Source organism: Artemia franciscana, chromosome 8 (genome assembly GCF_032884065.1).
Source record: "Artemia franciscana chromosome 8, ASM3288406v1, whole genome shotgun sequence".
Classification (NCBI taxonomy): Eukaryota; Metazoa; Arthropoda; class Branchiopoda; order Anostraca; family Artemiidae; genus Artemia; species Artemia franciscana.
Window position 1 is genome coordinate 32,264,091 of NC_088870.1, and position 72,089 is coordinate 32,336,179.

The 72,089-nt window shown below is 35.0% G+C and overlaps 1 protein-coding gene across 5 annotated transcripts; it reads left to right on the forward strand.

Annotated features, from left to right (window-relative positions):
* Positions 1-8,691: 8,691 nt before the first annotated feature.
* Positions 8,692-55,574, forward strand: LOC136030306 (retinol dehydrogenase 13-like). 5 transcript variants are annotated; one of them, XM_065709196.1, is made up of 4 exons: positions 8,692-11,115; positions 21,793-22,028; positions 46,920-47,111; positions 51,855-55,574. In XM_065709196.1, exons 1-4 carry the CDS (start codon positions 11,069-11,071, stop codon positions 51,881-51,883), a joined length of 504 nt encoding a protein of 167 aa, XP_065565268.1. In that variant the 5' UTR covers positions 8,692-11,068; the 3' UTR covers positions 51,884-55,574. The 5 variants fall into 5 exon arrangements, 3 of the variants coding, with proteins under 3 accessions (XP_065565268.1, XP_065565270.1, XP_065565269.1); XM_065709198.1 differs by lacking the exon at positions 8,692-11,115 and adding an exon at positions 19,735-20,156 and having other exon boundaries at positions 21,933-22,028; XM_065709197.1 differs by lacking the exon at positions 8,692-11,115 and adding an exon at positions 19,739-20,156.
* Positions 55,575-72,089: the final 16,515 nt, after the last annotated feature.

Consider the following 72,089-nt stretch of genomic DNA (forward strand, 5'->3'; position numbering starts at 1 on the left):
TACTGTCTTTAATTCATGTAAAATGATTGGCTCTGAACTTATATCAAATTGGAAAAGGGGTCGACCATCTGGGAGGTCTTCAGGATCTGCAGGAGGGGTAGTGTTCAATATTTCGTTGAAATACTCTTTCCATCTATTATCGATTTCTTTTTTGCGCGTCAGAAGTCGTCCGCGCGTCTGCACGTTAGCCGGCTTTTTGAAATCTCCTGTGGTTTCTTTTATTATGCGATAAACTGCCCTGCGTTCACCTTTACTAGCAGCAGCTTCTGCTTCGGCAGCTTTGGCCTCGAGTAAGAAACGTTTATCTGCTCTAGTTGAACTTTTTACAGCCTTGTGGGCCTCTTTGTACCTATTCCTTAGGTGGATCTTAAATTCAGAGGTGGCACTGAGGTCAAAGGAGTTTAGATGAATTTTCACCTCTTTCCTTGCCGACATGAGTTTCCAAGGAGAATCGCTTATCCACTGCTCACTTTTATTTTTAGCAAAACCAAGAGTCGCTTCAGCTACACTTTGCACATTTTCCATGATTTGGGTCCATATTTTACCAGCAGATGCTTTCGTCTCCTCGCAAACAAGGCTAGAAAACTTATTGGAGAGGGATAGACAATAATTTTTTTCGAATTTCTTTGATCACTAGCTTCTGTACATCTAATGTTCTAAGAGTTCTTTAGCACTTCACAATAGTCTTTAGCTACCGCTTGAAACGGGCGATCAGTAGTTTGTCATCAGAGAACAAATACCGCGAAAGGAACGTACGTCCTCCAAACATCGTCTGTGTTGCTTCCTGATCAAAAGGTGGTCAATTTGGCTTCATGTCACTCCATCAGAGGAAGTCCAAGTATACTTCTGGGATTCTCGGTGGGGAAACCACGAGCCACGACAACAATTTGGCCACGGCCAGCACACATATCTATCAATTGGGCACCATTATCATTTATGACACCCAAACCACGTTGTCCAATCGTTTCAGGTGCATAACTAGAGCTAATACCAACTTTGGCATTAAAATCACCACACATAACTAAAATGTCGTATTCAGGAAGTTTTGAAACAGCAATGGTGTCAATTTGCATCAGCAAGGGTGTCAATTAAGAGGGGAACCTACTCCCCTTTTAATTTGTTTGATTACTCTGAGTGGTGAGGCTTCTGGGATTTTTTTTTCTCCTGCCATTTTCTTGGTTATAGCAACCGCACACATTTTGTAGCACATCAACGAATATTTTTTTCTCCCCATCTACATTATTGACTAATGCTTTACTAGCCAAATGGGTTTTATAAGCAGTAATCCCATTGATATTCATTAAATGTACTATCTTGTTATCACCATTGTCTTGTTCATCTTCCTGAGCTCTGAAACCAGAACCCAGTATTCCCGATTTAAATTGTTTCCATTTTATTGGGTACCCATATTACCAAGCTACTGCCCCGACTTTAGATGTATAAAGACCCTCCCCGGGTACCGAACACCGATTGTAGTTCTATCGCATTAAAAGAACCTTGGAACATCAATATGTTGTCGATGATTTATTTATGCGATTTCCTCGGTTGTATTCCTTTTATTAAACTAAATGGATTTTTCATTTTGTTTCCTATAAAATAATAATGTAATGACTTTTGGAGCTTCTTGTGTTAATGCATTAGGAAAATATTCGAGTCACGAGTTTAATTATTTGAAAACACGTCTGAATTCTTAATCAGATCATTTTATATAATACAAAAGCAAAAAATTGGCAGTTATAAGATGGAAACTAGACGTGGGTCATATGACTCTTTTTCTATAGACGATATTATTTCTATAAAATCAACATCTTACTTATTTGGGAGAACAACCAACTGTTTCGAAACTCTTTTCAAAAACCTGGCTTACGGTTTTGAAGCAATAAGGAAGTTGCTCGATAACATGGTAAACTACAAAGGGTGGAAACGAAAAAGGAATGAGAAAGTAGTAAGGAAGAAATTTATCAAACGACAAGAAAGATATATAAAAGAAATGAAGAAACAGGAGGTTTTCGTGGTTGATAGTGAAGTTGAAAATGAAGATATATGGTAGAACAAGAAAGCAAAGCAGAGGTAATGAAGAAGTTATTATATTGTTAAGTGATAACGAAATTAAGAGCATGGATTCAAAGTGGATTTGACTTTGAAAAATTGGATGTATAGCCAACTTGGTGCGAAATCACTTTCTAAACACAAGCAGTCATTTTATTTTTTACGTGATTCGTAATGCAATTGGTGAATGATTTTGATTCCAAAGTTAGTTGACTCTGACAAATGTTACTACTTCCTTTTCACACATATAAAAAAGAAGTAATAATTCCTGTTTAAATAAAGCTGAGAGTATGTATCCATGTTTATATAGAAAATGATATCGGGAAGGAGGGGAAAAATTGAAATAAAAGGCCAATTACATGAAAATATTGAATCAGACCTTGATGTTCAGGGAAAGGCATGGACCTGTAGCCAATGGCGTAACTCATAAAAATCCTTGGAAGGGAGGGAAAAAAGTTGGATCCAATACTCCCAAGTCAAGTGAAGATGACTGTGAAAAAAAAAATAAAAAAGCCATATAGTACCATAAAGGCAAAAGTATACTAAAGAAAACTGATCTGTTTCTGTGGGTACTTGAATTACGTGGGCCTATCTTAGTTTTGACAAGATTTTTAAGGGTGCTAAATTTCAGCTATGGGAATAAACTGGAATCAGGGGGGGGCAGCTACCCCTCTCTGTCCCATGCCAAAATAAGCCCCTTCCTGATGACCTTTATGTGTACGCACACGACTTCAATTACAGAAGAACCTATTGGATCTATAACGATAACAAACTGTAGGATGCGTCTATTTGGCCTAAAATCCTGGTGTCGTAGGTACTTTAATACTTTATTCATAAACATAAGATAATAAAAAAATAGCATATATTTAGCCTTCAAAGTTGAACATGAATTTAGAAGGTACTGTAATGAAAAAAAACCCACAAAAACTGTAAAATGAGCTTTAAAGATTATAAAGGAGTGGCGCAAGAGTAGGTAACAGCTCAAAGGATATTTTTGGAGCATGATGGATTTAAAAGGCCACTCCCGTTATTCTAAAAATGATAGACTCTGGTTTCAAGCGAGCAAATGTGGGCAAGTAATTCAAACATCGAGTAAAAAAAAATCAACCGATTATTTTTACCAAGAATTTAGGCTAATTAGTGAATGTTTATATTTCATGAAATCTAGTTATTACTGACATAGATTGAAAATTACTCTCTCGAAAAACTTTTTTTTTTAATTTAAAAAAAACCGTGCAGGCAGACAATTGAAAAATTTGCAAAAATGCTCAGGTGTTAATTTTTCTGATTCCAAACTGAAAATGAATAAATTTGAAGATTTCTTTTTTGTGGGCCTTGACAAATTGCCTATTGCTACTTATCGCCATAGAAGAAAAGTTATCTGCCGAAGAAAAATGTCTTAATCTACCTCCATATGGATGAACTGAAAGTATCTCTAGTAGAGATACTGGAAGTATCTTCCCAGACAAACTTTCTTTGACATTTAAAAGAAAATAGTAGAGCCAGGTATGTAAAATTCTTGAAAGTCAACTCAGGTGCCACTTCCTGAAAGTCTGTGAAGACCTCTAGAAAGAAGTTCAGCCAACAATTGTTTGTTTAGTGCTTTAGCTGGTAACTAACGGCTAAAATTCAGAATTAAATCATCCATACTGACACAAATCGCACATCTGAACCAATTCAGCCTATCAAATAAGTCACTTCCTTCTATATATTCAATTTGATGCCTACAAATACCTATACCTACCTACTAAGAGTGTTGCTACTACTAACAACAAGCCTCTTGAGGCTTACTTAACCAATAACACTCTTGCTCCACACCCAGTCTGCTCAAAGCTTCACTCTTTACCACCTCCCTGTAAAGTCCAGTTTCCTATAAATCTAATGCCTTTTCCCGTACTATTTGGTGGCAATCTGTATTTCATTTGGTTTTGTAAGATTTTTGAAACCCTGAATCTGGTCAGTATGATCTGACACAAGTTAGCGTGGCCCAAAGAACTAAATCTTACACCGCGTAAAACCTAGCTGATAATCTAAAGACAAGACATTGCACCAGCTAGAAAAGAAAGATTTTTCAAAAGGGTAAACTGTTGAAGTATTATTTTTGTTTATAATCAAAACAGTGAATTGTTATCAACGTACGTTTAATCTCAATGTGTTTTTTTTTTAAGTTGTACCTACCTTAGGAAATAGTTTTTATTAAAGATTAATCAAGCTCATCTTTTGGTAAAAGAATACGTATGGGATTTTGTATTTTCAGCTAAATTTGGTTGCTGCAAAGCTGCAACTCAGTAAAATAGAATAGTCATAAAAATTATAGAAGAGTTTACTTAAATTCGGAACTATGAATGTGAACTATCACTTCCATTATTCTTGCTACCACTCTCTTACCAAAGAGCCTAGCAAAAACAAGCCCTCAAAACTCAAAACCTTCACTAACATGTACCCGAACCAATACCTGGAACCGGAAATTATCCCCATGCTATTACAATAGCATGGTAATAATACGAAATTATACCAATTTCGAAATTATACCTCATTTCGTAATAATACGGAATTATTACCAATACATCCAATGCCCGAAATTATCCCCATGCTGTCACAGAATAATACACGGAGCAAGATATGCAAGATTGCTTTGAAGCAAGAAAATGTTTGTCTAAAAGTATGTCTCATGATATGTACCGTACTTAATTTGGTATTTTGTCTAGTAAGTATTTAAAGCTAAAGTTCTCATATCATCAAATGTTATTTGTCAAAAATATCTTATACTAAAAGACTATGTGCTTCCAATTACTACAGTCTTAGATGGATAGTCAAAAAGCATTTGCGCTCCATGTTCTTAATGGCTGCACCGTCAATAAACTAGCTCGATATGTCTGTAAAAGCCTCTTTTTTGTTGTGTAAAAAGACAGTGTCCGTTAGAAAATCTAAAGAACTGTCAGACAAAATAAGGAAAATTTTGTTTATTTGCCCAAATTAATCAAATTACATGAGATTCGGTCAATTAAAAAATAACTTTTAAATTATTTTTTTTACAAAAAATTGCATATTCTATAACACTGCAGTAGTTCATGTTATTAACCTCAGGAATTTGTTACATCTACGTGCTTTTGTAGTTAACAAAAAATATTTAGAACAAAAGCAATATTTTTATTTACATTATTTCTTCACAATATTTCTATAGACAACGGTCTCTGTAAAGGGTTGCCTTGACCATTTTGAGGTACCTGCAAGACTGGGGACCTTGCGGTTTACTCTATTCCTACTTGAGGGGTTACGCCCCCCGAGGAAATTAAAGCCTAGTAAACGACACAGCATTCGCAAGGGATCATGATTAATTAATAATCTTCTGGGGTTGGTCTGTTTTGGCGGGCGTTTTCGGGCTGAAAAACCTCTTTCTAGCTAATTTATCTACTATGGGTTGCCATAGTAGTCAATGAAACTTCTTTCTCAAACTCAATCTAGATTCGGGAAGAATTAATTGACGTGCTATGCCTCTTACCCGTGCCATTTAACAAAACACTTGGGAAACTATTGTTTCTATGGCTATCTTAGTTCTATGACTGTCTACTTTAGTTCTACCCTAAGAATGACGCATGGACGGATGATAGATAATAAGGGTTTATGCCAGATTTGCCTCTCACTCAATCGGACTATCAGTCTTGGCTTTTTCTACAATTAGCCATGGCTTGATGCCTACAACAACTCGATTTTGATTTAAAGGCATTTAATACAGTAGATTTTAATATTTTAACAATAAGAAAATAATGATCGTACTACAAAAAATTAATGATAATGAAAATGGAATGACTATTTAATTTGTAACGAAATCAAACAGTTCGTGGTAACGAACTGTAGTAAGGAGTGATCTGGCTCAATAGTAACCAAAACTCTAAAAAACGGAATTTTCATAACAATAGTTACATCAAAAGAATCGCATTTTCATGCTGATTTTAAATATATAAGTTTCATTAAGTTTAAACTTACCCATCAAAAGTTACGAGCCTGCGAAAATTTGCCTATTTTTAGAAAATAGGGGAAAACATCTCCTAAAAGTCATAGAATCTTAACGAAAATCACACCATCAGATTCAGCGTATTTTTAGCGTATTATTTTTTGGCAGAAGGCAGATCACGGATGCTTGTTTATTTGTTTTTTTATTTGTTTTTTTTTCCCAGGGGTGATCGTATCGACCGAGTGGTCCTAGAATCTTGTGATAGGGATCATTCTAACGGAAATGAAAAGTTCTAGTGCCTTTTTGCAGTGACCAAAAAAATTGGAGGGCACCTAGGCCCCCTCTCACGCTAATTATTTTCCCAAAGTCACCGGATCAAAATTCTGAGATAGCCATTCTATTCAGCATAGTCTAAAAACCTTATAACTATGTCTTTGGGGACGACTTACTCCCCCACAGTCCCCGTGGGAGGGGTTACAAGTTTTAGGGGATTACAAGCACTTTGACCAGTGCTTACATATAATAATGGTTATTTGTGAGTGTACAGACGTTTTCGGGGGGATTTTTTGGTTTGGGGGGGGGGGGTGAAAAGAGGGGGATATATTAAGGGAACTTTCCTTGGAGGAATTTATCATGGGGGAAGAAAATTTCCATGAAGGGAGCGCAGGATTTTCTAGCATTATTTAAAAAAAATGAAAAAATAAATGTGAAAATTTTTTCTACTGGAAGTGTGGAGCAGCATTAAAATTTAAAACGAGCTGAAATTATTGCACATATGAGGGGTTTACCTCCTCGTAATACCTCGCTCTTCACGCTAAAGTATTTTTAGTAATTTCAACTATTTATTCTACGGCCTTTGTCATTCTTAAGGAATTGGGACAGAATTTAAGCTTTAGTGTAAAGAGCGAGGCATCGACGAGGGGTGAACTCCCTCATATACGCAATAAAACATACGAATATAGAAGTTTGTTACGTAAGTTAATTCGTAAATTACGTATATTTTTTACTAATGAAAATGTTCGTAAAAAAATTAAAAGTTCTAGTTGCCTCTTTAAGTAATCAAAAAATTGGAGGGCAACTAGACGTCCTCCCTCTCTCCTTTTTTCTCAAAATCTTCCGATTAAAACTATGAGAAAGCCATTTAGCCAAAAAAATAAATTAATATGCAAATTTTGTTTTAATTATTTATGTGTGGAGAGCCAAGATCAAAACATGCATTAATTAAAAAACGTCCAGAAATTATATAAAAAAAATAAGTTTTTTTAAATGAAAGTAAGAAGCGACATTAAAACTTAAAACGAACAGAAATTAATCCGTATATGAAAGGGGCTTTTCCTCCTCAACGGCCCGCTCTATACGCTTAATTTTTTTTACCGTTTTAAGAAGTAGAGTTAAGAGAAAGAGTCGAATTACCTGTTCTGTCTAGGGAGGCTGGAGTTCTGTTTTGATGACTCGAGATGAGTCGATTTCCCCATTATGAGCTTAACATTTTTTGCTTTGTTGAATTTATCAGTTAGTTGAAAAGGGTGTTAGCTAAAAAAAGGGGTATAATTACCCTTTTTTGAAAAGGGCAGGGGGTACCTTTTATTCCTATTTGAATATAATCAGACTCGTTATATTGGTAAAGTTCAACTTGAAAAAAAGTATAATAAATAAAAGGTGATTATATTGTAGTAAGGGTATAGGTAGAACCTTATCGTCAGGTATCAATTTCATTATTAGTTCAGTGAATATCGTTCTTGAAAGAAATAGAAAATTAAACTAGAAAGAAAACATAATATAAATAAAAGTTGTTTGACCTGTTTTAGGGGTGTAGGCAGGTCTTTGACGGTGTCGCTAGGATTCACTTTCATTACTCTTCAAATAAAATGAGACTTGAAATAAAAAATTAGGCCAGAAAGAAAACATAAAACCAATAAAAGATGATTAGATTGTAGCTGGGATATTTGCGATCTTTTACACTTGTTGCTAGAATTCATTTTCTTTACTATTTCAATAGAATTCAATTCAAAATAAGATCAGAAATGGATTTGAAAGAAAATATAAAATATCATGTTAAGTGAATAAAAATAAATGTGGAGGAGGCTTGAGAGCGTAATTTGAATTGGGAAACCTCATTAATTATTTTTATGCATATTGTTGAAGCATAAAACAGTATTTTTTTATTTGTCAGGGATTCCAGTGGAATCAGTTATGTTCTTAATACCACTTAAAAAAAAGAATCATTTCAGATCAATGGGGAGAAACAGAGGGTAGAAATTTGAAATAGGGAAGGTAAAATCTATTAAGACTCTATTAATTAGAGGTCTGTCTAGCTGTTTTATGGTTTTCACAAATATAAGTTGTAATTATCACGCATTATATGGATGGGGGGGGGCTGTGTTACATTAGGGTATCATTCAGATAAGGTGCAATTGTTTAAAAACACTATCAATAACATACTGATAAAAAAATTTCGTGTTCAAACTAATGGTTAAAGAAGTGTTTGTATGTATCTCAGATGCTTGGGGGGGGGGGGGTGGAGGTAAGGTATCGTTACAATGTAAAGCGTAATATATATATATATATATATATATATATATATATATATATATATATATATATATATATATATATATATATATATATATATATATATATATATATGTATATATATAAATTTTGTGGGGGTGCATAGAGACTTTTGGGGGCAGTATAGATAGCTGATATCACTCTTCTATCATTCTCAGGCTTCTTAATGGCATGAATTACCTCAAAAGGAAAACAAGGATTTTGGATTAAATGAAAAATCAATGAGGGGAGTTTTGGAGGGAGTATGTAAATTCGCCTTGAAATATCGGAGGACATTCAAAATCAAGTATTTTAGCCTAATAGCTAAAAAAAAATGCGATTTTTAAATTTTGTTCAGTGCGTGGGGCTAATGATCCTTTTATTTTGAGCATATTCAAACGAAAAAAAAAATGTAGAATGTTCAAAGTCTTATAGCTTTGACACTCTGAAAATTAGAAATCTTAAAAAAGACCCAAAAGCAAAAAAAAAAGTCTTTTTGAGGGGGCTTTACATCCTAACTGTGTCAGGCTTCTTATTAGAATTATTTGAATTCAAATAAAAATCGTTTTGAACGAAAAAAACACATAAGGTCCTTTAGTTCACTTTTGCGAACAAATGTTTGTTAAGAAACGGGCAAATATAAAATTTCCTAGGAATCAATAGAGTAAAATAGCCAATATAGTGGGATTTAAGTATGTAAAAATGTAGCAGCTAGTATAAAGTAAATCCCACTCTTCTAGTAGTGAGGGAGCATAGGAGTACAAGGGTTTGAGAGACAAAGACGATTTTATTAATATAAATAAACAAAACTAGCAAACGGCCCGAAGCAAAGCTTGTTTGGGCTTACAATCCCAGTACACATAAAAATAAAAATTATACGAAAAAGGAGAGGAAATGAAAAAAGAAAAGAAAAGAAAAGAAAAAAAAAATATTCAACTACCCTGCATTTTGGTCGATACAAGATTACACATTAAAAAAGACAAAAAAAGTAAAGAAAAAAGAAACTAAAACCATTTGACCAGTATAGCCTAAAACAAAACCAACATCTTGGTTCCACTTGAGGTCCACTCAACTACCAAAACCATGAATATTAAGGCAAAATAGCTTTAATTCCCACCAGAATTCACGAAAATAATCGATATTTCTTAAAGTCGTAGGTAAACAATTCCATGCATAGAGTAATAGCAAGCAGACGACGAATTATATTGGACTGTCTCGTAAAATGTGGATGAATATCAATTCCTAATTCAAACAAACTTTTAAAACATATTTTTAAACAATTTTGAAAATATTTATACAAAATAAGGCTTCGGTAAAAAGTAATAAGCCCTGGTAAAGGCAAGATTTTGCAATCTATTTACCTCTTTTGTACCGAGTCTTTAAAACCAACACTGCATAACAATCGAAGCACTTTATTCTGCAAAACTCGAATATGATGTAGATGAGAAGGACATTTACTACCCCAAACAGTACAACAATGTAGCAGATAAGGATGAATTAAGGAATAGTAGAGTTTTCTTAGAATATCTCTTGGGAAAATGTACGTCAACTTTCTTAAATGCCAACATTCCTAGCGAGTTTAAGACTTAATATAATCTGTATGTTTTCTAAAACTAATATCAATTAATACTCCTAGATATTTTGTACAATCTGTTCTTAAAATACTCATATCGGCAAAATTAAGTCTTTCTATCCAAGGATGACAATTTTAGCTCCTACCATACAATAGCTTAAACCAGGCTCAAAATAAGCCTTGGTGCCCATAGCCTCCTTGTCAAAAGCTTTTAGTAAATATATATTTAACTGAATACCTGTATGACGACTGCTAACCTCCTTTAAAAAAATGACGCGTGTGAGTATCCATGATCCAGCAATTTCACCCACATGACCTTCTTAAAATTGGCCATTCAGATGCTATGTAGATTGAGTCAATACTGGCTTATATACCTGGCGTGTAACATGTTCTTAAGTACATTTTATGGAGCTAAAAGACTTGGCTTTTAAAAGACTTTTATCTTTCAATTCGTCCAACACGCTTCTAGAAAGATAGGACCTCCCCCTCCCCCTATTATACATTTTCTTAATTTTTTTTGTCTTTCTTGTTCAAATTATCAAATAATTATATATTTTATTGCTGTCCATCGTCTTGAATTTTTAATATTTCCTGCTCCCTTTCCTCCTGAAAAATTCCTGCGTTCGTACTTCTTTATTGCAAGTATTTTTCCAAATCCACTATCAAAATATTTAGTGTAGCTAGTGACACTCTCAAAACATAAACAAGTCTTAGTTGAATATGATCAAAATAGATGTTAGTCTAGCAAATTATTATATCGTAAGGTGGTCGAGAAGCTTGTAAAAAAGTAACGCTAATGAATGAGTTTGGCTGTTTTTCACTTTAAAAAGTTCTACTAGGGTTGTGAGTGTGACAACCTTGGATAGATCCCAGCAATGAGTTGTGAATGAACGTCTAAAATACGTTTAAGGCAACATCATACCGAACACCAAGAAGCTAGGATGAGAATTGCATTCGTACTTAGTTCTATTTTGCTGTTTAAAATGATGTAAGTACAAAAGAATTTACTCTTAAGAATATCAAATTATTTCTGATTTGTGTATTATTTTTAGATAGCCAATCATAAATCTTTGACATACATCAGTTAAACGCAACTTATGTTATGGAATAGTGATAGGAATGCACCATTAGGTGTAGATTAAAATACAAATGCTGTTCTCTGCAAAAATATTCAGTAAACACAGAATTAACTCTCAGATTGATGCTAAATATTGCGCTTCAACAGGATTAAATAAGAAGCGAAAGTTTATCCAATGAAATTAAGAGTGGTATTAAAACTAAAAATGAACAGAAATCATTACGTGTTTTTCATCTTCTCACTTTCAAACTTAAGTTCGGTAAGTGGTTTAGTTGTAAGAATTTTAAAGCCCAATTGCAGTTGAAAGTTTTTATGGCACTTGGTATTAACCAAGTGACATATAGCAATTGCCAATTCTGTCGGTCTGTCTGTCTGTCGGTCTGTCGGTCCCGGTTTTGCTACTTTAGGCACTTCCAGGTAAGCTAGGACGATGAAATTTGGCAAGCGTATCAGGGACCGGACCAGATTAAATTAGAAATAGTCTTTTTCCCGATTTGACCATCTGGGGGGTAGTGGGGGGTCGGTTAATTCGCAAAAAATAGAAAAAATGGAGTATTTTTAACTTATGAGCGGGTGATTGGATCTTAATGAAATTTGATGTTTGGAATGATATTGCGTCTCAGAGCTTTTATATTAAATCCTGACCGGATCTGATGACATTGGGGGGAGTTGGAGGGGGAAACCTAAAGTCTCGGTTTTGCTACTTTAGGCACTTCCAGGTAAGCTAGGACGATGAAATTTGGCAAGCGTATCAGCGACCGGATCAGGTTAAATTAGAAATAGTTAATTTCCCGATTTGACCATCTGGGGGGAGGATTGGGGGGCTGGTTAATTCGGAAAAATAGAAAAAATGAAGTATTTTTAACATATGAGCGGGTGATTGGATCTTAATGAAATTTGATGTTTGAAATGATATTGTGTCTCAGAGCTCTTATTTTAAATCCCGACCGGATCTGATGACATTGTGGGGAGGTGGAGGGGGAGAAAGCCAAAATCTTGGAAAACACTAAGAGTGGAGGGATCGGGATGAAACTTATGGAGGGATCGGGTTAATTCTTAAAAATTAGAAAAAATGAGGTATTTTTAACTTACGAACGGGTGATTGGATCTCCATGAAATTTGATATTTAGAAGGATATCGTGTCTCAAAGATCTTATTTTAAATCCTGACCAGATCTGGTGACATTGGGGGCAGTTTGGGGTGGGGAAACCTAAAATGATGGAAAACGCTTAGATTGGAGGGATTGGGATGAAACTTGGTTGGAAAAATAAGCAGAAGTCTTGCATACGTGATTTACATAATTAGAACGGATCCGCTCAATGGGGGGGGGGGTAATTCTGAAAAATAAGAAAAAATGACGTATTTTTAACTTACGAAGGAGTGATCGGATCTTCATGAAACTTCATTTTTAGAAGGACCTCGTAACTCAGATATCTTATTTTAAATCTCAACCGGATCAAAAGTTATGGGGGGGCAGTTGGGGGGACCAGAAATCTTAGAAAATACTTAAAGCGGTGAGATCAGGATGAAACTGGATGGGAAGAATATAGACCTGTCTATGATACGTGACTGACATAACTAGACCGGGTCTGCTGTCTTTGGTGGAATTGGGGGGGGGGTAATTTTGAAAATTGAGGTATTTGTAACTTACTAAACGGTGACCAGATCTTAATGGAATTTGACATTTAGAAGGATCTTGTGCTTTAAAGTTCTAATTTCAAATTCTGACCAGATCCTGTGACATTCGGGGGAGTTGGAGGGGAAACCGGAATTCTTGGAAAACATGAAAATTGGGGTATTTTTATCTTACGGATAGATGATTGGATCGTAATGAAATTTGATTTTTAGAAGGAATTCATGTCTCAGAGCTCTTATTTCAAATCCCGACCAGATCTTTTGACATTGGGGGAGTTGGAGGGGGAAATCTTTTTGGAAAAACACTTGGAGTAGAGGAATCGGGATGAAGCTTGGTGGATAGAATAAACAAATGTCCTTGATACGTGATTGACAGAATCGTACTGGATTCGCTCTCTTTGGGGGAGTTGGGGGGAGTGGTTCAGTGATTTGGCGAGTCCGGTGCTTCTGGACGTGCTAGGGCGATGAAAATTGGTAGGCGTGTCAGGGAGCTGCACAATTTGACTTTATAAAGTCGTTTTCCCAGATTCGACCATCTGGGGGGTAAAAGGGAGAGGAAAAATTAGAAAAAATTAGGTATTTATAACTTACGAGTGGGTGATCGAATCTTAATGTATTTTGATATTTAGAAGGACTTTGTGACTCAGAGCTCTTATTTTAAATTTTGACCGGCATTAAGCCTCTTATTTTCCTTTTTAAATCAATCTATTGATTCATAGAATTTTGTTAGAGCTCATACCATATGATCTCTTGGTTCTTAGCTCTTCTCGCCTCGTCACAAGTGCCATATGAGCTCTTAGCTCTTGTTTGTTTAGCAGAGGCCCAATTAAAAAAGTAATTTCATTTTCAAGGCGCTGTGATAAAAAAAAAAGTGTTACGCCGCTATTGTGTTTGAACATTCGCAGTAAATGTTTACTTTCGTCCCAAGTATTCTAAAGTGCGTATTACTGCATATAGCAAGATTCTTCTGAGGATCACATATTGTTTCTTTGCTATTACTAGAGAAGCCATCCATTTTTTAGGTTTCTAAGATCCCCTCCAACAAGAGTAAAAATGTGAAAAGTCGACTTGCTTACAGATAACATCACCTATATAGCGAGGCGTATTAGTCCATGAGCCCCGCGGGCAGCAGGGCGAGGTGTGCATTCTATATTAATTCAACAGTCATAAAACTAAATAAAAACAAAAAAATCAACCGAGCTTTATTAAATAAATATATAATACAGACCTCGCCCCATTGCTCGCAGGGCTCATGGACTAATACGCTTTGCTCTATAGGTAATGTTACCTGTAAGCAAGCCCACTTTACGCATTTTTCCCATGGATTATTTCCCATGGAGGAGGAGAGTCAACGAAAAATGGATGCGCTTCTACAATAATGACAAAGAAACACTATGTGATCATCAGAATCTTGTTATATCCAGTAATATGTACTTTAGAGCAGGGCTTCTTAAACTTTTTTATATAGCGACCCCCTTCAAGCTTAGGAAATTTTAAACAACCCCCTCCTCCATATAATGAAGTATATATTAACCGTATATGTAGACGTAATATCGCACTATTTTACAATGTAAACAAAATAAGGATTAAAGAATATGTACCCATTCGTTTCACATATATATAATTGGAAACGTTGACGGGATATCGGTCATAATAAAACACAATAAATAGAATGACATAAAACTACATATATATTTATTCAATAGAAAAAATAAACTTTTGTAATATTTAATAAAAACATATTATTAACATCAAACAATACTAATGTGACGGATGTGATTGTTTATTTTTACACAAATAATTAAATCTAGGCTCAATTTGAGTTAGTGCAGATCGTAATACATTTTCAACGTTTATTAAAGTTGAATGGTATTTTGATTTTATGTAAGTTAATGTGGAAAAGGCTGATTCACATAAATATGTTGTACAAAATGGCAGTAATTTGTTCATTGCCATTTCCGATAGTAGGGGATATTCTGATTTGATTTCCATCCAAAATTCATGCACAGGCACTTGAGAAAATCTAAGTCACAAGGTAATATCACTTGTTAATTCAGCAAATTCTTCTTGTGCTTTTAAGTTTAAAAAATAAATTTCTTCCATTTCAATTGAAAATGGATTGCAAATCCATTGTTGTGTATCGATATCATTGGGAAAATACCTATGCATGTAAACTTCCATATCCTTCAAATGATTAACTATAATTTTTGTTATAGGAGTATCTTTTTTTGAAATATTGTTACTAATTCTCATCTAACTCGTCGGTAAATGGAAAAATTTTGAGCGATCCACTTTCCACTCTGCTCTTCCATATAAGAATTTTTTTTTTTAACAAAGGCCTCAAGCTTATTTTTTATATAAACATATTAACGCAGACTCCCTGCATCAATAAATTCATATAATTGATTTTATCAAAAATATCTGCCAAATAGCATAGCTTGAGAAGCCATAAATTATCGTGAAAATAATCGGCCAAATTAGAATTTTGCTCTGTTAGAAATATAAGAACTTCATATTTTAAAGTTAATAATCGTTTAAACTTCGACTTCTTGATAGCCACCTAACTTCAGCATGTAGCAATAAACTTGTATAATCCAAATCCATATCAATGCACAAATTTTTAAACAATCGACTATTAAGTGCTCAACTTTTAATAAAGTTTTTGACAGCATCAAAAAACTTAACATTAATTCTAGTGCAATTTTTTTAACAACAAGTTCCTCTTGGTGAATCATTCAATGTCTAAATGTAATATGATCATTTTCAGTTTTAGCAAATGCTGTAAAACCAAGATCTTGTCCAGTCATTGCTGCAGCACCGTCAGTGAACACACCAACACATTTTTTCCAATTTAATCCTTCTTTTTCAAAAAACTCATTTTCTTTTTTATATTTATCTTTTCCACGAGTATATCTTCATGAATACTTCCTTCATAAATATATCTTACAAAAAGTAACAACTGTGCCATTTTTGGGATGTCTGTCGACTCGTCCAGTTGTATTGCAAACTTTGAGCTGTCTTTAAGCCTCATAAGAAGCTGTTGAAATTGATCATTGCTAATGTCTGAAAATTATTTTGGACAGAGTGTCATTTGATAATGGAATTTTACTAATTCCAGCAGTATACTGTTTTCCATGAACAATTTCAGACATTCTTATAGCTGCAGGTAGTAAAAGTTGCTCTCCAATAGTTAAAGGCTTTTCGTTTTTGCTATGGAATACGAAACTTCATACGATGCCAATAGATATTTATCATTCAAAGTAACATACTTCTCCAAAGTGTTCTTTTCTTTATTTGATGTTTGCAAAAGACGCTCAAAATATTCTATTGGCTTTTTTGATAACGTTGCATGTTTAGTATTCAAATGTTGTTGCAGTTTTGACGGTTTCATGCTTTCTGCAGCCAAAACTTCTTTGCAAATTAAGCACACTGGCTGTTCTTCATTGTTGTGAGAAGAGCATGTAAAGCCATACTGCAAATATGATTTGTCATATTTTCTTTTTTTTTTGTTTTGCTAGAAGTCGGATTTGAAGCACTCCAACTTGGTTCTGCCGGCGTGGCAGACTTATTAATTGGAATTTTAATTAGCCATTTATCCATGATGGTTAAATAATAATAAATAATTAAACGAAATGTAGTTGAACTTTAACATAATAATTAAAATTATTATGAAACAAAATTGTAGTGACACGTGTCACTACAAAGACAAAGCTGAGACCAAACTGAAGAACAAACAGTATGTGTAAGCTGTAAGGCAATGTGGTGTCTGGGTACTTATAACCACTAAGTTATCTTGCAAACACTGACGCCGGCGGCCAGACATCAATGTCGAAGGTTCAGTTGGAAATCGAGGAGCACATTGTATTTATTATTTTAAATGCTACTTCCATATTTTCATTTATAGGCCCTACATAACAGTTTTGGATTGCCACTTTTTTAAAAAAAAAAGTTATAATAATACTACAATAGTATTTTGTATGATTTTTTTATTTGTATTTATATTTGTATGTAGTGTGTATACTGATTTTAAAACTTTATTTATAATGATTGAAAAGTATCAGATATTTGCGACCCCCTTTCAGTAGTCTCTCGACCCCCCTGGGGGTCGCGACCCACAGTTTAAGAAGCCCTGCTTTAGAGCACTTGGAACGAAAGTAAATATTTAACGAAGATTTTAACCTAGAACTCAAAATCAGAACAAGCATATTTTCTTAGAAGATTTATTCGAAGATCCTATATGAAAATTTATAATGCAATAGGTATTTTTTGCTGTCTTGGAAAGGGGTTGATTAGGAAAATGAAACTTTCAATAGTGAATCCAGGGCCAAAAATATACTCCATGATAGCATTGCCAAGTTAATATATTAACCCTCTTCTGATTTTTAAGTTTAGAAATTTACCTACTTGACAGGTACAATTTTGACAAAACAACACTATACCTTAATTTTCAGTTTTCAGTTTCTTTTTCTCTAGTTTTAGTTTTGAAAATACAATTCTTGTTATTTGAGTAGAATTTTAAGTCGTATAAATGTTTTTTCTTCTAAATTTAGGACATTATAACAAAGATTTTAAAGGCCATGAAAGGTCAGTTCCCTCTAGAAGGAGAAGTAGTGAAAGTGGGTACTTCAGAACACCTTCCCTGGATATACTTTAGGCTATAGATCAGTCCCTGAGAGTTTCATTTTCCTAATCCAGCCCCTCTCCGTGAAAGCGAAAAGTAGCTTGTCTAAAATTTTGACAAAATTAGCAATTCTTCACAACTTAGACTCTTGCCCTTACAGGGATCATGCTAATTTTACAGACCTACATTTTATTTTCTATTTTTTGTATTTCAAATTTTTACTTGGTGTCATTTTCGGTCAAGATGGGATTGTGGCTGAAAACGGGATGGGAAGGGCCCTCTTTACCTTCCGATAATTTTTGGCTCTTGTAAAAGTTATTTGGAACCAGCATAGTATATGTATTACCAGAGGCAGATCCTGGTGGGTGAGGGGCGGGAGGAGTCTTAGGCCCCCAAGATTTTTTTGGTGCTCTCATTCGCATTCCCTACTTTTTCCTTTTTTCGCTCTTTTCTTTAAGTTAACTTGTCAATTTCATCAGTTATACGTAGGTAATTTACCCAGTTAACAACAGAAAGTAAAGTTTTCTCATGAATGTAAAGAGCAAAGTTGAAACTTATAATGAGCATAAATTATTTATCTTCTGCCGGTTCAGTATGTATTACATAAAAAAACTAGTTTTTTTAACTGAAAGTAAGGAGCGACATTAAAACTTAAAACGAACAGAAATTACTCCGTATGTAAAATGGGTTGTCCCCTCCGCAATGCCTTGCTCTTTACGCTAAAGTTTTTAATTGTTTTAAAAAGCAGAATTGTGGCAAAGAGTCAAACTTTAGCGTAAAGAGTAAGGGATTGCGGAGGGGACAACCCATTTAATATACGGCGTAATTTCTGTTCGTTTTAAGTTTTAATGTCGCTCCTTACTTTCAGTTAAGAAAACTAGTTTTTTATGTAATTCCTGAACGTTTTTAAATTAATGCATGTTTGATTTTGGCTCTCCACACATAAATTATTAAAATGAAATTTGCATATTAATTCTTTTTTTGGCTAAATGGCTTTCTCTTAGTTTTGATCAGACGATTTTGAGAAATAAGGGGTGGGGAAAGCCTAGTTGCCCTGCAATTTTACGGTTACATAAAAAGGCAACTATAAATTTTAATTTTCAACGAATGTTTTTATTAGTAAAAAACATACGTAACTGAAGAATTAGCTTACGTAACAAACTTTTATCTTCTTAAATTTTTATTATGTATATGAGGAGTTTTGTACCCTCGTTAATACCTCGCTCTTTGCACTAAATCGTAAGTTTTGTCCAAATTCTTTAAGAATGACCCCTGAATCTGAAAGGCCGTAGAGTAAATAGTTGAAATTACTAAAAATACTATAGCATAAAGAGCGAGGTATTTATCTCCTCCTAAATACCTCGAGCTTTATGCTAAAGTATTTTTAGAACCCCTCATATTCGTAGTAATCTCTGTTCGTTTTAAGTTTCAATGCTACTCCTTGTTTTCAATTGAAAAAAAAACTTTTCCATGATTATTTTTTCATTGTTTTTTTTTATAGTAATTTTAGAAAATCCTGCGCCCTTTTCATTGAATTTCTGGTCCCCAATGACATTTCTCCAAAGAAAGATCCTCCCACATAGCTCCCTTCCCTCAACCCCACCCCCAAAACCAAAAAAATCCCCTGAAAACGCTGTACACTTCCCAGTAACCATTATTCTATGTAAACACTGGCCGAAGTTTGTAACTTGCAGCCCCTCCCCCAGGGACTGGGGGGGAGTAAGTCATTCTCAAAGACATAGTTATTATAGTTTTTGACTATGCGGAACGAAATGGCTATCTCAAAATTTTGATCCGTTGACTTTGGAGAAAAAATGAGTGTGGGAGGGGGCCAAGGTGCCCTCCAATTTTTTGGTCACATAAAAAGGGCACTAGAACTTTTCATTTCCGTTAGAATGAGCCCTCTTGCGACATTCTTGGACCACTTGGTCGATACGATGACCCCTGAAAAAAAAAAAAAAAAAAAAAAAACAAATATACACGCACCCGTGATTTGTCTTCTGGCAAAAAATACGAAATTTCACATTTTTGTAGATACGAGCTCGAAACTTCTACAATAGGGTACTCTGATACGCTGAATCTGATGGTGTGGTTATCGTTAAGATTCTGTGACTTTTAGGGGTTGTTTTCCCCTATTTTTTAAAATAACTCAAATTTTCTCAGGCTCGTAACTTTTGATGGGTAAGATTAAACTTGATTAAACTTATATATTTAAAATTAGCATTAAAATACGATTCTTTTGATGTAGCTATTGATATCAAAACCCTATTTTTTAGAGTTTTGGTTGCTATTGAGCCGGGTCGCTCCTCAAACAGTTCGTTACCACGAACTGTTTGATCTGCAAAATTGGCATGAAAATCTTTGAATGTTGCAAAGATTCTTCTACGAACATAAAACTTTCCCCTATTTCACGAAAATGGAAATACCTGTTGAAGATAAAAGTAGTATCTTAAACACGTTTCATAAAGGTGGTAACACAGGTATAGCATACACCGTAACGCAATCATTTGTCTATTCACAATGAAATATTGAAAAGTAGCCTTGTTGCTAAAAGTTCAAAATAGAGAAAAGTAAAAATTTGGATACAAACATGGAATGGATATGAGACGAAGACTGATGGCTGAATGTGAAAGGAGATAGAAGAATGTTTTCTTATGTTTTAGTAAAATATCTGAAAATACCAGGAAATCGAAAGGTAAGCTTTGACTAATAATAAATCCCCTCCACCCTCAAAAAATCTTTAATTTTAGTTTTTGCGGCTAAGTAAATAGCGAATGGGCCAATAGGGCTTTCGTATGAATAAATTAATCGGTCTATTTATTCTAACTATAAAGCTAGTTTGGCTGGAATTAGATGAATGAAAGCGTTCAAAAAATTTAGGCCAGGAACAGATCCATGTGGTGGGAGGGGGCCACCCTCACCCCAAGACACTTCTGGGTCACTTATTCCGTTCTTTTTTCTTTTTTGAAATCTTTTTTAAAATAAACTTGTCAATTTGGTGCCTATCTTGAGTTACATTGGCACCCTTCGTCTAGTGGCCCCCGCGCCCAAGATTTCGCTCTTGATTTGTTAGAGATTCAGACATGAAACTGCTCGCACAATCAGCTTACGAATCATTCCGTCATAAAATTATAAGATAAACTTCGCTTTTAGGAAAAATTAATCATATAATTAAACTTGCTTGTTAGATCTTCATTCTCAGATTAAGTTTTCTTTTTTCTTTTTTGGGCAGTTATTTCTATTTTCTTTCTTAAGGGCCCGTAAATTTAGGGTACGGTTTCTGGGCGTCAATGATTGGGATATGATAAGGCAACTTACAACATTAATTTATGTTAAGGAATATTTTTTTTGAACTGCTCCTACCCACTCCCCATTCAGAAAATCCTTAATTTCAGTTTTGTGACTAATTAAATAGCGAAACCCAATAGGGCTTTCGTGTGATAATTCTGTCTATCAATTTATTTTAACCGTATAGCTAATTTGGTTGAAATCGGATGAATGAAAGAGTTAAAAGCAATTTAGGCCAGAAACAGATCTATGGGTTCGGAGGGGACGACCCTCCTCCAAGACACTTCTAGCACCCTTATTTCGTTCTTTTTTTCAGTTTGGTGCCCACCTGAAATCCCATTGGCGCCCATGGTCTAGTGCCCCCCCCCCAAGATTTTTTCTAGGTCAGCACCTGTGTACTATGGCGACACAGGTAGAGAAGCAGGTTTAATCCCGGATCTAGTTTATTTGGTTTATTAAAACAAATACGTACAAGATTTTAAGTTCATGACTCCTTTTTGTACAGAAAAATCTGCCCTCCTTTTTACGATGCTTAGCGTACTCTTAAAAGGGTCAAAGTGCCTTTTTTCAGAGATAAGTCGAAAAAGAAATTTTAACCAACTGTTGAAACAAAGGTAATTTTAGATTTTTTTTTTTTTTTTTAATTTGTTATGATAATACAACTGTCACAATGGGAATCCTTCTTCTGCATCAGTCTTCAGCCAAAAGATGCTCGAACTAGCAACACAAAATATAAATAAAGAAAAATTTTACCAAAATTAATTGGTAATTAATTGGTAATTAAGCACTGCAGTACAGTAGTGCAAGGTTGACTTCAAAGCCAAAGCAAAATCAATTTAGATGCCAAATTATTCAAGTGCAGTATTATATTATAATAAATGAGCTGAAAGCAGTTCCGTCAAACTTTCACTTTTTGTGTTTTTTTTAAGCTGAATCTTCTAGACAGTGGTTTTCAAGTAAAAAAAAAATCATTCCATCTACAATGACGAAACTATCCAATGATCCACCTTTATTACAAAAATGTGCAATGTTAATCATTTTAGACTTTTCGAATTCTTCCAAGAGGTTTGGCACAACAACATTCGCCATTTACCCCTTATTGGTCAGCTTACCTGCGGTTTCCTCGCATTCACATGCTTACCTTTGTTAGTATCGGTAGTTTCGATCAGTGTTTGCATTTTAGTCCCAATGCGAATCATTAGCAAATTCACAACGAAATGGTGCACCTGTAAAAATCGAATGGATGGAAAGACAGTTCTCTTCACTGGTGCCACATCTGGTAAGCTTTCTTCCTACCTTTTCTTTTTATATTCACTATATTTTTCATAGCAGCCAAATATTCTTTAAATGTGATATGTAAAATTTTTTAATTTGCTTAAATAATTATTTATGTATCAAATTAACTCTTACTAGATGGCCATTTTTGTGTTACTCGTTTATCATTCTGTTGGTACTTCTTACTCAAAATGACTTTGATAGACTTGACTTAGCAAATGAAGTTCGATTCATTTGAAATTTAATATGGTCAAGTCGAATAAAGAGCTTTATTGTCCATCCTCGGCAGCATATAAAGAAATAGATTAAAAGCAAAGATGAGCAACTGGCAGGAAAACATAATAGGAGACTAGTTCATTATTAGCACAAAGTTTAGAGGCTTAAAAGACCCAAAAGTGTGAAAAAAAATTGAACAGTAAACAGAGAACTTCAACATGAAATTTTCTTAACTTGGAAACATTTCGCCAGTAAATAATTTACTTGATTCCATTACTGGCAAAGGGACAAAGTGAACACACCAGTTGACGCCTTTTGTGTGCTCAATCCAAATTAAATATATAATTCTCCTCATAAATATACCCCCTCCCTAATCGTCATGTATGTTGCCATAAAACACAGGTTTTTACTATGGGGATAGGTACTACAAGAGGTCAGTACTCCATATGATATTGTGGAGTACAAGAGGTCAGTACTCCCTATCCTAGTATGCACTAAAAGAAGGTATTTGTGATCGTCCATTGATAAAAATTGATCTGAGTCTAATGATAGCTGTTTATTGTTTCGAGTAAAATTTTGGGTAGGCACACGTAATTGACATATTTGAAAAAAAAAATCAATTTGATGTTTTAGATCAGGGTTTGAAGCTGGTGTGCAGAATCCAGTTGAGTCAAAAGATATTACGCAAGATCAAATTAAATATTTCGAAGAACCTCATGTTTGGTAAACAGGTTTATCTGAATTTAAATGTGCTAGTAGAATTTATGATATTGTATTAAACTTTAATTTACCACTTATATCAACATAAGCATGGCATGACTGCTAATCTTTGTGAAAAAGGCGCTGAGAATAGAAACTTAATGGGAATGACCGTGTGTATCAATATAAACGTGGTGTGACCGCTTGTATCAAAGTGGGGATGGTGATGACAGAAAAACAAAATTAAAAAAAATTGAAAAAAAATTAAACAAACTAAAAAACAATGAAAAATAAAGAAATGTTTTGTTTGAAAGAAAAATAAATTAGCGCTTTACATCAAAATTGTTTCCAGTACAATTTTGACTAGACTCACGTAATTGCTATGTTTGAAAGAAAAGCAATTCGGTGCTTTATATTACAGCTTGAACCTGATGTTCAGATTTTAGCTGGCTCAAAAAAATATTACGTAAGATCAAACTTAAACATTGCTAGGAATTTCTTGATGTGAATAAGTTCTTTTTGTGACCTTCTACGTATGAATCTGAAATTGCAGCATATGATAGCAATTTATTGCTTCCAGTACAATTTCGGGTAGGCATACAGAGTTGGCACGTTTGAAAGAAAAGCTGCTTGATGTTTTAGATCATGGCTTGAATCTGGTATGCAGAGTATAGTTAACTCAAAAGATATTAAGTAAGATCAAATTGAAAATTTCTCATAACAATATGTTTGTTGAACTTTTTTTAAAATTCAAATGGGCGAGTAGAATTTATTATATAGTATTGAACTTTACTTCTTCACCGCTTATACCATCACAGAAATGGTGCGACCAGTTGAATGAATAAAATTATAGGAATGACCGCTTGTATAAACATAGCCAGGGCATGACCCCATTGTATCAACATCGGCATATTGATGACAAAAAATAAAAATTAACATTAGAAAAAATTAAAAAAGAGAAAATATAAGAAATTAAAGTAAAAAATATAATTAATGAGAATTAACAAAAAAAAAAAAAAATTTAAGTCATGTTCGAATGAAAAGTTATTGGGTACTTGAGATTGCTTTATTGTTTCCCATACAATTTCGGGTAGACACATGTAATTGATATACTTGAAAGGAAAGAAATTTGGTCCTTTAGATCAGGGGTTTGAAGTTGGTATGCAGAATTTAGTTGACTCAAAAGATATTAATTAAGATAAAAAATAAAAGTTATTGAGAACCTTCTGACGAAGATCAGTTTTTGTCACCTTCTAAGTGGAAAAGTGAAACTGTAGCAAATTGAAAGCAATTTACTTTTTCCTGTACTATTTCGGGTAGGCACTAGTAATTGACATTTTTGAAAGGGAAGAAATACGATGCTTTAGATAAGGGCTTGATGCTGGTTGGCAGAATCTAGTTGACTCAAAATGTATTTTGTAAGATCAATTAAAATTTATAAATGCCTCATGTTTAGGAAACCGATTTATTTAAATTCAAATGGGCTAGTAGAATTTATCATATAATATTAAACTTAACTTGACCGCTTGTATCATCACAGGCAAGGTTTGACTACATGTATCAACATAATCATGGAAATGACCACTTGTATCAATGTATCCATGGCGTGACTAATTGTATCAACATAGGAAATTTTGATGACAGAAAATGAAAATTTAATGGAAATATAAAAAAATAAATCAAAATAATGGAAAATTTAAAAAACGCCAAGTTCGAAAGAAAAGCAATTTGGTGCTTTAGATCAGTATATTGCTTCCAATACCATTTTTGTAAGGCATATTTAATTGTTGTGTTGGGAAGAAAATCAATTTGGTGCTTTACATCAGGGGATACAATCTAGTATGCAGAATTTAGTTGAATCCGAAGATGCTACATAAGGTCAAAACTAAATATTAATGTAATGACAGTAAAATCGTGTCTGATATTATCAAAATTTTATCAAGCATCTTAAGAGTACATTGTTCCTCAGGAATGTCTTACGAAATTACCAGCTAATGAAATTGTTTGCACAAAACGTGCACACTTGAAAGGAGTAGTATAGTTTTTGGACCACCAAACTCATCCACTCAATTCAAATCATTTTCAGTCCATTTTACATCATTTAAAAACAATTATTGCATATATGAACATTTTCCATCCGTTCATTCAACGTGAAAACAGGTCCTCGGAAATAAAATTTTGTCTCATTTTTATACCTTTCACAACATGAACACGGGTTCTAGACCCCACCTAGATTACCCCATCGATGTACCACCTTTATTGAATTCACGTCATTTTAAATGAAGATTTCCGACATTTTTATAATTTCTTATCCTGAGCTTTAAGATCAAAACAGGTCTTGTGAAATAAGAATTCGATTAATTTGTGAAATAAGGTTTTAATTATATTCTATTTTTCCTATGCTACCAGTAAAATGTAATAATTTAATATTTATTGGATATTTCAATATCAATATCTAAATTATTTATTTTATCTTTATTTTTTCTTTCAATAACCTTTAAAATCATACCTTCTTCTATTTTTGTAATTCCTTTTCAAGATCAGCTGCTTTAGAATCAAAACACTTATGAGCAAATAGATCAACAATTTCACCTTTAAAATCAACAGTAGTAACGAGTTTATATTCACATATATTTGTAACATTATTCATTCCTATAATCGTGTATTCCATTCCAATGTCTAAATCTTCTGTCCTAATAGTTCGATCATGTTTATTTTCCATTTTCATTTCTCTTAAAATGTTCTCCATTTATTAATTGCTAGTTCTATTCAACAGAATTTCAAATCGAAATTAATCTTTCTTTGAATTAACTCTGGCTTTGTTCCCAAGAAGTTCTGTTATTCGGAGTTCTGGGAAGGAATCCGGACACGCGTCACCTGAAACGTCACCAGAAGCCAGTCAAATGAAACACAAAAAAGTGTTCAAAAGAAACACGACTGGTTATCGGTTGTAATCCAACAATTCGACTCTCACTGGTACCTTGTGTAGCGGATGACGATGTCGAAACGGTTGGAATAAGGGACCCAGATCAAGGAGTAAGTAGCAGCCAGTTTCCGTCCAAACAAAAACCCTGCGAGTTAGCCTCAGAACTCAGGCTGATGATGATATCGCCAAAACAAGAAAATGAATAACAGCCTGGGGAGTGGCTATGCAAAAATTTTTAAAGTTTGATTTTTAGTTTGTGTTTATTCTATCAATTTATCTATTGAAAAAACATAAGGAATTAACTGAAAAAATGGAGAAAAGTCTGGGGGAGGATTTGGCAATTTTTTGTAGAGAAGCATGCTACATACGCCATCTTTGTTCAAACTGTGGAAAGAGAAACTAGCCTTTATTTATTTTCCCATCATGTTTTTTTGTTCGGTCGGGAAGATGTAATTTTTTCCAATGTACGTATCAAAGGAATTTTCTTTTAATATGGATTCTGAATATGTATAATTTATTAAGTTTAACTAAACCCATCAAAAGCTAAAAGACAATTCTCAATTATTCAAAAAGAACCTCTGACGTCACTGTATTTATTCCCGTGACAAGTTTGTACTTGGTTCTGGAGATAATATTACTTTTAGCTTAATTTTAATACATAGGGGCCATTAGCTTTATTTTATATGGTTTGAGTGATCGCAATTTCTTTCGGTTTGTCTGTCTGTCGGTCAGTCCCGGTTTGCTAGTTTGGGCACTTCCAGATAAGCTAGAACGATGAAATTTGGCAGGTGTATCAGGAACTAGACCAGATTAAATTCAAAATAGTCATTTTCCTAATTCGACCACCTGGAGGAGTGTGGAAGGACGGTTAATTCAGAAAAATAGGAAAAATGGGGTATTTTTAACTTACGAACTGATGATTGGATCTTAATGAAATATGACGTTTAAATGGATCTAGTCTCTCAGAGCTCTCATTTAAAATTCCTACGGGATCTAATGACATTGGAAGGAGTTGGAGGGGGAAACTGGAAAATCTTGGAAAACTCTTAGAGTCGAGACATGGGGATGAAACTTGGTGGACAATATCTGGCACCCCTCATCATTCCTATGACATCTTACAGATAATTTACTATTAAAAATATGCTTTAAATTCATTGGTTCATGTTTTTGTAATCCATCCTAAACGTGGTACACCATGGCAATTCATCCCATTGTGCCACACTATGACTAGCCTTTGACACCCCTGATCATTCCCAAGACATTTTTCCTGTATTTTCTTGTTAAAAATGGTTATTAAAATTCATTGGGTGGTGCTTTTGCAGGCCAGCCCTCCGTGATACACCACGTCAGTTCGCGCCACCGTGCCACACTATTAATGGCCGTCTGGCACCAGGCATTATTTCTAAGACATTTTTCATATATTTTCTTGTTGAAAATCATGCTTTAAATCCAATGGTTTGTATTTTTGCATGCCACCCTCCTTGACAAACCATGTGATTTCACACTACCTTGCCACACTATGACTGACCCTCTGGTTCTCCTCATCATTCCAAAGACATTTTTCAGATATTTTTTTCTTTAACAAAGTGATATCCAATTCTGCTTCCAACCACTTCTGTCCCTGATTCCACCAGTTCCACAGTCCTGATTCCACCAATTCCGCTCCAGTATTCATCAGTTCCAGTCCCAGTCCCCAGCTCCACCGATTCTGGTTTCGTCAGTTCTGATTCACTCACTTCTGTTACCGGTTCAACAGTCCCAGTTTCACCAATTCTACTCCCGAGTTCCGCCAATTCCGGGATTTTTTATGCGGTTGTCCCCGTGGTAATCTATGGCTATTCATCAAGAATAGCTAGTCTATTATACGTTTCCTTATAATTTTTACATTGGTAGCATAAACACTCACATCTCATTATAAAAAATGAGGATGGAATTTTCCCGGAAAGTTTGTGCTCATGTTTAAGTTATCGTTGAGTTGAATGCTGACAATGAGCAGTATTTGAACTATAAAACAAGCATGAATTGGGATCCTATAGGAAATGTATATGCGCTTTTTCATGAAAGTGAAACGTTAAATTCCTTTGGAATACAAAAAATTATCACCTGTGATGGTGGATATGCGAGAGTATGGAAGTCTTAAACGTTTATTTTGTGACGGAGGTCAACTTTTTGTTACGGTTGCTGGTAGCACATTACCTGTTAATAGATCCTATCTGGCATTAGCATTTAAAAGAAGACAAGCCTACTGCAGCACCAGCATTATAATGCATATCTTATCCAGGTGACAAAACTGCAACTTATGCTAAAGTAATGTCGTAATAGACATTATAAAGCTTGGAAAATAGAAAGGGCATTGACAGACAATATCATCAAGTAATATAAAGATGAAATGATGAAAAACAAAGGACCCATAAACGTTACTAGAAGGATCATGGAAAAGGTGAAGAAAAAGTATTTCAAGAAACTGTACGTTCATGATAAAGTTATCATGTTATTGAATGCTTGCAAAAAAATCTGAACTATGAAATAAGAATTAATAGGAATATTATTAGAAATACAGGCTAGCGTTGGCATGACAGTGAGGCGTTAAATTCCTTGGGAATATAAAAAATATCATATTTTGAAAAGATCACAAAAAAAAGATCACGAATAAGATTATGAATAAGAAAAGTCACCAGAAGGAGGATCACGGGTAAGTGATTATTTATTTTGTTTTTATTGTTTTGTATTTTTTTCCCCAGATATGATCGTATCGACCCAGTGGTCTTAGAATATCGTGAGAGGGTCCATTCGAACAGAAATTAAAACTTGTTTTGCCTTTTTAAGTGACCAACAAATTTAAGGGCAACTAGGACCCCTCCAACGCTCATTTTTTCTAAAAGTCACCCTAGATATCCATTTTGTTCAGCATTGTTGAAAAATCTAATAGCTGCGTTGTTGAGGATGACTTAATCCCCCACAGTCCCCAGGGGATAGGCTGCCAGTTATTAATTTGGCCCATTATTTGCATATACTATTGATTATTGGGAAGTATGTAGACGTTTTCTGGGGGAATTTTTTCTGTTGTGGGGGGAAATTAGTGTACTGAATATTTCCCAGCATAATTAAAAAGGATCAGAAATTAAATTAAAAAAACAACATGTTTTTTAACTGAAAGTAAGAAGTAACATTAAAACTTATAAATAAACTTATTCTAATTAAAAGACCTTTGTGAGTCAGGGGTCATACTTAAAGAATTCTGACCTGGATTCCATTAGAGGCCTTAAGAAATTTGGACATAGATGGTCGGCCCAGTTGCCCCCGTTCGCAGAGCATTTGGCAGCAGATCGTGAAACCTGGTCCAAAGAGGTCACAAGGATCCTGGATGCCGAGTGAGGCAGAAACGTCTGACTCCCGCCCCAAGAACAAGAAAAGTAAGTAGCACGTCCAGAAGTACCGAACTCGCCAAAGCACTGGGCCCACCCATAACTCCCCCAAAGAGAGCACATACAGTCCCGTCACATCAATCATGTATCTACAGCATTTTCTAACTCTATCCACTATGTTTCATTCCGATCTCTCCACTCTAAGTGTTATCCAAGATTTCTGGTTTTCTCGTCCAACTCCCCCCAATGTAACCAGATCAGGCCGGGATTTAAAATAAGATCTCTGAAACATGAGTTTCTCCTAAATATCAAATACCTCAATTTTTCTATTTCTTCCGATTAACATCCCCTCCAACTCCTTCAAAGGGGGCGGATTCAGTCTGGTTGTGTCAATCACGTATCTAGTACTTGTGCTTATTCTTCCCACCAAGTTTCATCCCGATCCCTCCACTCTAAGCGTTTTCCAAGATTTTAGGTCTCCCCCCCCCAACTCCCCCAATGTCACCGGATCTGGTCAGGATTTAAAATAAGAGATCTGAAGTACGAGGTCCTTCTAAATATGAAATTTCTTTAGCATCGGATCGCTCTTTCGTAAGCTAAAATACCTCATTTTTCACATTTTTCAGAATTAGCATTCCCCCCAATTCCCCCAAAGAAAGCGAATCTGTTCCGGTTATGTAAATCTCGTATCTAGGACTTTTTCTTGTTTTCCCATTAAGTTTCATCCCGATCCCTCCACTCTAAGCGTTTTCCCAGATTTTATGTTTCCCCCTCCAACTCCTCCCAATGTCACCAGATTTGATCAGAATTTAAAACGAGAGTTCTGTGACACATTATCGTTCTAAAGATCAAATTTCATTAAGATCCGATCGCCCATTCTTAAGTTAAAAATACCTCATTTTTCCAATTTTTCCGAATTAATCGTCCCCCCACTCCCCCCCCCCAGATGGACGAATCAGGGAAACGACTGTTTCCAATGTGATTTGGTCCCTGATGCGCCTACCAAATTTCATCGTCCTAGTTTATTTGGAAGTGCCTAAACTAGCAAAACCTGGACCGACAGATGGACAGATAGACAGACAGACCGACAGAATTGGCGATGCTATATGTCACTTGGTAAATACCAAGTGCCATAAAAGCTAGACCGAAAGGAATTCAAAAGCTACCGAGTCATATCCCTCATCCCGATTGCTGCAAAAATGTTCGCAATTATGCTTCTAAATAGGGTCCGAGACACTAGAAATTCCCGAACGCAACCAAACCAAGCAGGATTTAGACCGGATTTGGACTGCTGTGATTAGATATTTAGTTTGTGGCGAGTCCTAGAACATTGCTTCAAACACTAGCAGGAGACAATCCAAATCTTCATCGATTTCATCACAGTCTTTGACTTGGTCTGTTGGGACGTCATATGGGCCGCAATAAGAGAGGAAAAAGTCCCTGACAAGATCAACAGACTGCTGAAGGCGTACTACGATGGAACCCTGGCCCTAGTTAGATTTTTTAGTAAGCTTTCGGATCTGGTCGTGGTCGAGGAGGGTGTATGTCAAAGATGCGGTCTGTCACCAAATCTTATTCAACTTTGTCATTAATTGGTTTATCGCGGCCCTCGACAAATATAGAAGTGTGGAAGTGAGCCTGTCCTTCCCTGTCACAGATCTTGAATACACCTATGATGTGGACATACTTACTGAGTCTGTTACAGATGCCCAGGCACGATTAATGAAGTTGCAAGCGGAGCACTTTTGACTGACCCGCAAATAAGTCTACCGAAGACGAAAACGATGCGGACAGGTGGGATGGATGACACCCTTGTGACCCAAAGTGGTAGTCAAATCGAGGACGTTCAGTCGGTCAAATACCGTGGCTCAATCATAAATACAATTGAGGAATCATCAAAGGAGATCTGGAATCGCATATCCTCAGCATGGAATGTCTTTCTGCAGCTAAAAACTCGCTTTGGAAGGGTAGAGAAATCCCTCCACGCTTAAAGCTCCGAGTTTACGACCTATTCCCTCTCAAATACCTGAATATATATACTAGGCATTCGCCTGTCAGACAGAGTCTTGAACGTAGAGGTGAGGAGAAGAGGTCGGGATCACCCACTTATCTCTGATGTTGTCAAAAGAGGCGTCTGAGGTGGTTTGGCAACACCTTACGGAGATCAGAAGAACATATTACTCAAAAATGCCTCGAATGCCTTCCACAACCAGCATGGAAGAAGAAAGCATAGGACAGACGAAAATATGGTTTGCAAAAGTCAAGGCTGATTTAGATCATATTGGGGTTTCCGAAAATTTGGGTGACGCTGGGATCTTTACTGGCTTGAAATTATGGTGCCTCCCCCCTTGAGCAAAATCTCTGGAAAGAAACATATGGTCGTCAGCTGTGCGCTACATTGAGCCTGGATGCGACTTGAACGTGCAACAAATACAAGTAAGTAAGTACATCTTATGATCCTCACAATCCCTATATGCTTTTATCATACATGTTTTAACCGATCTATCCATTTCGCAGATACATCTTGCATGTGGTAGACATTATTTCAGTTTAATACAAATTACTTCGGTTCTAACATTAGTTCAATGTATTTAACCTCAAAATACCAAGCTTTAAATTAAGTTCACAATATACACTAATCTACACAAGTCCTTGGCTACTTTTTTATGATCTTGAATTATTTTATTGGCCTTCCATTCTATCTCCCTTCCCATCTGATGGGCTTCTTAAGGCTAATGGTCTTTTTTGTTCCCGCCCAATTTCTGAAACAGATTCTAAGAATCTTAATAACGCCACTGCTAGTGTCTATTCGATAGCAAACCCGTTTATGAGACTTGACAAAAACATAATTAGTCTGTATGTTTTTACATTATGTTAATCCAGTGGGAGAAAAAAAAAAAAGATGTTTATTTAGTAAAAGCACGTTAGATTCTACGAAGATTAATTTAGATGAACAGGTTATGTAAAAGAAAATATACCCACTGCTGAGCTAAAAATAGTGTTTTCTTTTGCACATCAATTTCAAGGGTAATCCTATATTTTTTCGCTTAGAGATTTTGATTCGATGTGCATTGAATGCAAATGGTAGAACTTGTACGAAAAGTGGAATAATCTTTTATTTTCGAGATGGGTGTCTGTTTTGAAATGTAAAGCGTGAACCCTCCCAAACCTCAACCGAGACCTAGTCCGTTTGGAAATGAAAATTGTTTGGCTTTAGGGAGAACCCTTGGGTATTGGGAATTGCAAGCAGTTAGCCAGGTGGGTGAAACACCCACCTGGCTATTTTCTTTTAATCTTCAGTTCTCGAAGTCCACCAGTCCCCTAACTTAAACCTCGTCACGTTACTTCTGAATTCCCTTTTACTAATTGTGATGAAAATGAAATAAATGAAATAATTATGAGTATGAAATCACAATCCTGTGGAGTAGATGAAGTATCGTTAAAAGTTGTTAAAGCAACAAAAACAATTGTTATTTCTATTTTGAATCGTCTGATTAATTTATCACTTGAAGAGGGAACTTTTCCAGAAAGACTTGAATTAGCCCGAGTGCTACCCCTTCACAAAGGGAAGTCAAAAAATGAACCGAGTAATTACCGACCCATTTCTATTTTACCTTTTTTTTTCGAAGATTTATGAGAAAGTAGTCCATGAAAGAATGTATGATTACCTCCAGGAGCAGAATCTTCTGTGCGATACCCAACTTGGCTTTCGCAAAGGACTTTTTACGGATATGCACCAGCTATCTGGAACTCAATCCCCTTGGAAATCCGGAACTCAAATAACCTTACTACCTTCAAGCGAGCAGTGAAGGGTCGTTACAGAAATACTGTTTAGATTTGAATATCATGCGGTCCTCCTCTTTTCGGTCTTTTCTTTTCTTTTTTTTCTTTTCTTTCTCTTCGTCACCCCCCCCCCTTTTTTTCTCTTTTTTCTTTTTTGATAAATCCAGTTGATTCGTTATATCTGTTAGTTGATTGTTTAATTATTCTTTAGTTAAGTTTCTGCCCTAGTCAAGCACTTTTGTGCTTTCCTGGCAGATTATGTACATGTAATTATGTGTTTTTATTTAAATATATATGATTGAATTTAATTGAAGAATTCCTGCGAACAAAACTTTAGCACAGCTTGCATCAAACAATAAGGGCGTAATTGATAATTTGATGTGTGTGTGCGTAGACTTGTTCCTGTGTTTGCGTACGTTTGTGTGTTTTTCTGCTCCTCAATCTCATCCTGCTAAATAACTAAGAAGACTAATCCGCCATTCCATCATAAAGTTACTATGAAAAAGTAGCATATAAACAGAATTAATGGAAATAAAACTAATTTATTAATAAAACTATTTACTTTATACACAAACAAAAGTTTGTGTAAAACGAAAAACTCAATGCATACCCGTACTAATGAACTTATTTTGGAAGAAATATAGCCTCTCAGGCGCATACGGGTTAAAGCACATAAACAAGAATTTTTATTGAAATAGAAGAAAAGCGATAACAGTAAAAAGTTCGGGATTTCCCAAAAGGAATTTAAAAACCCTCGTCCATCGTATCTGCCCCCATTAAAATACAACAACGAAAACAAAAAGTACGCACATGCAAAAGTAAACTACCCAAAGAAAAAGGATGAATGTTTGAGAGGTTTTTCACTCTCAGAAATCATATACCTCAGGTGGCTAGTACCAAGCATGGCAGAAGTGTGTCAAGCATAGCGGAATTGTGAGAACAGTACTAAGAGTGAATGATCTGTGCCAAGCATGACATAAGTATCCCAAGCACGGCAGATGTGTGCTAAATCTGGTACAAGATCGTGATTTCATAGCAATCTGGGAATGTACATTATACAATTAGGCTAGTGAGTTAAGTAATCGAACATTAAAGAGCCATTTGAAACAAACGGACAGAAAATAAAATCCTTCAATGATCTAAATGTGAAACGGTCAAACATTACTGTCTATGCATAGTTGACTGAAAATGAACAGAAATAAAAATAAATATTTATACCAAACATAAACATAGCTAAAGTTAAACCAAAAAGGACACAAATTACTGCCCATAGGAGTTGGGCTAGAGTTCCCCTTCTAACCGTAAACCAAAATAAAAAATTGTCGCTAAATAGAATCTGCAAACCTTAATTGTTGATGCTTCGTGTAATTAGTATATTAAACACTAAATAATTATCCATTACACATTCAGTTCATTTTCAATATCTTTCCAGTCACCTTGATTTTTATAGGGATTTTTTTGTCAGTATTTTGGAATTAATAAGATGAAAGCTATTTTCCTTGTAATAAGATTAGGGGCATTAACGTTATTTTGTGTTAGGGAGAGGTGCACAAGATTTCGGAAAGAAGCGTAATGACACTTTAATTAAATAACAAAAATGAACAAATTGTACAGAAAACGTAATAATTGTAGGAAAAATTATAAAAATCACAAATATTAAGCCCAAGTAACATACAAGAAATTTATAAAAAACTAAAATTGTTTGTATTAAATGTATTTAATATACTTCAGACCAGATAAGAAACTTCATTATTTTTGGACATTGACGAAGAATGAGACAGAAATTTATGGAGGAAAAAAGAATTTTCCTTGCCAACATTTTTTAACACATTTTTTTTATCAAACACGAAGATTTATCTATTCCAAATCAGACCAAATTATTTCTTCAAAATCACTGTTTTCATGCATAGAGTTCCTGGTAAATTCACTGTTCTCCCCCGATCCCTTCTGTGCATTTTTTTTTCTTGCTGTTCACTTCAACTTGACTCAACCTTCTTTTTTTTCCTCTTTTTATTTCTTGAGACAAGCTTGAGTGCTTCGGTTGGTGGGCTGTTGTACATTTTACAGACACAGGTTCTCTGATTTCCATATTCCTTGCAACCCTTGAGTCTAAAATTTCAGGAAGTAAGGATTCATTCCAGAAGGCTTCAAGCTTCGGAAATATTTTTTCCCAGTATTCTTTCGATCGGTGAACTGTAATTATTTCCCAATCCTCAATAGAGTTATAAACTATTAAGTGGCATACCATTTTATCCAGTATCTCGAGTTGGCCTTGTACCTGGGCGAAATACCTGTGATTTTTTTTTTTAGCTGAAGACCTTCACTGGATAATTCAAGAAAAAATGCTTTAGCTAAATTTTTTGACTGGCCCACATCATAAATGGTTTTGAACTCTGGTATATTATGCACAGTTTTATCTCTATAGGTGTGCCATTAGGGAGCAGTCCATCTACAGATGCAGCAAGATACTGATACTGTGGATGCACATTGAGTCCTATTTGATCTCCCTTTACGACTTTTAAGTTGAATTTGTTTTCATATGCTTCTAGTGCCACTACTTCTAAATCTAAGCCCTTTTTCATCAGGGCAGAGCAGAATCTAGGTCCCAAGTTCTGAATTTGCTTAACAATTGGGGCAACTCTGGTGCTGTTTTTTCTGGTTGCAATTCTGTGGAAGTAACTACTAGTTATTCTCTTAGATCTTTCTTCAACCCAAGTGTCATTTTTGGATTGGCCCCTGGTACTGTTGAACAAACAGCTTATACTGGCAAAATCCAATTTTAAATACTCGTCAGTATATTTTTGTATGGCCAAATTCATTTCATCAGAAGTCATGTCTGGCTTATTGCAATTTGGTCCATAGTCACGGTTACCAAAATTATAGTTTCTATTTTTTGAACTTAGCAACGTGTTTTCCTCCAAGAGCACTATAATAACTGGTCAAATTACGTTTAGATATTACACGGAGTTTAGCCGTTTTATTACAATATTTTTTTGTTACGCTGGAAGGACTAAGCCCAAAAATATTTTTCCAAGCTAATTGATGCCATTTTGGACCTGAATTATAAGCAAGACTTGCTCCATGAACTCTTGCATGATATGAACATCGTTTAGACCGGCTTATTTGCTTTCCTCCGATGAATTTAGCAACAACTGACATGTAGCTTTCAGCTAAGTTTGTAGTTGCGTCATTTCGAAGCTGCTCTGCTTTTCGACACACAATATCGACCTCTGTCATAACATCTTCAAACACGTGCAGGGGAAAATTATTCCACCGATCTTCTATTTTACTATTCACGGTCAATTCACCAATCTTAGGACAGCCAGAATCACATTTTGTGTGGTTTCCGAAAACATGGTACGGACCTCTTTTTAACAAGATTTTCAATTCTTCTGCTGTTCCATTATTTTCAGAATTTATTTTTATCGCACCCCTTAAATTTTTTGTCAGTTGCTGGATAATTCCTCGGGGAAGACATTTTGTGTACAAACCTTTTTTTTATTTTTGCACAAATTATATAGATGGGCTGTATAGTTTTTTGTGACGTGATTTGCACATTCATGTTTCCGTATGTTGGAACCGTAGGAAACACTTTGTTTTAGCTTATAAAAAACACTAGAATCACCGTCCCGTCCCCGATATACTCTAAAAACTGTGCTCCGTGCATCTCCTCACTGGAACGAAAGCCTTCAACTAGAATATCTGTTTCCATGCTCCTTGGATTTCCGTTATAATTCAGAAAACAGAAATGATCTTTGGGAATTACTTTGGCGTTTGCAGAAGAAAAACATATATAACAGTATTTATTTTTTATGCCAACATATAACAGTTTTTTCATAAATGCATCTATGATAACTGCAACACATCCTTTGGCCGAATAATCGTGTCATTTGCTACGCTTATTCCAGCCTCCATCACATATCTCTTTTGTCCAGTATGAGTCCTCCTTATACCTATCATCATGAATGGCTGATTTTAAGGCCTCTCGTCCATTTTCTAGCAAAATTTCTGATAAAAAATTCATCCAAGCATTACCAAGCTGCTTTTCAATACGGGAATAAACTATTCGTGATATTGGTTTCACTCCAAGCACCCCGAAGAATTCACACAGTGTAGAATACCCTCCTCCACTACCCTTGGCTCCCCAAACAGCCTTCGAATTCAAGCAGCCTTTAAGACTTGATTTTTTTTCGGAAAAAGCAACCTGTGTCTGGTCCGTAAAATTTGAAAGATATTCTTTTACGCTTGTTGCTGGACATTCTGGTTCACCTTTAATCCTCTTTTCCCAGTTACACTTATTACACTTAACTTTCAGTTCAGTTTTCAGGCCTTTCTTTTCTAATTGCTTTATAATCAATTTTCCGTGATCGCAACTGATTTTGTGTCTGAATAATGAAATTACTTCAGCAAGGAAATACCTTAGATTCACAATGCAGTTTCCATCTGGAATTCCAGATAAGTCTATGTCAGTATTCGTATCGGGGCAATCAACACCGCAAGAACCACCACCCTTTCCCAATTTATTTGAATCGTCTATGAGAGGATTCGCTGAAAATTCTTCTGAAATTTTTGATCCATTTGACAAATTATCTTTATCTTGTTCTCCAAGCAGCACCTTTCTAAAAAAAATGAAAAGAACTATAGAAAAAAAACAGCGACCCGGCTCAATAGTAAACGAAAGTCTAAAAAACGGAATTTTGATACTAATAAATACGTCAAAAGAATCGGATTTTAATTAAATTTAGTCCTACCCATCAAAAGATACGAGCCTGGGAAAATTTGTCTTATTTTGGAAAAAAGGGGGAAACACGCCCTAAAAGTCATATAATTTTTTGCCAGAAGACTGATCAAGGGTGCGTGTTTGTTTTTTGTTTTCTTTTTCCCAGGGGTGATCGTATCGACCCATTGGTCCTAGGGTGGCGCAAGAGGGCTAATTTTAATGAAAATGAAAAGTTCCAGCGCCCTTTTTAAGTGACCAAAAAATTGGAGGGCACCTAGGCCCCCTCCCACTTTCATTTTTTTCTCAAAGTCAACAGATCAAAATTTTGAGATAACCATTTTCTTAAGCATAGTCGAAAAACTTAACAAGATGTCTTTGGAGACGACTTACTCCCCCATAGTTCCCGGGGGAGGAGCTACAAGTTATAAACTTTGACCAGTGTTTACCTTGACCTGATGCCCACTTAATTGGACAATCTGTCTTGGCTTTTTCTACAATTGGCCATGACTTGACTTTTCCCACAACTATTCCCTTTTTTAATTAAAAGTCAACGGTTGAGGGGTTTTGGTTGAGGGGGGGGGGGTTGACGGGAGGGAGCTACGTTGAAGGATCTTTACTTAGAGGAATTTGTCACGGGGGAAAAGAAATTCAATGAAGGGGCATAGGATTTTCTAGCATTATTAAAAAAAAAAAAAAAAACACTGAAAAAATAATAATGAAGAAGTTTTTCAACTGAAAGTAAGGAGCAGCACTAAAACTTAAAACGAACAGAAATTATTACGCATATGAGGGGTTCATCTCCTCCTAAATACATCGCTCTTTCCGCTAAAGTAATTTCAACTATATATTCTACGGACTTGGTGATTCTAGGGTCATTCTTAAAGAACCGGGACGAAATTTAAGCTTTAGTGTAAAGAGCGAGGTATTGACGAGGGGGCAAACCCCCTCATATATGTAATACAAATATACAAAATTCTAGGTGCTTTTATAAGTTACCAAAAATTGGAGGCTAACAAGACCTCCTCCCCCGCCTCATTTTCTATCAAAATCTTCAGAACAAAAATATGAGAAAGCCATTTAGACAAAAAACAGATGCAAATTTCGTTGTGCGGTGAGCCAAAATCAAAACATGCATTAATTTAAAAACGTTCAGAAACTACATAAAAAAAAACAAGTTTTTTTTAACTTCAAGTAAGGAGCGACATTAAAATTTAAAACGAGCAGAAATTATTCCGTATATGAAAGGAGTAGTCCCCTCCTCAACGCCTCGCTCTTTACGCTAAAGTTTCTTATTGTTTTAAAAGTATAGTTGTGAGAAAGAGTCAAACTTTAGCGTACGTTGAGAGCGGGACGTTGAGGAGTGGACTACCCCTTTCATAAACGGAATAATTTTTGTTCGTTTTAATGTCGCTCCTTACATGCAGTTAAAAAAAACTTGTTTTTTTATTTAATGGACAAGAGGGAATGAAACTTGTATTTGTAATTTTTACTTACCGATATTTTAAATTCAGCCACCTTTTGTTGATAATTTTCTTCCTCATAGCTCAAATGTCTTATTGACTTCAGTTGACAAGTCATCAGTTTTAATCAGAGACACAATGCCTTTTAGGCATAATGCCTAAAATTGGATAAGAATCCAACCTTTTTTTCTATTGGCTGATGAACAACGCTATTAAGCCGGAAACAGGGGTAAAATAAGTAAAAAGTAAGCAAATTTTGAAATTATATTTTTCTGATTTTGCTTTCAAACTATTTGTGATAGACATAAGAAATTTCCTGTAATGGTTGTAGATTATAAAATCTACATATAATCTAAAATTCTACCCTCTGGAGCCAATTTCATACCTTCTAGCAAGAAAAATGTTGAAAATTAAAATAATTTTTGCACCGTTAAAAATAAAAATATAACAATTCTGCAACGAACATTTTTTTTTAATCCTGGCAGAATGAACTAAAAAAAAAAATCTACTGTCATTTCCCATCCACTAAATTTTTATTCACCAAACTAAAATAACTTGATTTCTTTTTTTTGCACAATAGGTAAAGCATATACAGAAAAAGTAAAACCAACAATTTTTTCCTTTTTAACTCGAGATTCATCAAAAGAAAAAAAAAATCAGCTAAAAATCGCAGAAGTTATTCAAGATTTTCTATTATAGGAAAAACAGCATTGGACACAAATTAAGACCATTAGCCTTAAGTAAGTCCTATGCTTATTCTACCTAGTTTTAATTAAAATTCCAAGGAGCAATAATGAGATTTATAATCGATTTGTCTTCTTTTTTCTCTCAACAAATTTTAGATCCAAGTTTTAGGAATTAGCTCAATCCAAACCCAAAAACGTTTCTTAAAAAAGTTTTCATTCCCCCCATATTTTTACAATAGCCTTAAGAGATGATTCTTATGAAAAATTTTCGGTTAAACATATTATTTGGCCTTTTTTACATTTAACCTTATGTTTGCGCCTAGCGTCAAGGTATAATGGCTGAACAGAGAAAGATAACTAGGATCAAGTCATTCTAGTTTTGAAGTCTCGTATTCGGCACCTAATAACCAAGGTATGCTTGACATAATAGAATAATGTCATAATAGAATAATAATAATAATAAATAATAGAATAATAGAACATAATAGAATGTACATAGTCATACTAGAATAAACAGTATTAATTTTCTTCACACTTTTCTCTTCCTTTTTGGCGTTACTCTCATCGCCGTTCCATAGCCAAAAAATTTTTGACCCGTAAGGATTCTCGTAGAATTGCCAAATTAGTCGTTTGTGACCTAATAAGTTACAATACGTAAATTTATAGCATAAGATTTAAGCTTGGCAATACCAGCTTAAGATTCGAGAAGAATGCTGTCGATATCCAGCTCGTCGTAAAGAGAAGAGAAAAGCTTGAGCAGCTCTGTGTCCATAAACTTGGTTGAGCTTGGATCCAAGGCTTCGAGCGTACTCAGCACTGGCAAGTTATCTGTGAACCTTCTGTCAAATTCGGGTTGTAGACGGTCAAAAGTTTTGAAGTATTCTTGCTTCATTTCATCCGCCAAAGTAGTAGTCCAAGTTATCAGAAATTGTATCCGATGCTTGGTGATCTTTTGAATTCTTCAAGGTCGTCCTTTCTGACCAACAGAGGAGGGTCTATTCGCGGGTCCATTCACAGCAGGTACTTCAGTTTTGAGTTCTGTTGCAAACTCTTTAGCCTTCTTGAAAAGCGATACAAATGAAGCATCTGAACGCAGGTCGGTGAGTTTGCTTCTTGTTGCCTGAATCAGGGTGCGCGATCGAGAAATAACCAAGTCGACGGCGACGGTATGGAGTTGCTGAGACAGCTATTTCGTCGCTCGCGTAATTGCTTCTATGTAGTGCAATTGGAAGATAACAAGGAACGATTCCATCAAGAAATGATAGGCCAGGAACTGACCTATTTTAGTCTATCAGCTTAGAGAAATTACTGCAAATATTTAGAATTTATAATATTAATATAATCCTCTAGGAAACAGGCATTTGACAGAACTTGAGAATTAGATTATGTGCCTAACCTGCTTTCAAAGTTTACAATGGTTGATAGCAAATAGTGTTATTATTATGGCCGGCAAAGGACCCTTTTTGGTGGAAGCTTGGGCCCCCTGGAAAATCTGGGGGATGGCATTTGCCCACCCCTGCCCCCCCCCAAATGGCGCCTCTGCTGAAAAACAATTTAAATAGTCTTTGTGTTTAATTATTTGACCTATGGATCATTATTTCATCTAAGTACCAGTTTTTGAGAATTCTATATTTCATGATATATTCAACTACGTGAGAGAGGGTGGAGGGGCTGAGTGTAAAAAATTAGTTCGAAATGTCCATTCAATGCTTGCAAATTATAGTGCGTTTTTATATGTAATTAAATAAAAAAAAAAGTATTTTTCAACTGAAAGTTAGGGACAACGTTTAAGCTCAAAACGAACAAAAATTATTCTGTATAGGAAGAGGTTGTCCCCTCCTAAATAACTGGCTCTTTATGCTAAAGCTCTTAGCATTTAAGAAAAGCATCTTATTCTATTGAAACGAACCTTGGGTCTTAGGAGTTTATTTTTAAGAAATTGGGACTAACAGTCAAATTTTAGTGTAAAGACCGATGTATTGAGAGAGAAGGGAACTCCTTCATATACAGAATATTTGTCCATTTGGAGTTTTAATGTTGCTCCTTACTTTCAGTTGAAAGAGTTGTTTTTTTTATTTAATTTCTGATTTCTTTTTTCAAATAATCCCAGTAAACCTGGCTCATACTCAATGAAAAATTCCATCCCCTCAAAGGATACTCCTCCTTGGGAAATTGTAAAATTTCTATTTGACAATTTCCTCCTTGCCGAAAATTCCCGCCGCTCTCTGCAAAATTTCTTGCAGAAAATTTAGCCTGAAAAATTCTCCTTAGCATACTGTCATTTGAAAAATACTTTTAAGTTCTAATCGTTTTTCCGATTAATCTAGAAATCCTCCTTTTGTTGAAATTATTTCTTGAAAATCCCAATTTACTGAAATCTCACTCGGACAATTCCCCCGGAACATCTCCGCATTCAAAATAGATACAAATTAGGCAAAGAGACTGTAAGACAAATACGAAGCATTTCGTATATGAATTCTGTTAAATCTCCCCAGTTTAAAGTTACCCCTGGAAATTTCACCCCCGGAAGTTTTCCCCCACAAGTAAAATAATCCCCATGGAAACCCACCCCAAGCACAAAATCCATCCCCTCCTTTTCCTGGAAAATATCTGTATACTTCCCGATAACAGAAACTGTTCGTAACTAAAAATAGGTTTGGGTGCGGGGTGAATTGCCCTCCAATCTTTTTTTATTGGGACTAGAGCTAGAAAAAAGGGTATTAGAACCTTTACCGATGCTCTAGGACGATTTGTTTGATTCGATAGATTTTTTGACATTTTGGAGGTCTTCCTTTCAAGAACTAGTCAAATTTTTTCAGGCTCATAACTTTTGGTGGGTAACATTAAACTTAATGAATTTGGAATCCGCATAATAAGCCAATTCTTTTGATGTATTTATACTGATATCAAAAGTTTGCTTTTTAGAGCGTTGTCTAATATCGAGCCATGTCGGTCCTTGCTTACAGTTCGTTACCACAAACGGTTTGATTACTGAATTGGGCGAAGAGCATGTTTTTTAAATAAAACTTACTGAATTTGGCAAGTAGATTGTACTGTATACTTCCCTTTAGCCTCCATTTTGCTCAGGCTCTTTCATTGGTGGTAGCCTGGTGATTTACTGCTCTATAAACTTTTTTTTTATTATTTTATTATATAAACATTTTTTTTGCAGAATGCAGCAAAATAGTAGATCTTGTAAGGGGTAAAAGGGCCCTGGAGTGCCTGGTTAGACGAAAGACACCACCTTGGAATCTCTTTAACCAGCAAAAAGATCGTTTCACGGGCTTTTCGATTGATCTCGTATTTGCTCAGGCAAAATCGTCCGCAGCTTGGGCCTTTGGCCCTCATGATTGGGGCCTCTTCGACGACAATTCTAGCAATGTCTGAGACTATTTTGAGGATATCCTTCAGCCTTGTCCAGTGTCAGCTCCCCGGGAGGGACCAGTCATGAGTCTTTGGGTTGTAATCGTAGACTGTTTGAGCTTGGATTGTCGTCTGCCTAGGTAGGAGGTATCCGAACTAATTGGTATTATGCTCCACTATTTGGATGTTGAATAACACTTGGTAGGTGAGCACTTTGAATATGTTACAGATTTGCATCTGCATGCGCCTGGAAATGTAACGCATTCTCCCAAAAATATTGAGCCTTCTGACGAAAGATGAGGCTTTTGATATTTGGCTGCATACTTCTTCATTTATAGAGCTTTCATTAGACATCACGGAGCCAAGCTCAATTAAGCACAGGCTCCGTCAATTGACGAAATATTCTCTCGTTTCGCATTTCTTCTCCTTGTGTTGACATGATTCTGAGCTACTGAATTCGTCAAGTTTAGGTTTACTTTCGGTATTTACATAGTCCCCATAGAGCCTCTTTCCTTATAAAAGACGCTTTCATTACTGTATAGGTGATCCAAAACTTCCTGGGCTCCTACTTGTTCCACTTTACAAGTTTGATGGGATAAATTTTATCGTATACTGGCTCCATGATTTCCAACATATGATTAAATGCACTGGATACCTCAAGTTATATAACAAAATTTTTTGAAGCTAACACGACTTAAACCCTCCCTAAAGTTTCTTTGACTTACATTTTTAGCTCAATGATCTTTGCGGTTTTTGCCATGCTCAGTTTACTTCATCCAAACTTAACGGCATCTATAACTGTAAAATGGTCTGAGCAGACTAAAAAGCCTTAAAGCCGCGCAAAATAATCCTGGGAGGCTTATATGCAACACAAGCAATGACCTTTTCGCCCCCAAACATAATTTCTCTGGTCAAACTTCCTTATTTACCCTCAATCCATACTTACTTGATTATCATACTTACTTGAATATCATTCCCTTTTTAATTAAATAAAAAAATACAAATTGTTTTTATTGAAAGTAAGGAGCAACATTAAAGCTTAAAACAAACAAAAATCTTTTCATATATGAGTAGGACTATCCCCTCCTCGAACTCAAATACAATGGCTCTTGGGTTTGAACAGTCTTCCTTAAAGTATTGTTACAAAAAGTAAACAAATTTGCATAAAGAACAAGGATTGAGAAAGGGGTAGTCCCCCTCACATACGGAATAGTTTTTGTTTGTTTTAAGTTTTAAAATTGATCGGTACTTTCAGTAGAAAAACTTTTTTTTAATTTAAGTTCTAAGTGTTTTAAAATTAGGCTTCGAAATCCCCTTAAGTATGAAATTTCTCCTGGAAAATTGTCCTCGAAAATTTTTGTCTCAGGGAAAATATACTCCTGCAAAAAATTATGATGAATTAGTAGGCTATCTTAAAATTTTGATCTGATGTCTTTGGAGTGAATGAGACATTGAAGGGGATCAGTTTCCCTCTAATCGTTTTGTTCCCTAAAATAGGGGACTAGAGCTTTTGATTTCCGTTTGTATGAGTCTCCTCTCTGTCTACTAGGACCATTGATTTGATACGATCATTCCTGGAAAAAAACAAACAAAGCAAATAAAGGCACATCTTTGATCTTTCTTCTGGCAGACAGATCCTCATTTTTGATGATAGGAGCTTAAAACCTCTGAACCAGGGTTTTCAGATATACTGAATGTGGTGGCGTGATTTTCATTAAGGTTGCATAATTTTTTGCGAATGTTCCCCGTTTTTTGAAAATCAGGCCAATTTTCTCAGGCTCGTAGCTATTGATTGGTAAGATCAAAATTAATGGAATTTTGTATATTTAGAATCTGCATTAAAAAAATTACTGAAAAATGACAGCATTTGAAAAAAGGCAGAAGAAGAATAAATGTATCTGTTCATTTCATGTATCAATTGTTATCAAAACTCCATTTTTTAGCTTCCATCACTATTGGATCGAGTCTTTTCATACTTACAGTTCGTTACCACGAACTGTTTGGATTATTCAGAGACTTCTTTATTAAACATGGGATTCTGAACAGACTAACGGTTCTTTATTTTTCAATTCTAATCCGGAAAAGCATACATACAAAGAGAGAAGAGAGAGAGCTTTTGTGACCAATGAAACATTCATGTATACTTTCAAAATCTATTTTTGGTGAGAGATTGCATCAAGAGATTGCAGCACATCCTCATATCCACATGTCAGGCGGTCTACGTGCAACACAACAGTGATTCCTTGTGATTCTAAAGTTTCCTATGGTTTTAGTCAGAAGCTTGAGCATATGCACTACTACCAAGTTTGCAAAGGCTTATTTGAGACAAATCAGAATCTCTATTACTTGCTATATTTGACAAAATTTCTTCAAGACGGAAAGATCAACGCATAAATTCACCAATAAACAATAAAGTAAGAGCAACAGCAACCGAACAAAAATTAATTAACTAACATCCACACAAAAGAAGAATAAAACCCGAAGAAAACAGAGGAAAAAAAAATCATGTCTGGATTACTTATATGAGAAAAATAAGAAGAAAAACAAATAAATCAACTCAATAGAAGAATTCATAGAAAAAAAATCTAAGGTGAATGAAAGAGGAGAAAAACAAAATATAAAAACAAAAAACGAAAGAACGACAGCAAAATAATACGCTACACTCATTCCGCTGGAATGAATCCTGGAATATCCTAGTCCTTTGCTGTGAAGAACAGTGTGGAAATAGTAGCATTTTTTAATATTTTGGTGAATAGTATTGAGTTGGACCATACATTTCTTAATTCTGGTATATTTTTTCAAGTGTTTTGTCTTTTTTTCATGTGTTATATTGCTTGCTTTTATTAACAAATAAGCTAACATTAATTTTGTATAATCCTAATAAGGCGGTTGATGCCAGATTTGGCTCTCACTCAATCGGACTGTCTGTCTTGCCTTTTTCTACAATTTTCAAGCCATGGCCTGATGACAACAACTACTTGATTTCAAACAAGGTAATTTAGTATTTCCAGATAAAAATGTTTCTCGGCTAAATTGTTCCTTTGTAAGAGTTGTCTGCCGTTTTTTCTAATATTTTTGACTAATCCTTTCTTATTGATTAGATTATAGAACTCCAAGTCTTCTCCACTGGTAGAAATTTTCCTTTTTACTTTTTTTAGAAAAAAAGAAAACTGATCAAATTGTTTGTCTTATGATGTTACTGCTATTAGCACTGCTAACAACTCACTGCAGCACCAAGCTGCCTGAGGTAAACACAGCTCCACAAGCTTCTTTTACAAACCCATCTATTCAAAAAACCTCGTTATTCCCTCCAAAGAACTTTCAGTGTGCCATAAGTCCTTCCTTACGACCTCCCACCCTATTTGGGGATGACTGTTTTTTGTTTTGGCTCTAGATGAATGGTTACAAAGGGTGATCTTCGGCAATCTGTCATCCTTCATCTACAGAATGTTACCTATACAACTCAATCTATCTCTTATTATAGCCCTAGAAAGCAGTGTAGAGCCACATTTTTGGTACAGCTGACTCTGCAATATGGTCAGTCAGACGGCTATCCAAAAGTTAAACATAATGTTAGTTAAAAATTGTTGATATCGTAAGTCTAAACAGCTAATATCTACACGCGAAATCACTGATACATGCTTTCGAATGTATAATCTTAAAATATTTTTTTTCAGATCTTGTGCAAAACGCTGCTCCAAGTCGTATAATCAATATGGGAAGCAAAGTTCATTGGAGGAGTACAGACTTAGATATGGATAATTTGAATTTTCAAAGAGGTGGCGCTGGCTATTGGAAAGTTTATGGTGCTTCAAAGCTTTGTATGATGCTATTTACAAAAGAACTATCAAGGAAACTTGAGGATGATGGTAAAATTTCCCACATAAAATAATGGCAACATAAAATGTTTTATTATAAGTTGTAATAATCCCAGATTCTGCAATATTTTACGTTTATTTTAAGATATTTGTGGTCAATAAGACTTTTAATAAATAAATATAAAATGAAAAAAATTGATTGAATATGCTCATGAAATATTTAGTACCTATAATCATAAGGCTAGTGACAAAGTAAACCTTTCTGATGTTGAATGACTCATCAAGTCTTAAAAAATGTGGCAAATACAAATACTATGAATCGTCACTTATGCTTTTAGAAGAAACAATTTGTGAACCTTTCATTGAAATTTTACTGTTCGAGCAGCCTGCAAATGGATGTGTTATTTTGTTCCTTTTCAATCAAAGGTCAATTTGTCGCACGAGAGAAGCTTATAACTTGGTACATTCAGATACTTTGTGCTGGTATACCTTATATTTATTTTCACATTCGTGTTTTCTTAGTCTATTTTCTTTTTTTTAGAGTTTGTTAAGACAACATTCTATTCTCAGGACTCTTCCCCCTAGCAAATATTGTTGAATCTGCATTCATCATCAAAATGGGAGTTCATAGGGACTAAAAACTTGAAATTGAGTTAGAATATAGAAAAAAAAAGAAATAAAAGACAGAAAATAAGGGTACTAAGGTACAGAACCTTTATTAAAACAAAGGTACAGAAAATAAATAGTAGGTCACAGCACTAATTAAAGTTTTCAGTCAAAGCTGATGAAAGGAAACTCATGTCTATCACTTAAAGTGATTGATTTTATCTTCTTTAAAAGATAAGCGTCAAATGCTCAAAAATAAATGTTTTCTCCTTGAATAGAGCAGCATCCGTTGCAAGATGAAGACTAAGTAATATCCGATTTTGACAATGTTTTGATAAACACAGAAATAATTGAAACTTTTGATAACATTTCGTCTTTACCTCCTCTACATCACATTAACTCACAAGCATATGGACCTTAAACACAACTGGACAAACTTACCTTTAATACTCGTAGATTTGCCCACTTACATATATTGGAAAGGTCTCATCCAAACTTCCTTGGGGTTTTGGAGTTTGGGTGTACGCCTCCCCTTGATTGATAGTCTCGGACATACGTGGGCTACTCAAATTTGACTTACCATTTTTGTTTGGTGATACCTTTTTAATACAAGTCAGTCATGTTAGGGCTCTGACACAATTTCCCCTGAGCTATGGATCTTGGGAGCCTCAGTCCTCCTTAACTCAGGTTACTCTTTTTATCGAATTCCTGTATACTCATTACAATTTCAGGGTCATTTCTTTGAAACTTTACCATTTTTTCTCTACTAATTCCAAAATAACCAATTGAACTATCGCCCTCTTGAAGTGTCGTATAGGCCTGCATTTCTTCTAGATTAAATCATCGATTTTCTCAATTAACTCTGAGCTAGGGTGACTTAAATAATCTGTGGTGTTTTGACTAGTACTCATTTGATGACACGTATACAAATCATTACTTTGAAGGTCAGCTATACGGTATAAATTCAAATTGAAGGTCTTTTGCGCTTTTTAGATAGATTAGGGATGTGGAAATCTGAAAAATACGAGTTCTTGCTGCCCATATAAAACCTCTTTGGAAAGCCTTTAAGAAATTGCACTAATGCAAGCAATTTTCTATTGTGGTTGTTCTCTTTTGTCGTTTCATGAAATTAAAATTCAATGAACATCGTAAACATTACGTATTAAAGCTGCATATATTACAGCTACATGACTGTCGAAGTGTGTTTTGCACCAAGAGTAAAAGTTGGCAAATGAGGAAATACAAACAAGGATAAAAATGGGCCTATTTACATAAAAAACATGTTCCTACGTCTTAACTAAAATTAGTAACATTCCTTTCTTTATTTTCATTGCCTCGCTTGAAATTTAAACAGTCAGTATAGTCTCTGTAGTTGTCTATAGACAAAAATGATAACAAGTTTGCCAAGACAGAAAGGAAGAACAAACGAAAAGACAACAAAAGAATATCGAAATTACATTCAATAATGGTATGAAAAATTAAATTTCAGTTACAAATACAAGGGAAGAGTATTACAAAAGGAACTAAAACATTAATAAAAAATATCAAAATGAGTAGGGTTAAAAGTTACAGAAACCAGCCTACTTATTTTAAAAGAGAAATGTTCCTGTTATAGATTGCCAGAATGAAATTTCAAATAGTTCTTCCTACTTTACCCCTCCCTCTCCCCTTTTTCAGAACAAATTATTGCTTTTATTCCCCCCCCCCTTTACCTTCCACCGAAATGAAAATGATACAACGGTTCTGCTTCTGTTGACAGAAAGTTTGATAGAGAAAAGTTTGAGGATTATGTGTTAGCAATGGAATAAAAAGTTACTTCTTTATCTTAGTATATCGAATAATCTTTTTTTAGTTCTTTGAATTATTTCTTTTATTTAGTTGATAAATAATATGATTCAGCAGGTATAATTGTTCCATCGTGAAAACGATCATCGTCTTTAATACACATACAAACGACGAATGCAAACACAAATTTAGGCACAAAACCGTTTTGATCAAACTTGAAGATATTCCTGGACTGGGTAAAAATGTTAAACTTTAACCAAATTTCAGCAAATAAAAGATAGTGATATTTGCTTATTATCATGGTATTCAAATATTTTGTATTTTTTTTAATGTACATAATTTTTTGTAAGAAGAACGCTTTACAATTCCTCTTGCAGTAAAGAACTCTTACTTGTAGTAAATAACTTTACATATAATATGTATAGTAACAGCTACTTACAATAGAGGTTAAGTTTTACCTAGTACAGAACTATGTGCCTCCCATAGATTATGTAATTCTTTTGTTCCCTTCCTCTTGGGTACTTCTAATAGAAGAAACTTAGTCGTAGAAGCTTGGAACAGGGTCATTCGGGTGGAAATAGAAAGTTGTAGTGTCCTTTATAAGTGTTGAAAGTGACTGGTGGCAGCCCGACCTCTTCTCTACCCTGTTTTGTTACTCAGCCCCGAGTAACCCCGTGACATTGAATAAAAAGATTTCATTAATTGTGGATGACTCCTTATAAAAGATGTCTCCACATACTGCAGATATTCCTGTTTGACAATTTGGATACACATAGTGCCTTTCAGTTTAGTTCAAAATCCACCTTCACCTTCTTAGAAAGTTTCAATTTAATATCCGTTGCTGTTCCTGAGACATTGGAGATACACTCGTCTGACAACATGGATGCACACACTTTTTTTTATTACCCTACTCAACAGGCCCTGTAGGTTTCACCTTAATAACCTTATCTATTTCTAAGATGCCTGGAGGTAAATGGTGTCTTTTGATTTTATTCTATATCCCCTGAACATTTCTTGGAAGTTTTGACTTTGAAGTCTTAACCGTTCCTGAGATATTTCTGGTACATCTATTTGACAGTGCGGATTCAAACAGTGTCTTTTCATTTAGTTTGACATGCCCGATAGTTTTAAGTGATTTACAATAGCCATTTTTGATATATTACATCTACACCTTTTTGACAAAGTAGAACAAATAGTGTCGTTCGACCTAATTCTGCATCCCCTTTAAAATTTCCTGAAAATTTCAAGTTAATGCTCATATCCGTTCTTGAAATTTTACAAATAAGTCCTTTCGACAATCTGGATACATACAGTGTCTTTTGATTGAGTTTAGCATCCCTAAAAGTTTCACCTTAATACCCTTGACCCTCTGGAATACCCAAGTCAACCATACTCTCCTTCTCGATAATAAACCTATGTGTAAACAATAGACTTCTTGCATAATTTACCGTCCTATCCCTTTAATCAATTGGACTCTTATAAAGAGCATTAGAACTTTACATTTCCCTTCAAATTAGACCCCTTTTCTGAATTATCTACAGTGACTCCTTCCATAAGAAGCGGCCTGGGAAAAAGGAAAGAAATAAGAGCATATTTAATCCAAATTACTCTTTACCTAGGTAGCTATAGCATGGTTATGTGTCTATACCAGCAGTACTACTAGTAGCAATGTGTCTATAGTATGGCTTCAGTTCTAACAATTACTGACAAAAAAATAGACAGATTTTAAATAGATATGGACAAGAATCCCCCACTCCATCCACCCCAAATTCTATAGTAAAATAATATTGATGAATTCCTTTATAAATCTGCACTTGATTGAAGTATTTGACCGAGTATTTGAAGATAATCTGAAATTTAAATTATAATCAGTTACAAAAGCTAACTAATTACTAAAGTTTTAATTGCACTAATTAAATTACCAAAGATTAGCCCTTAAGCAGAGGAAATTAAGCACAATTCACGCTCTGGCTGTTTAAGGCTTCAGGGGGATGGAATCCATATTCTTATTTGTGGCAAAGTTTGACTTGATTATTCATTTTTAATTTTATTCGATTTTAGTATTGTTGGCTCAGTTTTGATTTATTCGTTATATATTATGGTAAGCCAATGTGGTTTAAAACATTGTCTTATTGTATCTATCCGTAGCATTATATCTAATATCTTCTGGGATTATTCCTTCTAATCCCTATTTGTTTTAGGACTTCATCCATTCATTCATTCTAGTTTTCGTTCATATTATATTTGGATTATTATGCAGTTGAATTCAGCATAGCTCTTAATTTTACTTGAAAAATTTTAATTTTGGAAAAATAATTAAAATTTATGTTAAAATAGGATAATCAATTAACTTTTACCTTCTGTGTTATGATTGTCGGATTTACATTAACTTGCGTTTTTCAGGTGTAGTCGTCAAGACAATGCATCCATGAGTCGTAGATACACCGAAATATGATCGTCAGTCCACTTATATTGAACTGCTACTTTGGATACCAAGAAAGATCTTATTTCGGGTGTGCCAAATTACTTCAAATAACATTGTAGATTGTAAAGTCCAATTCACATGCCAGCTTAACTAAACATAAGGGTCGAAGCATAATCAGAAACTACCAGTCATAATACTCTTCCAGTTTTATATGCAACCCTGATGTGGATGTTGAACCTTCAATATTGATGTCGGCTAAAAACTGATATTTAGCTAGTTTAACACGTGAAAGGGGTTTAACCAATTTGCATATGAACTGGCAGGTACTTCGTCTCTATTCGACTCTTCTAAGCTTGTGACTTGGCCACCTCCCTATATATCTCAAAAACATTTCCATCAAGATCTTAGATTAACTCTTAAGAAGCTAGAAGCTGGCTGATATTGGTGGCAAAAAATTAAATATAATCTACCTATATGAAACTAATTCCAGTACCACCCCTTATTTTACGTAATCAAATTTGTCGCATTTCACGCCATAATACGCCTTAAATACGAATCTCAGTTGGAGATGGGAATACAATGTATTATAGTAATTTGTCTGAACATTTCTACTATAGATAAACTTTCATTGCTGCTACAACAGAAATTTAACTCTTCCAATTACTGAATGCATTCCTTATATATCTGATCTTCCTTTTCATGACTCTAAGATGGTCCATAGCTTATCATAGTACTCGCATGATGGTATGACGGCTGACCAATAGAATATTGTACTGTAAATTAAAGACCAGTAGGATTGACACAAGACGCTAGAGTGGATAGGATTGCTGATATTAAGTATTAAGAAGAGAGGTCTAGTGTCTAGGGTTAATTTAAAGCTCAAATTTAGAAAGAGTAACTACCTCCAGGTCAGTAGGTAGTTAAGTCGTTGATAAACTCCGATATGAGAACCTGAGTAGAACTTTCCAAGAGCAGTTGGATATAAAACTGGAAAGTTTATAGTTTTATAATATAAAATATGGATGGAAAAGTTTTGGACAGATTTGAAGCACCTCAGGGAGGGGATTTTCTTACCAGAAAACATCTTAGGGAGGAAAGACAGAAAAGCAGATAGGAATAGTGGCAAAAAATTTGAAGCATCTATGAAGAGAATAGGGGTCGGCTCAAGAAGACTCGGGGTAGTAGATTATGCTAGAATAAGAGGAAAGTAAGAAAAGAAGAGAAAGTATGAGATTATACATTAATGAGGAGATGGTAAATGGAGTTTATATTCAAATTTGCTGAGGATCTGGAAAATGCAGTAAGACTGCATAATAGTAGGACATTGTTTTGGCATGTTCAAAAGTTAAATGAAAGTAGTCAGTCCGATTTTGTCTCAGTTGAAGATGCATAAGGGGTCACAGAACAGTGTTACAAGATTTTGTACCAAACTGGCACCAAAATTAATGAAGTAAACCTACAAAATCGCTTTCGTAGGACAAAACAAACTTTCAACAGGTGTCGTGACAAGCACTTCAAATTTGTCCTTAAGTAGCAGGTATTAAGTACTTCCAATTTTTGTACTTAAGTATCAAGTATTACGTACCAGACCACAATTGTGATTAAGTAGTGCTTGAGTTTTAAGCACAGGACTTGTTCTTAAGTAGTACTTCAAGTACTACTTAAGTACAACTCTGCTAGCACCATTTCTAGCTCAGTCATATCTAGTCGTATAATGGAAATCAAATAAAGTCATATAATAAAGGCATTGTGCTGGTTAAACAAATAATTAAACACCACGAAAGACAGTAGTGGTCTGCTTCTTTGAACGCTGGTTAGTTTTAAACAGTAACAGTGCCACATGTATTCACTTAACGAAAGTCATCCAACAGTCTACCAAAGTAACTAATTCCAGGATTCTAGGTAACTCTAGGAATTCTTCAATGGGTGGTTTCTTCTTTTCCCATTTAGTCCAAACTGCATTGTTCTAAGTCAAGAAACAATGAAAAAAGTATAGCCTTTCTTGCTCAAAGTTAATGATTTGTCTTCTGGTGGAGATGCTGGTACTGGGAATATGCTTTTAATACTGCTAAGCATTCAACCCTGAGGTCTCCAAGCCAATTCCTTCGTAGAGACGAAATGGATCCTGAAGTTAAAAAAAAGTCTTTCAACCGGAGCTGAAGATGAAAATACACAGTTGTACTTTCGAAAAACTTGCTACACATGAGGGTAATCCATAACGACGCAAAAGCTCCTCCATTTACCTCCTAGATATTGCAAAACCTCTAACTTCACTTTGTTAACTGCAGAATCAAACTATGATGAATCTCTCTCATTTTCTGAGGATTTGTAGAAACCATCACCTGGCAAGCGGCTGGACTTGTCGTCATCAGAATCACTTATTCTCATCCTTTTTGCCTCCTCAACCAATATTTTTGCAGCTGCTTCTTTCCAGCTGTCGGGGAATATTTTGTTCTTGAACATGGACGTACTGCATGTTGCGAGGACGTAGTCTTTGCAGCTTTGGACAGAACCCACGAAAAATCTAAACCACCGCTCAACACCATCTGCTAGTGCTCTAACCAATGGAGCAGTCTACTCCGCAGAGGGCTTGAGCCTCATTATTTTTTTTCTGAATGCTTTTGATTGTCAGATAAATGCTACTAAAGAAACATTTTTCTTAAAAAAAAAATCAAACAATTTTTTGCCAAATCCTGAAATCCTACTACTTTTGAGTTTTGAAATTCTCTTTTTTTTGGAAAAATCCTTTTCTGTGAAAAAAAGTCAGTTCATTGAAGTGGAGTGTATTTGGGAGAGTACTTGAAAGTACTTAAGAACTTATTGGTACATGAAAGCTTCAAGTACCGATTTATTTTACTTAAGTATTAGGTATTAAGTACTCCAGGAAGAATGTACTTAAGTAAAATTCAAGTACCTTGATTTTGTACTTAAGTGGTACTTGAAATTTAAGTACTCGAAGTACTTCCCATGATTACTTTCAGCCTATGCGGAAAAAGGTCAGCCTAGGTTGAAACATTAAGCCGATATAAAGAATTACCTCTTGAAGTGAAATCCCTCTGCTGTCAGGCTTTCAAAAAACTTCAAGTTGTTAGTGGTAAAATATTTACAACTATACCTGAGGAGTCTGACAGTCTAAGATTTTAGAGAGAATACCTATTGCTCTGCCACCTGTAGTACTATCGATATGGTAAGTCTTAAACCTGAATTTTTCCTGTTCAAAGCTGTAAAGGTCACAATTAAAAAATAGAATTATATGTCAGATATAACTGTTTGCCACCCCTCAGGATATATTAAGCTGTTCACCTTTTTCCCTATTTTTTGTTGCTGTATTTTCATGTAACTCCTGTCCTTCTGAGGTTTTATAAGAGCTATTCTTTTTCATTGTCGTGTCAAATTGGCACAGTGTGTTACGGGGATATTGATCTTAATTATAATTTTCACGTTTTATTTCAAGCTGCTTCTTTTTATTTAGCAACAAGGTAACAAAATTGAAAATGGGAAGGAACAAAAATGAAAACTGAGTTATGTAAAAGTACTTTTGCTTCGTTTCGTCTTTTAGTTTTAGTTTTGCCGGGCAAAGAGAAGGCTGTTGGAGTGGCGCTTCGCACCACCCCAACACCTAGTTGGTGGGGCGCTTCGCGCCCCTCAAGCCCCCCCGCGCGCGTAAGTCGTTACGTGCCATATTAGTTACGCGCCATTGTATATATATATATATATATATATATATATATATATATATATATATATATATATATATATATATAATATATATATATATATATATATATATATATATATATATATATATATATATATATATATATATATATATATATATATATGCATATGTTTTTAACTACGTAAAACATGCGAATATACAACATTCTTCGCTGTCCCATTGTCTGTGCATATAAATAGATTGTGAGGTTTACTGACTCTTGAACATGCAACATATAATTGTCCATGTTAAAAACAATCTGTATTCAGATCTATACCTCATTATTCTAATGATGTGTCCCTGTGTCCCGGTTGTCATTTATATTCTCTGTGTCCCGTTCGTCATTTGTGTCCCGGTGTCCCAATTTGTAATTTCTCTTTGAGTGTCCCGGTCGTCATTTATATTCCCTTGTCCCGGTGTCCCGGTCGTCATTTCTGTCCCGGTGTCCCAGTCTGTAATTTCTATTTAACAATCCCTGTGTCCCGGTCGTCATTTATATATCCTGCCTGTGCCCCCGGCGTCCCCTTTGTAGTTGTGTCCCTGTGTCCCGGTCGTCATTTATATTCCCTGTGTCCCGGTCGTAATTTATTTCTCTTTGAGGTTCCCGGTCGTCATTTATATTCCCTGTGTTCCGGTCGCATTCTTGTCCCAGTGTCCCGGTATATAATTTCATCAGTTGACAAACATGACGTCAGTCGACAAACAACTTCATGACGCATACAGCTCAATCCTTATAATGACGTCAGTCGACAAATATGACGTCAGTCAACACACAAACATGATTTCTCCAACTGTCAATGTTATAGAATTTTACCAAAAAGCAAGCAGAGCAACGCGAAACCTGACTTGCTGCTAAAAGATAAAGTGAAAAAAGAAGGCGTGCCAAGGCATCACAAAAACTGCAAGAAAACAGGCTTGCAGCTGATAGAAAAAGTAAGAAAAGAAAGCGTGCCGAGGAATCACAAGAGCAACCTGAAAGTTATCGCCTGGCATTCAGGTACAGCCCAGTTTATGATTATAGTAGATGTTTTCAAATCGGGACTATGTCTAAAATTTGTCCCTATTGCAAGGCCTTGAAATTCAATGGTGAAACAATGGGAATGTGTTGTGCCTCAGGAAAAGTTAAACTTCCTCTATTGGCTGCACCACCAGAGCCATTGAAGACTTTGCTTACTGGAACTATGTCAGAATCTAAGCGTTTTTTATCACAGATAAAAAAATAGAACTCATGTTTCCAAATGACGTCGTTTGGTGCCCAAATCGAAAATCCAGATCAATTTATGCCTACTTTCAAAGTAAAAGGGCAAATTGATCAAAGAGCAGGGTCACTTCTACCATTCTCAGGCGAAAATCATAAATTTTTACAATTGTACATCATCAGTGATAGATATTCTGAATTGAATACACTTTACGAAATTTCTCCGAACGTTGAAAGGACAATCGTTTCCCTATTGCAACATCTTTTCCACGAAAATAATAATTTAGTGCGTCTGTTCAAAACAGCCATCGATTTGATGCCTACTGATACGCATAAAATTGTTATTTCCGCTGACAAAACGCCTCCTGGCCAACATGTGCGTAGATACAATGCTCCAACTATCGACGAAGTGGCAATCGTTATGGTCGGTGATTAGTTTTTTCCTCGAGATATTATTCTTCATAAGCGAAACGCTCAGTTGGTAAGAATTGCTGAAACTCATCGATGCTACGATGCCCTACAATATCCTATCATTTTTTGGGATGGAACCGACGGCTATCACTTTAATATTAAATTGATGAATCCAGCCACAAACAAAGAAATGAATAAGAAATGCAGCGTAATGCATTATTATTCCTATAGACTAATGATTCGGCAGGATGAAGACAATTATATTTTAAAATGCCGTCAATTATTTCACCAATACGTCGTTGATATGTATGCAAAAATTGTATCAGAACGTTTGCTATTTATCCGTCTGAATCAGACCAAGCTCCTGAACAATACATTCATTTGCGAGATGCGGTTGTAAATGACGGTAATACCACAAACGTTGGAAAATTAACGATTTTACCTTCGTCATATGCTGGCAGTCCTCGTCATATGCATGAATATGCTCAAGATGCTATTGCGTATGTTCGTCTCTATGGTCGTCCAAATTTATTTATTACATTTACATGTAATCAATCTGTGGACGAGATACAGCAGCTTTAACTTCAAGGACAATCGGTGGTTCATAGACATAACATTACGGCCCGTGTCTTCCGGCAAAGGTTGAAATCACTGATAAACAACATAGTAAAACTTGAAGTGTTTGGGTCAGTGTGATGCTGGATGTACTCAGTGGAATGGCAAAAACGAGGTTTGCCACACGTATATATACTAGTCTGGCTACATAAAATATTACTTCTAAGGAAATTGATGATCTGATTTCCACTGAAATACCTGATGAAAATGTCGATAAGGGGTTATATGAATTTGTTTTAAAAAATATGATACATGGACCTTGCGGTGCACTGTTCGAAAATTCATGATGCATGGCCAAAGGAAGGTGCACGAAGCTATATCCTCGACTTTTAGTATCCAACACAATTGATGGCCAACCTACCATCTTCAAAGATGCCACGATAGGGAGACTACACCGTTCACCCCAATCAACATGAATGCTTCTTCCTACGCCTGCTTTTGGTGAATGTACCCGGTCCGACGTCCTTTGAGTATTTGAGAACTGTAAACGGTACTATACATGACACTTACCGTAGTGCATGCCAAGTTCTGAATTTATTGGAGAATGACCAACACTGGAATAACTGCATCAATGACGCGTGCGAAACGTCAACTCCAAGTCAAATTCGTGCATTGTTTGGTATCATACTAACAACTTGCTCTCCATCACCTCCTACAGAGTTATGGGAAAAATATAAATCAAAAATGTCCGAAAATATACTCCATCGAAAATGGTTAGAGACGTCAGATATGACTTAGGATTTTACATAAGAAATTTATAACTACACTTTTGTTATTATAGAAGATTTGTGCGTATTTATGGCAAACGAACCTCTTCAGGATTTGGGAATGCCTTCACCTAATCGTACCGCTGCTGTTTCGACATGTGTAGAATTGGATCGTGAACAAATTTACAGTACGAGTGATCTATTGTCGTATGTACAAAATAACATTTCCAAGTTAACGTCGGAACAAAAAAACATTTATGATACGATAATGCATTGTGTCAATAACAACATTGGAGAAATTTTCTTTTTGGATGCGCCAGGAGGTACTGGTAAAACGTTTGTGATAAAACTGATTCTAGCATCAATTCGATCAAAAAATGATATAGCGTTGGCAATTGCGTCGTCCGGAATAGCCGCAACGTTGCTGCCTGGTGGAAGAACTGCTCATTCCGCTTTGAAATTACCTCTGAATTTGCATTCTATAGAAACTCCCACGTGCAATATTTCCAAATCATCTGGGATGGGTAAAGTATTGCAGCAATACAAACTTATTATTTGGGACGAGTGCACAATGGCACACAAAAAATCGCTCGAGGCTCTTGATCAATGTTTGAAAGATTTGCGAGGGAATTCGAAACGCTTTGGCAGCACATTAATATTGCTTGCGGGAGATTTCAGGCAAACATTACCTATAATACCTAGATCCACTCCTGCAGACGAAATGAATGCTTGCCAGAAAAATTCTAATTTATAGACACACGTAAAAACTTTAAAATTAACTACAAATATGCTTGTCCGATTGCAAAACGATGACTCTGGTCAAACATTTTCAGATCAATTGCTGGCAATTGGAAACGGAAAGCTCCCAGTAGACTCAGTTTCAGGACGCATACAACTATCTGCTGAATTCTGTAATTTAGTGACGTCTAAAAATGAATTGATTGAAAAAGTATTTCCGAATATTCTAAACAATTATAAAAATAATAAATGGCTAAGTGAGAGAGCGATTCTTGCACCGAAAAATATAGACGTCCACGAAATCAACAATATTATTTTGACCAAGATTCTAGACCAGGCAGTCCTTTACAAGTCAGTCGACACAGTTTTGGAACCAAGTGAGGCGGTTAATTATCCATCTGAATTTTTAAATTCCGTGGATCTTTCAGGGTTTCCACCACACGTGCTAAAACTAAAAATAGGCGTACCAATAATACTGTTAAGAAATATCAACCCACCAAAGCTTTGCAATGGCACGCGACTGGCCGTAAAATAAACAATGGAAAACGTAATAGTGGCCACAATCTTGACAGGGCCTTTTGAGGGTGAGGCTGTTCTTATTCCTCGCATTCCCATGATTCCAACGGATCTGCCTTTTCAATTTAAAAATTGCAATTCCCAATTCGATTAGCATTTGCAATCACCATCAACAAAGCTCAAGGTCAATCATTAGATGCAGCGACAATTGGACAGTGAAGAATGTTGTATATTCGCAAGTTTTACGAAGTTAATTTGTATTGTATATATCTATCTATCTATCTATATAAAAACGAGTTGTGTGTATGCATGTTTGTTTATTCAATTTTTTTTTGCAATGTGTTAATTTTTGTGATTTGGTAAAATTTATCATATTTAGTTTACCTATTGTTGCTAAAAAGAGGGATATATTAACAGGATAAGCTTGTTTTGGTGTTACTCGGTTGTTTTACATTTTCTGTTTTTTTTGTTTTTTTTTCATATGCATGTATTTGGGGGTGATACCTGACACGGGGATACCATGGATATTCTGTGGTAGCCACAACACTTGGCTGGGTAGAGAATTTAAAGTGGCGAAACCCTATAGGCAAGTGTATTCTCCTGATGAGCCCTTGTGTTGGGTTGTTGCCTCTGAATTATTTGTCTTTATTATTTTTTCTATTGTTTGGCAAATGACGACTTATACTTATTGACGACATGACTGCCTGTCCATGGATTATTCTTTATGGTTGATTGTGTATGGCTATGCTGTTTGACCTATGTGATTGTATGGATGAGTAGGGTTAAGGCCTCATTCAAGTGCTGGTCTATAGTAATCACTAATTTAGGCAAACAATCTTCCTTTTCTCCTTCTGTCTCTCTTTTTTTTTTTATGTGTGTGCTGTTGCATTAGTGATTTCTCTTTTCATGATATATATATATATATATATATATATATATATATATATATATATATATATATATATATATATATATATATATATATATATATATATATATATATATATATAAATAACATTCTTCGATGTCCCATTGTCTGTGCATATAAATAGATTGTCAGGTTTACCGACTCTTGAACATGCAACATATAATTGTCCATGGGAAAAACAATCCGTATTCAGATCTATAACTCATGATTCTAATGATTGCCCATGAGCTTTGTTGATGGTGATTGCTAATCGACCATTCCTTGTGTCACCGTCGTCATTTATATATCCCCCTGTGCCCTCGGCGTCCCCGTTGTAGTTTTGTCCCTGTGTCCCGGTCGTCATTTATATTCCCTGTGTCCCTGTCGTCATTTGTGTCCCGGTGTCTCAGTCTGTAATTTCTCTTTGAGTGTCCCTATTTGATTGTATGGATTAGTAGGGTTAAGACCTCATTCAAGTGCTGGTCTATAGTAATCACTAATTTAGGAAAACAGTCTTCCTTTTCTCCTTGTGTCTTTTTTTTTTCTTTTTTTTTATGTGTTTCTGGGAAAACAATCCGTATTCAGATCTATACCTCATGATTCTAATGATTGCCCTTGAGCTCTGTTAATGGTGATTGCTAATCGACGATTCCTTGTGTCGCCATCGTCATTTATATATCCCCCCGAGCCCCCCGGAGTCCCTGTTGTAGTTGTGTCCCTGTGTCCCGGTCGTCATGTCCCGGTGTCCCGGTCTGTATATACATTCGTTTTTGAATTGGTCTTTTTTTAGGTTTTAGTTTTTTACCTTTAATTTGTGTCCCGGTGCTTTGTTGATGGTGATTGCTAATCGAACATTCCTTGTGTCCCGGTCGTCATTTATATTCCCTATGTGCCGGTGTCCCGGTCGTCATTTGTGTCCCGATGTCCCGGTCTGTAATTTCGTCAGTCGAAAACATGACGTCAGTCGACACAGAAAAATGACGTCACCTAACAGATCCACAGACAGACAACTTATCTATATATATATAGATATATATATAAATATATATATATATATATTTTCTTTTTAGTTTTTTGTAGTTTTTACCTTTTTTAGTTTTTTTCTTCTTTTGTATTAATGCTAAAGCCAAGGTTCAAACCTAGAGCCTCTCGGACCTAGAACCTGAAACATAACGCTTTACCAACTCAGCTACTTCGGCTTGAATACATTCGTTTTGAGCAGCTTCCTCGGGTGTTGCCATTGTAGGTTCTTCAGTCATTTTACAATTAGAAATTTCTCTTTCAACGGTCTTCTTACAATTAAAAATTTGTCTTTGAACGATATTCTTAAATACCTGTGTCCTGGTCGTCATTTATATTCCCTGTGTCCCGGTCGTCATTTGTGTCCCGGTATCCCAGTCTGTAATTTCTCTTTGAGTGTCCCGGTCGTTATTTATATTCCCTCTGTCCCGGTCGTCATTTGTGTCCCGGTCGTCATTTGTGTCCCGGTCGTCATTTGTGTCCTGGTCTGTAATTTCTCTTTGAGTGTTTTTTCTTTTTAGTATTTTTTAGTTTTTTACATTCTTTCTTTTTTCAGTTTTCTTTTTCTTCTTTATTTTTCAGCTTCACTATGAAATACATATCGCCGAACCTTTGTTTTTTTAACTAAAATCTGGTAGGCATTGATGACCTTATCCAAGTCAAAATCCCAAACCCAATCATCATCGCTGTCATTTTCAGTTTTGATATGTTTTGACTCTCGCTGTCCAGGTGGATCTTCATCTAACTGCGCGGTTTTGCGTTCTTTAGCCTCAAGCCTGTTTCCTTGCTGTTCTTTTGATTCCTCGGCATGCTTTCTTTTCTGACTTTTTCTATCAGCAGCAAGTTTTTTGGCATAGACTCTTTGAGCATCTTCATCGGCTTTTGCCATTGTAAGTTCATCAGTCATTTTAAACTTAAACATTAATAGATTTCTACGTGAACATATATGTCTTAAATATCTTTAATGACGTCACTGTCATAGCAAAAATGACGACAACTAACTTCATGACGTCAGTCGACACAGAAACATGACGTCACCTGATCCACAGACAGACACACAGACAGACAACTTATTTTTATATATATAGATTTCAGCGTCACCGTCAAAGCAAAAATGACGACAACTAATTTCATGACGTCAGTCAACACAGAAACATGACGTCACCTGATCCACAGAAAGACACACAGACAGACAACTTATTTTTATATATATATATATAAATAACATTTTTCGATGTCCCATTGTCTGTGCATATAAATAGATTGTCAGGTTTACCGACTCTTGAACATGCAACATATAGCTGTCCATGGGAAAAACAATCCGTATTCAGATCTATACCTCATGATTCTGATGATTGCCCTTGAGCTTTGTTGATGGTGATTGCTAATCGACCATTCCCTGTGTCACCGTTTTCATTTAAATATCTCCCTGTGCCCACCGGCGTCCCCGTTGTAGTTGTGTCCCTGTGTCCCAGTCGTCATTTATATTCCCTGTGTCCCGGTCGTCATTTGCGTCCCGGTGTATCAGTCTGTAATTTCTCTTTGAGTGTGCCGGTCGTCATTTACATTCCTTGTGTCCCGGTCGTCATTTTTGTCCCGGTGTCCCGGTCTGTATATACATTCGTTTTTGAATTGGTCTTTTTTTTAGGTTTTAGTTTTTTACCTTTTTTCAGTTTTTTTTAGTTATACCTCATGATTCTAATGATTGCCCTTGAGCTTTGTTGATGGTGATTGCTAATCGAACATTCCCTGTGTCTCCTTCGTCATTTATATATCCCCTTGTGCCCCCCAGCGTCCCCGTTGTAGTTGTGTCCTTGTGTCAAAGGTCGTCATTTATATTCCTTGTGTCCCGGCCGTCATTTGTGTCCCGGTGTCCCGGTCTGTATATACATTCGTTTTTGAATTGGTATATGATGAAATAAATTTTTGTGTTTTTCCCCTTTTCTCTTTTTAGTTTTTTTGTGTTTTTACTTTTTCTTAGTTTTTTTTAGTTTTTTTTCTTTTTTCTTTTTAGTTTTTTTGTAGTTTTTACCTTTTTAGTTTTTTTTAGTTTTGTTTTTCCTTTATTTTTCAGTTTTTTTTCCTTTTTTCCTTTTTTTCTTTTTTAGTTTTTTTTTAGTTTTTTAGCTTTTTTAGTTTTTTTTAATAGTTTTTAGTTTTTTTTTCTTTTTAGTTTTTTTTAGTTGTTTTTACCTTTTTTCGTTTCTTTTAGTTTTTTTTTAACTTATGTCCTGCTCGTCATTTATATTCCCTGTGTCCCGGTCGTCATTTGTGTCCCGGTGCTTTGTTGATGGTGATTCCAAATCGAACATTCTTTGTGTCCCGGTCGCTTTCTCTTTGAGTGTCCCGGTCGTCATTTATATTCCCTACTAGCTGTTGGGGTGGCGCTTCGCACTACCCCAACATCTAGTTGGCGGGGGCGCTTCGCGCCCCCATGCCCTCCGCGCGAGTAAGTCGTTACGTGCCATTGTAGTGGTGTCCCTGTGTCCCACCTGTAAATATAGATAGATATATATTTTTTTTTAACTACGTAAAACTTGCGAATATACAGCATTCTTCGATGTCCCATTGTCTGTGCATATAAATAGATTTTCAGGTTTACCGACTCTTGAACATGCAACATATAATTGTCCATGGGAAAAACTATCTGTATTCAGATCTATACCTCATTATTCGAATGATTGCCCTTGAGCTTTGTTGATGGTGATTGCTAATCGAACATTCCCCGTGTCCCTGTCGTCATTTATATATCCCCCTGTCTCCCCCGGCGTCCCCGTTGTAGTTGTGTCCCTGTGTCCTAGTCATCATTTATAGTCGACAAACATGACATCAGTCGACACATACGTCCCAGTCGTCATTTGTGTCCCGGTGTCCCAGTCTGTAATTTCTCTTTGAGTGTCCCGGTCGTCATTTTTTATATTCCCTGTGTCCCGGTCTGTATATACATTCGTTTTTGAATTGGTATATGATGAAATAAATTTTTTGTTTTTTTCCTTTTTTTCTTTTTAGTTTTTTTTGGTTTTTACCTATTTTCTAGCCTTTTAGTTTTCTTTCTTTTTTTTAGTTTTTTTTGTAGTTTTTACCTTTTTTAGTTTTTTTATTTTTATTTTTTTCAGTTCTTTTTCTCCTTCATTGTTCAGCTTTTTTCCTTTTTTTTTTGTTTTTTTTTTCTTTTTCAGTTTTTAGTTTTTTTTATTAGTTTTTTTTCTTTTTAGGTTTTTTGCTGTTTTTACCCTTTTTTTTAGTTTTTTTTCTAGTTTTTTCTTTTTTAGTTTATAGTTTTTTACCTTTTTTCAGTTTTTTTTAGTTTTTTTGCTTTTTTAGTTTTTTTTTAGTAGTTTTTGCCTGTTTTTTATTTTTTTACTTTTTAGTTTTTTTCTTCTTTTGTATTAATGCTAAAGTCAAGGTTCGAACCTGGAACCTCTCGGACCTAGAACCTGGAACATAACGCTTTACCAACTCATCTACTTCGGCTTGAATACATTTACCTTTTTTTTATTTATTTTTTTTAGTTTTTTCTCCTTTATTTGTCAGTTTTTTTCCTCTTTTTAGTTTTATTTTAGTTTTTTAGTTTCTTTTAGTATTTTCTATTTAGTTTTTTTTGTAGTTTTTGTCTTTTTTAGTTTTTTTTTCTTCTTTTGTATTAATGCTAAAGCCAAGGTTTGAACCTGGAACCTCTCGGGCCTAGAACCTGGAACATAACGCTTTACCAACTGAGCTACTGTATTTGTATCGGATTAACGACGCTTCTTGACTACTAAGGTCCCTTCGACGGCCCTGTAGTGCATTCCTGCAGCATGGTTCGATCTCTGGGTCCCGTATTACCAAGGTAAGGTCAAACCCACTGCGCCAACACAGGTAGTCAAACAGTTCGTGGTAACGAACTGTAGTAAGGAGCGACCCGGCTCAATAGTAACCAAAACTCTAAAAAATTGAATTTTGATATCAATAGCTACATCAAAAGAATCGCATTTTAATGCGGATTTTAAATATATAAGTTTCATCAAGTTTAGTCTCATCCATCAAAAGTTGAAAATCACACCATCAGTTTCAGCGTATCAGAGAACCCTACTGTAGAAGTTTCAAGCTCCTATCTACAAAAATGTGGAAATTTGTATTTTTTGCCAGAAGACAAATCACGGGTGCGTGTTTATTTTTTTTTATTTTTCCAGGGGTCATCATATCGACCAAGGGGTCCTAGAATTTAACAAGAGGGCTCATTCTAACGGAAATGAAAAGTTCTAGTGCCCTTTTTAAGTGACCAAAAAAATTGGAGGGCATCTAGGCCCCCTCCCACGCTCATTTTTTTCCCAATGTCAACGGATCAAAATTGTGAAATAGCCATTTTGTTCAGCATAATCGAAAACCATAATAACTATGTATTTGGGGATGATTTACTCCCCCACAATCCCTGGGGGAGGGGCTGCAAGTTACAAACTTTGACCAGTGTTTACATATAGTAATGGTTATTGGGAAGTGTACAGACGTTTTCAGGGGGATTTTATTTTGTTTGGGGGGTGGAGCTGAGGCGAGGGGGCTTTGTTGGAGGATATTTCCTTGGAGGAATCTGTCAAGGGGGAAGAAAAATTCAAGCAAAAGGGCGCATGATTTTCTAGCATTACTATAAGAAAACAATGAAAAATAAGCATGAAAACGTTTTTTCAAATGAAAGGAAAGAGTAGCATTGAAACTTAAAACGAACCGAGATTATAACGCATATGAGGGGCTCTCAAAATACTTTAGCATAAAGAGGGAGGTATTTAGGAGGAGATAAATACCTCGCTCTTTATGCTAAAGTATTTTTAGTAATTTCAACTATTTATTCTACGGCCTTTCTGATTCAGGGGTCATTCTTAAGGAATTGGGACAAAACTTAAGATTTAGTGTAAAGAGCGAGGTATTAACGAGGATACAAACCCCCTTGTATACATATTAAAAATATAAGATTATGAAAGTTTGTTACGAAAGTTGCTAATTTATAAGTTACGTAAAATTTTTACTAATAAAAACGTTCGTTAAAAATTAAAAGTTCTAGTTGCCTTTTTAAGCAACTGAAAAATTGGAGGGCGACTAGGCCTCCTTCTCCACCCCTTATTTCTCAAAATCGTCTGATCAAAACTAAGAGAAAGCCATTTAGCCAAAAAAAGAATTAATATACAAATTTCATTTTAATAATTTATGTGCGGAGAGCCAAAACCAAACAAGCATTAATTCAAAAACGTTCAGAAAGTAGATAAAAAAAACTAATTTTTTTAGCTGAAAGTAAGGAGCGACATTAAAACTTAAAACGAACAGAAATTACTCCGTATATAAAATGGTTTGTCCCCTCCGCAATCCCTCGCTCTTTACGCTAAAGTTTGATTCTTTGTCACAATTCTACTTTTTAAAACAATTAAAACTTGACTCTTTGCCACAATTCTGCTTTTTAAAACAAATAAAAGCTTTAGCGTAAAGAGCGAGGCATTGCGGAGGGGACAAACCATTTTATATACGGAGTAATTTCTCTTCGTTTTAAGTTTTAATGTCGCTCCTTACTTTCAGCTAAAAAAATTAGTTTTTTTTTTATTTAATTATATAACTGAACTACTTCGGCTTGAATACATTCGTTTTTGAATTGGTATGTGATGAAATAATTCAGACGTCATATGCGGACAGTGACGTCACTCGACACAGACACACAGACAACTTATTTTTATATATACAGATATATATAAAAATAAGTTGTATGTATTTTTGTGTTGAGGGTTTGCATATGACGTCTGAAAAATAAAGAAGAATTAGAAAACAAACTAAAATGTAAAAACTGGGAATTGCATAAATATTTCGAAATATTTTGACAATAAATTAAAGTAATTCGAAAACTTTAGAACAGATACTTAAAATTTTGAGGTTTATTATAGCTTTGATGTTTATTATGAGGTTTATTATCAGCTAAAAACTGGTAATTGCATAAATATTTCGAAATATTTTGACAATAAATTAAAGTAATTCGAACACCTTAGAACAGATACTTAAATTTTGAGGTATATTATAAATTGTTGAGCTTTATTAAGCTTGGCACTAAATGTCTGAGTGAGTCTGAGTGAGAGAAAGTTCTACTTGAAACATCTAAACTTGAAATGATATGTCTGAGACATTACATAATTATAATATCAGTAATATTCTTGCAACTGAAAAAGTCCGACGGCAATTGTGAAAAAAGTCCAACAGAAATTTTATGTGAGGATTAAAAAAAAAGAGTAACTCGCAAAGTGTAACCTATGAATTATTTAAGGTTGTGGGAATAAAACAAGATGAGTTTATAAACTTTTCACTAAATTACGAAATAAGAGTGCTAGAAACATTTAAAAAGACAGCATTAAAATATCCAAAGGACAAATATATTGTGATAAAAGATACAGAAAAATCTACAATAGCCTTTGATCTCAATGAAACCTATGATGCTTTGTTTTACACTTTTTCTTATCCTTGGGAATTTGAGAGAGATCATCCAAATTAGTATACTTACGGGCCGTCACCGAATCCACGCAAAATGACCGCAGTTGATAATAATTTTTGCACCACCTGGTACAAAGAAAAGAAAGAACTGAACGATGAGCAAATGAAATGGTTACATGCAATAGAGGAAAACTGCCTGAAAGACATCCCTTATCCAGATTCTGGATTTGAATCACCTTTAGCTAGGTCACAGCCTTACGTATGAGGACACCTCAGCTACTGTCTTTAGAAAATATTCTCATAAGGCCAAAGCCAAATAGCAGTAACAGCTCTGGCAGTTCTTCGACACGCCTTCGTTGACGTAAATTGCACATTCCTAATCTGGCCCTTTCTCTTTGAACCGCAAGCCTGGTTTTGCTTTTTGGTAACATTCTATAACATTGACAGTTGGAGAAATCTCCACGTGCCAAGCTTGCTAAAGCTCAACAATTTATAATAAACCTCAAAATTGTAAGTATCTTTTTTAAGGTTTTCAAATTACATTAATCTATTGTCAAAATATTTCGAAATATTTATGCAATTCCCAGTTTTTACATTTAAACCCTCAAAACAAAAATACATACAACTTATTTTTATATATATAGAAGATATAATCTGTCGTAACAGACAAAGTGTAACAAACATAACACACAGACAACTTATTTATATATATATATATATATATATATATATATATATATATATATATATATATATATATATATATATATATATATATATATATATCTATATATATAAAAATAAGTTGTCTGTCTGTCTGTGGATGGATCAGGTGACGTCACCTGAAAAAACTGGATCAGGTGACGTCAAAACTGAAAAAACTAAAAAAAGGCAAAAACTACAAAAAAAACTAAAAACTAATAAAAAAAATAAAAAAGCTAAAAAACTAAAAAAACTAAAAAAACTAAAAAAAGGTAAAAAACTAAAAAAACTAAAAACTAAAAAAACTAAAAAAAAGGAAAAAACTGAAAAATAAGCTAAAATAAAGGTAAAAACCAATAAAAAACTAAAAAAAAAAACTGAAAAAACTAAAAAAAGGCAAAAACTACAAAAAAAACTAAAAACTAATAAAAAAAGTAGAAAAGCTAAAAAACTAAAAAAAATAAAAAAACTAAAAAAAGGTAAAAAACTAAAAAAAATAAAAAATAAAAAAAAACTAAAAAAAAGGAAAAAACTGAAAAATAAGCTAAAATAAAGGTAAAAACCAATAAAAAACTAAAAAGAAAAAAAGGAAAAAACTAAAAAAAATTTTCATCTAAAAAAATAAAAAAAACTAAAAAAGGTAAAAACTAAAAGAACTAAAAAAGAAAAAAATAAATGACGAGACAAAAGGAATGTTCGATTAGCAATCAACAAAGCACCGGGACACAGGGAGTATAAATGACGACCAGGACATAAGTAAAAAAAAAAACTAACAAAACTAAAAAGAAGGTAAAAACTACAAAAAAACTAAAAAGAAAAAAAAACTAAAAACTAATAAAAAAACTAAAAAATCTAAAAATCTAAATAAACTAAAAAAGAAAAAAAAAGGAAAAAAATAAAGGAGAAAAACAAAACTAAAAAACGAATGTATATACAGACCGGGACACCGGGATACAAATGACGACCGGGACACAGGGAATATAAATGACGACCGGGACACAGGGACACAACTACAACGGGGACACCGGGGGAAACAGGGGGATATAAATGACGACCGGGACACCGGGACAGGGAATGGTCGATTAGCAATCACCATCAACAAAGCTCAAGGGCAATCATTAGAATCATGAGGTATAGATCTGAATACAGATTGTTTTCCCATGGACCATTATATGTTGCATGTTCAAGAGTCGGTAAACCTGACAATCTATTTATATGCAAAGACAATGGGACAGCAAAGAATGTTGTATATTCGCAAGTTTTACGTAGTTAAAACCATATATATATATATATATATATATATATATATATATATATATATATATATATATATATATATATCTATCTATATTCACAGGTGGGACATAGGGACACAACTACAATGGCGCATAACTATTATGGCGCGTAACGACTTACGCGCACGGGGGGGCTTGGGGGGGGCGCGAAGCGCCCCCACCAACTAGGTGTTGGGGTGGCGCGAAGCGCCACCCCAACAGCTAGTATATATATAAGATAGATGATAAAAAATTTAGAATAGATAAAAACAGATAAAAAAATTGCTGAGCAAAGATTTTTGCTTTAGTTTTCAGTTTGGAATCATTAATTTATTATGTAAACTGCAAAAATACTTCTAACTCTAAAGAAAAAATTCTACCTTTTTACTTGAAGCTAGATATCTACATGAAAATCATAAAATAACTTATGATTTAATGGTAATTTATGCTACTGGATACATCATCTCTTTAGAATTTACATCTCGATAGAATTATAAATGACACATTATAAAAATAAATACCTAATTACAATCCTAATAATTGTAATTATAATTATAATATTTATAATTACACCGGTAGTATATGTGCAACTAAGTAAGTCCAATAGCAGTTGTGAAGACAGAAGTTCAACAGAAATTTTATGTAAAGAAATAAAGAAGCCGAAACATTTGCAAAAAGTACAATATGAATTATTTAAGGTTTTGGGAGTAGAACAAGATAAATATATAAACTCTTCACTAAATTACAAAATAAAGTCGATGAGAAAATTCAAATCGGAAGTGTTATTTAATTCCGTACGAAATTGTATTGTGGTACCAGATTCAGAAAAATCCACAATAACCTTTGATGTCAATGAAACCTATGTTGGTATGTTTTATAAATACTATTATGATTATAAATTCTACGCAAATTATGATCTACGCAAAATGACAAAATATGATAATGATTTTTCCACCACCTGGTACAGAGAAAAGAAAGAAATAAACGATGAGCAAATGAAATGGTTGAATGCAATAGAGGAAAACTGCCTGAAAGATATACCTTTTCCTTGCTCAGGAAATGAGCCACCTTTAGCTAGGTTACAAACACAAGATAAAGTCTTACGTATGAAAACACCTCAACTACTGTCCTTAGAAAATATTCTCATAAGGCCAAAGCCAAACAGTAGTAATATTTTCGTTGACATAGATGGGAAAAATTATGGTAATTATACGATTGAGCTGCAATCAGCTGCTGACGCAATATCACCAGACTTCAAAATAAATTACTGTAATGCGGAAGGGTGTAGCAGCAACAAAAGCAATTTAGAAGAAAAGTTTGACAAAACAAAACTATATTCAGGGAAAGTTATCACGGCTAGCATAGGAATAACTCATAAAAACACCAAAAATAATGCCTTCTTTTTCATCGATCAGTCAATTAATAATCGATCAATCAATTATATTCTTGGAATGTTTCAGATTAATGACAATGAAATCATTAGTTTAGAGCCATATAAACATCGCCCACAATTTACTTTGGAAAAAGGCACCAATGGCAATCATATTTTATACAGTAGCAAAATAATGCCCACAGAACTAGACGTGTATCGTGGAGCTACAGGTAGATTGAAAGCTAAACCAACAAAATTTGACCCTAATCGACCAGTTGCACCAATAAAGCTAGTAATACACAATTCGATGTTAAAAAGCGCTATTGACCAAAGCTATTTGGTTTCATATAGTAATTTTTTTATATTTACCAACATATGAAGTTATAAGAAAAGAAACTTTTACGTCTGAATATGGACTTCCTATCAAAAATATCCGGCTTCAAGTGAGAGAAGTCAATTTGCATTTTGAGGATTCCAAAAGGTTTAACACTGAACAATGTAGTCAAAAGTTTAATGATATAGACGATTTTTTGGAGAATTGTGTAAAACCAGGAAGCAAAACGAATACCGAAACAGCTGCAAGCCTTGTATTTACTT

Bases quoted from the DNA above. Each gene is read 5' to 3' on its own strand.
- LOC136030306 (XM_065709196.1), top strand. From the start codon at position 11,069: ATGAGAATTGCATTCGTACTTAGTTCTATTTTGCTGTTTAAAATGAT. The intron at 22,029-46,919 runs GTAAGCTTTCTT...ATTTTTTTTCAG, and splicing joins CTTCACTGGTGCCACATCTG to ATCTTGTGCAAAACGCTGCT. The intron at 47,112-51,854 runs GTAAAATTTCCC...TGCGTTTTTCAG, and splicing joins AAGGAAACTTGAGGATGATG to GTGTAGTCGTCAAGACAATG.